Below are 72,089 nucleotides of genomic sequence, written 5' to 3'. Positions count from 1 at the left end.
ATGCAAATGATCTTGTGAGCTATAAATAGTAACTTCGCGGCATGCTATTATCAACTTTCCTTTGCACAGAAAGACGTGTCACGGCGTTTTACTATACAGCATGACGACACCAACCGTGCCATAAATTACATACACGATCGTTTGCGAGGGTTGGCGTCTTGGCTCTATAGCGCACGCATGCATACAAGAGGAGGTGATACCGAAAAATTGCAAAATTGTGTCTACACATGTACGTGGTACCAAGTATGGATTAGAGATCTAATGTATACTTAGTGGTACTTAATGCTTGGCCCCTTTTCGAAGCTACATGTAGAAAGAAACACATTGCCATCGTACATGTATACAGCACGTGCACATTTTATTGTTCAGAATGTGATACATTGCAAAAAAACGACCATATGGACGCAGCAAGGGTCAATAAGATCACCAATTATTCTGCTCAGATCCTCATCAAAAAATGAATACATAAAAATTATGCAAACTGGAATACTGGAATACATTGGGAAAAAAATCCGGCCATATGGACGCAGCAAAGGTTAATAAGATCACGAATTGGTCTGCTCTGATCCCCATCAAAAAATGAGTACATAAGAATTATGCAAACTGGAATACTTGAAGCTTTAATGTGGTCTTGGCAGACGTCAAGATAATCTGACACGTACAGGTGATCAGACTGAGTGAAGAAGTAGAACACACATCAGTTCACAACAATTTATTACACAATCTAGATTCTAAAAAAATATCTCGAAATTAATTAATCAATCAAACTTTTACAAATTTAATTGAATTTGTAACGGAGAGATGTTGGGCATATACACATGTACAGTGTCGGCAATGACAACATGTCATTGTCGAATATTTTACTTATAATGACATTATAAGTAAAATATTGTGTGACATCATCAAGTATCGTTATTTCACGGAAAAGAATGTGCTTTAACAAGGCTGGTGATGGCTTTAATATACATGATTATGGCAAGCCAAAGCGGAATTTATTCAAGACTTTAGAATAACCATTCAAGAAGTTAAATATAAGTTCAAGAAGGAAATATATGTTCAAGACTAAAATATGTTCAACCTTGAATCAAATGTTTTCAACCTTAAATAAAATATGTTCAACCTTGAATAAAATATGTTCAACCTTGAATAAAATATGTCCAACCTTGAACAAAATATATTCAACCTTGAACAAAATATATTCAAGACTCACGTGACCATATTCAAGACTCACGTGACCATATTCAAGACGCACGTGACCACAAAATTGATGACGTAGAGCGTAGAATCTGTGGTACTTCTGATGCGTTCTGTTTCACGACATGATTGATTGCCTGTATAGCCTAAACACTCAAACATGTCAAAAGACAACGAGAATCCGATACAGTGGTGTCGACCTTAAGAATGAAAGGTGAGAGGCATTGCGCATTTTGAACCTATAATTTGCCTGATATGTCTGTGAAACATGTATCGACTCTGACATTCACTCGGCATCCATGTCATGATGTGTAGGATTACAGTACATGTCAGGTGTAGGCGGCTAGGTACGTGTACAACCATGTGTCAAAACCTCGTGCGAACAATTCGAGCTCCGAAACGCAACACAAGTACCATGAGTTCGGGAAAGTCTGGACGCGGGTTCGGGAAAGTCCGTAAAGCATCAAAACATGAGCAACTACGTCATCAATTTTGTGGTCACGTGCGTCTTGAATATGGTCACGTGAGTCTTGAATATATTTTGTTCAAGGTTGAATATATTTTGTTCAAGGTTGGACATATTTTATTCAAGGTTGAACATATTTTATTCAAGGTTGAACATATTTTAGTCTTGAACATGTATTTCCTTCTTGAACTTATATTTAACTTCTTGAATGGTAATTCTAAAGTCTTGAATAAATTCCGCTTTGGCTTGCCATACATGATATATATGCAAATAGCTGTGCATTTTGATTCTGAGTTGGTGTAGCATGCATAAAAAGAGTGATTTTTTGGAATTAAATGAAAAATACACCAACTACCTAGTCTGCAGCCATGAGTTGTTGCAAGTTTTGTTGTGATGGTGGCTTTGGGCTTTGAAATCGCCTGAAGAAATGTCTCAGGTTGTTCCTACAGATCTTTATGTCTTTGCAGATTGTTGCCAAGTCCAGTAGCGCGATGCACACAAAGAATAGTATCATGAACAGCATGGACGAAACGCCTATTGATTCCGCACTGGGAGACTCCTTAGCTGGCGGTAGGTATTTCCTACCCTTTGTTGGGAGTTTCGCTTCATTTTCTGTAAGAGTATGACATGGGTGTGAGGATATTTATTTTTACTTGATTAACAATGTCATGATGACAATGTAAAGTTGAATGTCTAACATGTCTAATGTGAAAATGAAAGAAGTCGGTTAAACATGTATATATAATGTATGTATATGATGTGCCCCCTAATAAACAGCATCCTGAACTTCGTGGTATAAGACTCTCTTCAAAACATAGCCGGTGTATCTTGATAAGATGCAGATCCTTGGTAGCATGATGTGTAAACAGTTTGTGTGAAACCATCCCATGCTGAAGAAATATAAATACATGTTCAGTGTATTATGTCATTGGAGTACGGACAATTCCTGACAAGTGTAAGTTTGGTGTGTAGAGTCCATGCTGAATGTGTACGAAACACGACATCGTGGAATAGCAGTATGACTTTTGGAACTGCTTTATATTGCCTTAATTGCGGGTTAAGAAAAAAACACACAATTAGTTAGTCATGAATCAGTGTGTGTTATGCAGTTAGGCTGCCCCATACCAGCTGAAATTGTAAAAAAGGCTAAGGATAAAAATATGTGTGGGAAAAATAAAATGAAGGCTTCGTTGCCACGAATATCTGTCGGTTGTGTTCATGTGACTGAGAATGTTTTCCGCTTGCTGTCTTCATAACTGAGAATGTTGTTGGCATGCGCATGTACTGTAGGTGGTGCTCAAAACAAAAGACTCTGCTAAGTGTATTTACTGTCACGTATGCACACAAACTATTCTTACTAGAATATTGGCCGAATTCATTTCGCCTACTTGTAAAGAAGTAGCTAGCAATCTGCCCTTACTTAGTTATGTATGCCAGGTTCGCCTATAATATGACAGTGAACGAACTTGTCATTCTGTTCTTGGGAAAATTGTTTAACGCTACACCACTACACACATCAAGGCAAGGTGGTGTCCATTCTGATCGGAACTACCAGAAGTACTCCGTCCGTGCCCCTCGATCATACGTAACGGAGTCTGGGTCGGCGGGGTGGATCCACAACTTTTGTGTCAAGATGGCTGGTGTGAAGCTTTGTGTGGTATGAACCTGGCGTAATTAGATAGGACAATATAGAGATCCAGACGTTGACACGAGAACAAAATCACGAGAAGAAAATTTATTGTTGACGTCATCAAAGTTGATTGTTTGCTATCATTGTTTAATGGCCGGGTCTATTTGGCAAGCGGCTCGCCGAACAGGCATCTTTTTTGTCCTGTTTGGAGAGCCGCTTGCCAAACAGCACTAAAAAGCCACACTGTTCGGCCAGCCGGGCTTGCCGAACAGGTAAAAAATCTACCCTGTTTGGCGAGCTGGAGACTTTACTTTAATATTAATGAGTTCGGCTCTCCATTCAGGACAAGAAAAAGTCGCTGTTTGGCAAGCCGGGCTTGCCAAATAGTCACTTCCTTGTTTAATTGGCATTGCAGGTATTAAAGACACACTGTTTCATTGCATTATGAAAACAGGTAGGAATACTCGTGAAAATAACTCATCTTCTATCACCTCTCACAAAATATGATAAATTTGGCCTCGCGCTAATAAACGGAGCATCGTTTTCAATCGACTGCATAACATGACGTTAAATAGTAGAGACTGAGGTAATCTGCAGAAAGTCGCTCAAGGAATCGTTGCATTTTTGCAATGCAGCCACCTTAGATAATTAGTCAATAGGGTGGCACCTGGCAGTAGGGTGGATGTACAAACCCAAATGACTTTATCCCGTTTTTTTAACCCCATTTTGGCAAAACCTTCTTTTTCTTAATCTTATTTTCAGAAGTAGGCCTAGGGGACATTAAAAAACTCAGCAAAACGGTTGGGGTGGGATATTGACCGACGAAATCACCCAGATGCATGTCCAACGAATTCTATACATTGCATATGACACATGTTTTATCGTTATGCGAATAAATCGCAGGAATGTTTAACATTATTTTACTCTCGAACCAGTTCACAAAATGTATCTTTATATACTCTCAAACTGAAAGGGAGAATGCGCAAGTTCCTGCCCAAAAATGCGCATTGGAACAATTCCCCCCGTGTTTTTTTAACGAACTTTCAGAGTATTGATATCAAAGCAAGGATTATCAAGTGTTTATCACTGGTCCTTCAAGTCCTTGGGAATGGGCTGCAGGTCCGCACGTTTCGACGTCTTATTAGAGTTGACCCGCTTCATAAAGTGTCTACAGTTATACTTCAGCATTCGTATGTCCTTCCAGATAGTGGTAAGGTCTAGCAAAAAGATTAATATGAGGAAAATGATCACGAAAATCAGAGCGGAGTATCCAATGCTCTCTGCAGCAGTGGCCTCTTTGGGCTCAGGAACGTATTTCTTGCCCTTGGTCTCCAGCTTGGATGGTTTCTCTGGAAAATGAGGAATATTTCATCATATCATACCTTATCATAGTACGTGGGCCAATCACGTCGCGTCATTCACCGCCACGTGCCATGCGATAATGTTTGCTATTCTATGGCATTATTCTACTGATGACATCATCGCGTCATTGTCTATGTGGCTGGCCGTCCAGGTGCCGTCTGGACTTAAATTATAATGCGCCGTACTTATTAAAACTGGTATGAGGCATGAATAAATAAATATTGCACGTCAACCCATAGAATAGTCAAAATTATTTGTTCGGTAAAAACATTATTTCACGAGGCTTTATCTGATACTGTATTAGGGCTGTCGCTTATTCAATTTGCCTGTTTGAAGCCTCACTTTGACAGTTTCGTGACTTTCTCTGATATCATAACTTTTTTGTTTGCAATGATTACATGCGTGCCATTATTGCTTATACATGTACCACAGAAACAATGGAATAAGCGTCCCCGGCGGGAAATACTTGAAATATTATTTTGTTCATTACCATGATAAGTAGGGCCATTGATGCGTGCCATGCTCTAACCATGTCTTAATCAAATCTAAGTCTTTTCCCGACCCTTCAGCATTCCAATGATTATAGTACAATATTTCAACTAAGACTGAAAATTAAACAGACAGTATACAGTCTTGAAAGAAGGAAATTGTTCAGAACTGATCAAGTCCCAAATTAGTAATCTTTAATTCCCCCACCCGCAAATCAGCAGCATCGCCACAATTATTCTAAGGCAACCAATCGACAAATTGAATAGACTAGTTCATATGACGTACACACTACAACTTACGACGACACGCCACCTAGGTGAAAATCACAAATCAAACGCATACCTGTGGAACGTATGGTAACAAGTGAACGTACATAAATAAAAACAAATTGAAACACGAAAAACTGTATCTGCAAATAAAAAACACAAATAATTAATACATAAACTATAGTGTCAATCTCGGAAATGAAACCACTATCAATAAATGAAACTAATTAATACACAGTACAAGTAATTGCTTATAAATGTAACCCTGGACAACATGATGCAAAATTATTCGAAAAACACTAACGTAATAGATGACAAAATATGGGGCTATTGAGGGATTCGAAAAGAAAAGAAAGGGGGTCATCTTAAAATCGGGATACAAACATATATGACTACACAAATGAACATGACAACAACATTACAAAAATCGAAAAAACCAATTAGTTGACACAATTAGATTACTGGTATGACATGTTATTTCAATTAGCATTTCTTAATATCTTGCTTTAGATACTACATGTATACTCGTTATCAGCGAATATAACGTCAATCAACATTTAAATGAATAGTGTTAAGAGTGTTAAGTTACGATATGCCCCACTAGTCCACACATATTGGTGACTTTAATCAGCAGTCAGCAACTGAACAAAAGTCACAATAAACACCTCAGCAGTCAGAACGTTTCGCCAGAACGGACGTGAAACACTCAACCGGGATGTAACTTCCCGGACGGGATCCCACCATGAATAGCACACGAAAATTGAGGTTGTTTTTGTTGCTATATCCCGTATGGCATTTCACTGCCCACCGATCGAGCAGACATGTTTTTTTTCTATACTGGGCGTTACATCCTCGTCATTTGCAGTACGCCTATGGTATGCTTAAGCCCGCAGCACACTAGCCGCCAACTTTGGCGACAAGAAGCGTTCAGGTGACGCCTCTCGACGTCGAAGTTGGCGGCCAGTGGATCCCGGTCAGAGCACACCTGCCCAGAATCGGCGTCCAGTAGCGTCTTTTCCGCCACTTTAGGCTGCCGACGCCAATTCAGGTGGCAATCCGTAGCACACCTGGCTTCTTCTTGCGTTCAAACGCGGCGACACGCGTCAAAAATCAAACATGTTAGATATTTGGCGTTTAGTTGCGGCAAGTGGCGGCAAGTCGCGTTCGCCGACGCCGTTCGTAGCAGACTAGGGATTTTTCAGGCGTTCAGGACTCTTGCGGCAAAAAAACGCTTGTGAACGCCGAAGTTGCGGCTAGTGTGCTACGGGCTTTAGTGTCAATGGCCCAGACTGCTTTTGATCACTATAGGCCTGTAATAAAACCAGCCAGTGACACGGCTTTTAAATGGGACACCCATCATGCCATACTGATTTAATATGCAGATTCTTCACGTACACATGGTATTGACAATTCTCCTGAATATTCCCTCCTCCCATAAAAATGGTAACAATTCTTACTTGTGCATACAGGAACCTTTGGCTTCCACTGAGCCTCCTCACTGCACTTGATTAGTTGTATAGGCTCTCCGTCTGGAAACTCGTAATCCTTGGAAACACAGCTGTACGTCACTATAGTGGCGTAGGCAGTGTCGTTACTGTCCCGCTTAGTGAAGGCAGGGGACGACAGGGGAGGACACGACAGCCCTATAATTGGAATACATACATGCAATTTACATAAAAGAAGACATTAAGGAGGAGAATACAACCTTAACACTGAATGTTATTTTAAAGAGATGTTCTCTTGATTTAAACCATTGCGATCATCCCACAGAGAGAGACTTCGATACAAAACTGTCCTTTAGCCCTGCTAGAAAAGAAGCCGTATGGGATGAATCTGCGGCTAGCTCGACCAAAGGAAATCTATTTAGTATCCAATCGATGCACAAATACACAAAATCATATTACGCTCGAATGAAACTGTTTCTGTTTAATGCCACGTTGGCGAGTGCTTACGGGGGTTATCCAAAGCACGTTTTTTTGCCCGAGCCCCGTGTGCTTGCAAAACAGTTGTTTATTTTAGGTCATCAGACAATGAGGCGTTGAGAACCCGATTCTACTATAAGTGACATTCTAGTTCGGTTCTGGGTTCAAAACTTCTAATTTTTCATGGTCGTTGGTATTCATTGCTTGCTTACTTTCGCAGTCATCCAGCTTGCTAACGTTCCATCTCCCAATGAGATTGTTGACGTAGTTCTCACGGCATCCAACCCACTGTCTGACGGAGCCATCGGGGAACATGAAACCCTGGTTACACTGCCACACCACTGTATCCTTGAAGTGGTTCAGCTTCGCGTTGGCACTGGCATTGAAGACAATTGGAAATTCACCACATTCTACGGCTAGATTCAGGGAAAAAGGTTGAGTTATTACTTATATTTATAATGACAAATAATGTCAACTGTCGAATATCACACATCGAAATATTGCTGTTATTCAGATAGTATAACGTGCTTGAATGCGGATACGGTCATATACATCGTTAAAAAAGGCCGGCCTACATCCATGGCAGCGGCCATTTGCAAAGTTGAAATGATTATAGTGTTACAGCATAAAGGAAAACACAGTTCGCACTTTTCTGTGGTATCTAACTTTGCTCTAAGCACTTTTTGTGATCACGATTATCCCGATTATCCCGATAAATTACTGGAGGAAGCTAGTGGCCGCCTCTACTGCGAAGTCGAGTGATAATGATGATAACGGTCACGTAAACATATTGCCAATGAGAACAACATCATAACTTACTGTCGCACTCCTTGGGGACGTCTATCCATTGCTTGTCGGGGCCGCACCAAGCTGTCATGACAGTGGTGTTGTACTCCTCGTAAAAGTATCCATTGTCGCATTTGTAGCCGATGTAGGAGGGGTAAACGCGGTTGGTTGAATTCAAGGTGGTGTGTGGGCGTTTTGGGGGCTCAACACAGCTGATTGCTGCAACGAGATAAAAAATGGCTTTGTAAATGTTTACTCTATCTGTGTACAACTTTGGTGGGTGGCCCGTTGAGTGGATCTTTTTCACGATAAGTATCATTCTGCTAAGTCTTTGACCTTTTAGATTGAAAAATATCCCTTGCAAAATTATTACCCTTCGGCCAGCCGTTGCGACAGCGTGTTGTATTGTTATCATCCGCACTGGTGCGTATACTACGACACGCGCAGCGGAAATCAGCATTTCAAAAACGGACGCGACGGCAGTCTGTCAACGCCCGGACAGTCCCAGTCGACAGTGCCATAATGACAATGAAGTACCAGTACCCAATAGTTCACTTACGTTCGCAGGGAGCGATGCTGCCGCCAGTGGCCCATTTACCGGGGAATTCGCACAGGTATTCCATAGTCGGATTCGTTTTGATCGTTGGCTCCACTAGGCTGCTGTCATTGGGCGAGGCTGAAAAGAAAGCATGACGATTCTGAAGTTGCATATGGATAAAACAAGTAAACAAAACAACGATATCCTTGTTTCAAGTACAGGTGATGAGATTAGATGCAAAAGCACCAGAACGCCATTCCGAAATAATGAGAAAATAATACACATGTAGTTTCAATATGGTACCCCTACTCATTTCGGACTTATTTTTTTGTAAAAAGCCAGATTATATAGTGGAAAATACAATGTTGTTGGTTATTCGCAGCAAGCAAAGGGTCAAGTCAAAACCGAACGCGTTTTTGTTGTGTCCTTTATGCTGCACTTGGCATCGATCACCTCTCTAAAACGACGTTGTACGAGAGCCATCGGAAGCGCCGAGAAATATAAACGTGAAACGTGATGCCATATGTGAGCCGCCATGAGATTGACGTCGTGAGAGTAGATAGAAGGGCCTTGAAAATCATTCAAAACAAAATATTAAAGGAAATAATGCAGTTGATATCTTCCGAGTTATGTATGTGCTCAAGCAATTCACAGGAGAGAAGAAACACTCAGGTCCTTCATACACAATGCGGCCGACCAGATATTATAAATGGACCTGTCGCGGCCTTACTTGCCAGACAGGTGCAAATGAGTATTACTTGGAGGTTAACAAGCGACGACCAATTTGATCGGAAGACCCCCTGAAAAATGGCTTCGGACTCCGTCCCGGAACAGTGTGCCTCGGACCAGAGAAATGATAACATGTTCAAATCATAGCTTTTTACCCTCTTCCCCTTTGACTATTTACTTAAGAATGCTTCGGAACTAATACTCTAGTTTCTCACTTCGAACGTCCAGCTAGATCTTTACATAGCGCACATTTCTAGGCCCGTAATGGGATAATTTTCAGGCCTCCTATTCAAGCTTGTCATTGACGTTGCTGATCAATCAAGCATAGGCCTAACGAAACTCTCTCCCGCCGTGGGCTCACCAAAATGTACACACACACTGGCTTACCACAGTGGACGTTAGGCGTGCGAAGCTAGAGTATATTATTTGAATGGAATAACTTAATAATGAAATGTTATATTTATATTCTCAACATTTAAAAATCATTCACACAATTTGCCTATCGTATCGTGCACTCAAGTGCGAGTAGGTCTCATAACGCACTTCAATAAGGCCCGTTATTTTCATCGCGTGCACGACTCGAAGACCTGACACGTCAGAAACCAATAGTGAGAATGTCCGAAAAGGTGGTGTACACTCTGAGATGGTGAGCTCTTAAAAAGTTTGGAGAAGTCAACTAAGGTTTCTGTGACCTTCAAAGAGATAGACAATCTCGAATGCTAAAAAAATACTTGGTAAATAAGGTATAGAACAGATGTGGCACATACGGGAAAGCCCCTTTTATTGTCTGGCAACAGGTAGATTGAACAAAGAGAGGTACAAAAGTCAAATAAAGGTAAACACTCAGACACATGCCATCAACAAACGAACTGAGAATTGAAGACGTCGTCTTGCTAAAACAACCTGAGTCAAAGTTTAAGTTGCAGGTTTGAATTTATAGTATGACTAAACTGTAGTAAGTCATAATATAAATCCAAACCAGCAACTTCTTCTCCTGAATTGTTTCACTTTTCAGGGTGGTTCATTAATGGTTAACGCGTAAATTCGGAACAGAACGTACACTTAGCTGTGTACAAAACTACAGCTAAGTGTACGTTCTGTTCCGACTTTAGCTGTGTACAAAACTACAGCTAAGTGTACGTTCTGTTCCGACTTTAGCTGTGTACAAAACTACAGCTAAGTGTACGTTCTGTTCCGACTTTAGCTGTGTACAAAACTACAGCTAAGTGTACGTTCTATTCCGACTTTACGCGTTAACCATAAACGATCCACCCTGAAACAATTCAGGAGAACTAAGTTGAAACAAGAGGCCCAAGGGCCTGGCGCTCAGCTGAAATGGATAAGTGAAGGCAAGGGCCAAGTGTGTGTCGGTACCGTTATTATGAGGCAACGTGAAGCTATAACGTCTAGCACGCAGAGGTGCTGATGCGAAAGACCTTCTTGCTATATCAGTGCATGCTGAAGTACTGAGTTGACGTCACCCTGGTATTATGACGTAAAGTCATTTCTATTGCCGTTGCAGTAGTGGGGTGTGTGATGACGTCAAGGAGTTGTGTGGTGACGTCAAAGAGTGGAGTCCTTGTCTTCATGCAGCGTAGGTGGAACTAATAACATGCACATGGACACAAGGTACATAATTATTACAGTGTATTTTGTGAGGTGGGGCCTGGTGCTTTACAATGGTCAAATGAACCGACTGTTGTCTGGACATTGATGAAGTGGATGCAGCCAAATGTTTGGGACGGTCTTTTTTGTATGTGAAGAAAAGAAGATAAAGAGTTGGTTAACAAAATGAACTTTATTGGTGCGGCAGATATTTGATGCCTTTCGGCAGATATTTGAAGCGCCTTGCGGCAGATATTTGTTGCCTTGCGGCAGATATTTGATAACGCTCTCCGGGAATGGAAAGCAGTAAAACGAGTAAGCACACCTTACTCTGAATGTGGGAACAGCAAGTGCTTTCCTGGACTTGAAATGTGCCAACGACTCCTCTTGCAATAACCAACAACAGTTGATCTGTAAAAAAAGAGAAGAGAAATTAACACTGACTGAATAAAAAAGGGTGACAAAGACGGGGAAATGTACACCACCGGATACAGTCTGTGCTTGATCAGGCATCGGTCAGATGATATCCTGAACAAGGCATCTATGGAAGCAAATCCAGAAAGAGACTTAACCTTCGAAGGGCACACTTATTACTCAGTGAAAAGTCAGTCCTGTGGGCTGTTTTCCAATTCAAAATAAAAGTGTAACCTCTTTAAATTAGTCTCACAGACTGAACCATAACACTCAACAGCCAACCGTGCCCACATGATGTGAGCCGAGAGCTGGGCTTAAAGATGAGCGAGTGGTGTACTACATTTTGAAAATTGTCTATCGTCTACGACATGTGACAGAACAGGATCTAGTGGACTTAATGATGAGGTACTATCAAATAAGGTGTCCATCAAATGAATCATGAGGGCCTGTTGAGTTATACTCTAAGCCTGTCCTATAGGGCTAGGCTATGGATTTTGTCTTTTTTACAGCTACAGTACAGCCATGCACAGCGCAGTGTACAGACAGTACAGGATTGCAAACCAAAAACATGAGCATTGCTGCGTAACGAAACTGCAGTGGGATTCATACTACGATGTCATAATGTGACTTTCAAAATAATTGTAAACAAACGTAAATGGCGAAATTTGTTGCAAAATTGCCATCCACAACAACTCAGGGACCGTAGCCAAAATGGCCGACGGCGAATTCTCCGGTCGCTAGCGCAGTCCATAAACAAGCATCAATTTTACCAACTTTGGGCGCAAGCTTGGTCATCAAAATTACAGAACTGTTAGAAATACATCCAAACAACATATATATACAGTTAAAAGTGCATAAAAATCCCGTTTCAACCTCCGGGCGCTACCTTTTTTTCTCCGCCAGACGCCGGCCCTACCGGTCGTTATTTAGTGCGACCGCCACCAGAGTGTTTATCACGATCTTTCGCCGTTTTAATTGCGCGTTTTAGGCAGATTAATCAATTATTACATGCATGCATTATATATCACCGAAATGATAATTGCGTAGGCTATTTGAAACTAAGTTCAGATATTATTTTTGATCTTTGAATTGAATTAAGGCGAGTGATTTTTGACACCCGGTCGACATATCAGGACTTGCAAAATTCACGCGAGATCGCTTGCTTCATCGGCACGTTTGAAAACCGAATTTCACAAATTCTACAAATATTTATCACATACCATATGTATCACCACAAAGGTAACTCTCTAGACTATTTGAAACCAAGTTCAGATACTTATTTTCACAAAAATTCGAAGCTATGCAAGCGATTTTTCAGTGGTAGAGATCGACGGAAACAAATTTCTCGCTCTAAAATGACATGAGACGAGCACCAACTTTCGCTAATTTGTGCACAAAATTTCCGCAATATTATAAAAAACTATCGATAAATCTGAATTATATAGACTCTTTTCAGTACCTAAACAAATTTCAGGTACATGGTCATGTTGATTAAAAGAGTATCAACCGATTGAACATGAGAAAGTTCACTCATCTTCATTGAAGCAGCGACTACCGCCATTTTTAAATGGTGGCATCTCTTCTATCGATCGGCCAATCAGCGGCACTGCTTGCAAAAAGTTGAGCCACCGCCAAATTTGAAATCGCCAAAATTCAGTCAATGTGCCTGCAGCGCCAACTGGCGGTGAAAACTATATCAATTCCATTAAAAGTAAAAAATGAAAAAATATTAAAAAATATTCAGCCACATTTGAAAACAATATTTGCTCTGTGGACCGAGGTAAAAAGGGAAAGAAATCTAAACGCGAAATGACCTCATTCTCTTAATACAGGTCGGATCGCGCTGATTTTTCGTGTTTTGAGTTCACCTTGGGCAACTCCTAATTTAGCACCGTCAACGAAGTGGCTAGGCCTTCCCAATCAGAAATGTCCAATTTTGTCCACAGATGGGTCCCTAGATGGATGGATGGATGGATGGATGGATGGATTGCAGGACGGACACCATTTGAACAGCTATTCTACTAGCTCCGCTGACTTTGTCAGCTGAGCTAATAATCAATCTGCGCTGCAACCTGAGCAATCAAGACCCGATTAACATGGTATGACGTGATTTTTGCCAACATAGCTAAACGTATGTTTTTGGCGCCAATACGTTTGTTCTTTTACAAGTTCAAAAACGGACGATTTAAATGACCGTTGTATTTCACGTGACAATATTCCTGCACAGAAATCTTTGATTTGTCTCGCCATGAGTGATCCAGTCAAACAGTATTTCGAACAATTTTAGATACTAAACTGACTCTTTAACAAAGACTTCGGTTGTTTTACAAGAGTACCCTTCCACACATGAACTCAGATGATATACAATGTAGCACTTGCAAGAAGTTTCATTACTCTTTTCCCGCCGCTATAACGCCACATGCATTGCACTAAATGTTGATCTTAAAAACTTAAAGGAATGTAGGGAACACTTTAAGGTAAACACCAAAGAAGCACTCCTATTGGTGAAATCATGTTACTTTGGAGACGTTTCTATAGGTTATGTAAGGCGGTCTTATAGAGCTGGGAATAGAGTATTTGCTTTTATACAATATGAAGAGACAGCCATATCTCAGGCAGACGATAGTTTCCTACTCAGTGGTGTCGCTGGTGCTGTAGTTGTTGTTGTCGTCGTATTTCCTGTATTGTTCTGTTTTGCTGTTTGCATTTAAATGATAACTAAGGTGTATGTCCATGAAAAAAAATAACCGGGCGGGGGGACAAGATACAAAAAACGAACTCCGGCCGACACTTTTATTCTAAACTTCGATGAATGATGAAGATAACAAACCAATGCACTTAATTGACATGTACATGTCTGGTATCGCTAATTGGGTGAAATGGCTTATGGTATAGTTCATACTTGTTGATCAATGTTTTAACCCAATGGTACCCAACACCAATGGAACAACTCCCAAATATAAATCGATTGGATGTTAATAATGATGTACACTCTTCTTTCATCGATCTAAGACCAGATGATTGATTTCTTCGAAAACGAAACAAAGGCAATATACCGGACGTCATGACCAGCAACTTGGTGTCGCCAAGTGATGTCTATTCTAACTGAAGATACTGTATAGCACTGGCATGATCATGTGCTCAATCCTGCTTGAGTCGAATACTACATTATCATTCAAACCCGGTATTAGATCGTTGAAACTAGAGTCGCAAGTTCACATTCAATATAAATGAGAAAAAAAGGTATTCTACATTTCTTCCAAATAATAGCATGATTAATTAAGCTTGGTATTAGCAAAATGGTGATATTTTTATTGTAAAATGCCCTGGAACAGCTTCAACAGTAGAACGATGGGAATTAAGGCCTAGGCGCGGGCAGGCTTTGTTTAAAAGACAAAATACAGTATATTTGGCTTGGCCATATTAACTGCGAAGGGGAAAACACGCTATTTAACATACCTGCAATCTTGGCCTGCCAGTCTCTGTACCTGGCGGCGTAGTCAGGGAGCTCGTAGCCAGGAGCGCAGGAGTATTTGACTGTCAGTTCGATGTATGGGAAGGGCGGCTTGGGTACTGTGTGCTCCGCCTTTGGCAGATCGGGACATCGCTTTGCTGGAAGAATAAACAAAGTAATGATTAGCGCGTGTTTGAATATTAAGCAGCCGTCAATATTCGTCGCCAGTACTTACGGTAGATCAACGCCGCATTTTTTACCGACTATCTCCCCTCTTAAATCTTGAGTTGAGAGCTGAGTGCCAATTAGGACATTTCTAGCTCTATAAACGATTTTGGGCGATTGCAATGAAAGGAGGAGGAAACCGGAGAGCCGAGAGGAAACCTACGCTGTCGAAGAGAGTCGTCCTCTTTAATACTTGAGTGTATCAAGATCGACAAGGAACCGAACCCGGTGTAAAAGAAATGCAAGTCCCCCGGAATCTAAGTCCTGTCCTTTTGTTAAAGTGAATAGAGTCGCCGAGTTCCTTTGTTGAAGATTATGTAGCTAACCCTTACCCACCCATTAACCACATTCGTTGACAATACACAGCTATTGTATGGGGTCCTGCATTCCTAGGACGTCCATTCCTTTTACACCGGGACCTGAGAGAGATCACAGGGGCTGATTTCTCCACTTCGCCACTCCGACAGCCTTATATCCTGGCGACCAGTTGAGAAATTCATGAGATGACAGGTCACCGAACAGGGGGATTCTCCATTACTTTCGCCGTGCCCCCCTGATATGCGTTATAAGGCATATATAGAAGAGGTAATTTCACGAACGATGTTGCCCTTTGAATTCAACATTGTACACAACTCCACTTTTACACTATGTTGAATTTATACGATAAAACGAAGGCCGTCCTAATTAGACACATGCGCAGTCCTGGAACTAGATTTATAAATGACGTCGCTCCATCTCAATCTTGTGTTTAATTGGCGGGCTAGATGCAGTGGGGGAATGACAAACAGCTTTGAACACACGTGGAACGAAACGGACTTGGCACTTCAAAAATAGCAATATCACAAATCTCCCGATAACAACCTATCGGGTACGAATATATTGCTATCAAAAGTGGCATCAACATCAGTGTTCTTAAATGAATGACGGATTCAAAACTCACCTGTCTTTTGGCAAATATAATAATTTTTCGCATTGCAGTCAGCAGAGTTCCACTTAGCAAATATAGCGTACGCTATATTATTAGCAGGAACGTAATTTTTCGTCATGACCAGGCACGTTTCTTTAGGGCGCTCATCGGGTTGCTTATTTCCTAGAAAGTTGTAGTATGTCACTGTGTCCTTGGTCTCTCCCCATGTGTAGTTTTGACCCACTGAAACAAATGAACAGAATCGCTCGCTTTGTGTTTCTTGATGCCACTTTGATGTTTCCTTTAAAATAACATCGACTTCATCAAGAAGTTACATTGTCACGTTGCCTTGGTCACAACTCAACATTCATATGTAGACCAAGGAATTTTCAAAGCAGCAAATAGACGACGCCCATGAGGCCTACATTTCGAGCATCACTTCAATCATTCTTCAATTCACGCTGACTGCTAGTGGAATTTGTGTGAAATTGACCAGCAAAATAAGGCAGAGTGAGTTGTTGCTTTGAGCGACGTCTGGCGAGGCAATGCAAACTGAAATACTTATATTATCTCGTCACATACACAATGTGACAAACTTACCCACTCTCGTCCCATACACCCAATGATCGACCCAATCATTCTTCAGAACAACGTCAAGAAAAAGCTGTTCTTCCTCGTGTTTGATCTCCGCAAGGCTGCCCATTATCGTCTTACAAGCCGCTTTCGCATCTTCGAAATTTTTCTCTTCGTGGAAGAGTCTGTAGCAGTTTCCACTTCTGTTGCTGTAGGCCCATTCAGCATTCTTGGCCTGATCGTCGTCACAGATCAACTCGGTGCGTTTAAAAGGAGCTTTAAAGAAACGGACGACGAAAAATATCAAGTTGGTTTAATATTTTTAGCACATGTGGTCAATGCGGGCGGGGCAAAAACTTCAAAGACATCAAATCAAATTTGGGACTGAGTGTGTTATTAGACATTTTGGTTCGCTAGTTTGGGAGGAACTGTGAGCTGAAGCTGGTATAACATGACTGTATATAAAAAAAAGAAGAAAGAAGAAACGAAAGAAAAAGAATTGTCTTGACTAGCAATCATAATATCTTTGGTCTTAGTATCAGCCAGGCAACTGGATGTTTCTATACTTCTTTAAAACATGTTATGGTGAATCATGATCTTAATCCAATATATTTACTACTCCGGCATCTTTGAGTCAGAGTTACGAGGCCGATATAGGGACTATCACTGGTAAAATAATATGTCATGATGAAATCAATGTCCAGTGTACTATTAGTAATATTCTTTGTATTCTTCACGAGGGACCGTCTCTATCAAAAGTTCTTCATCCCAATGTTGGTATGACGAAACGCGAAAAAACACCTCAATTCTCGATCAGTCTAGTCACCAATTATACAAATATCATTCAACATGATAATTTTTCGCACCTTTTAAATTTGGAACATGATTTTGATAAACATGTTTGAAAATGTAAAACGATCAAATTCTCGCATCATCTTCTTGCAGAGCAGTAAAGATGTGCTCCAAATACCAATGTCTCCTTTAAATTGCCAACTCCTTAAAGCAACACTTGATTGAGACGATGCGGGGCATACATACTGGGTAGACGCGTTTTAGCTTGTTGAAGGGCGCGTGGGGAAAAGGCATATGTTACACGCCCTTAAACCGGCCAAATAGCGTCTACACAATCCAGTATGTTTCCCTTAAATTGGCTGCCGTGACGCCCCAGCGCGCTGAGGATGATTGGCCAACGTCGTATCTCTGCCACAATTGAAACATAAATGAATAATGAAATCTAAATGGAATGCATCATCAACGCAACGAGACTGCCTCATTGGCATGGCAACTGGTAAACAATGCTACGGTTAATTACTGGACCGTAGCCATTTGTTTCATACTGCGCTACTTCCGACCAATCTGTCATAAGGAATACGCAATTACTTTTATTTTGATTACGAATTAAAAAAAATGCTGCATCAATATTATAATTTCATGGCAAATCAATAAAATATCTAGACATGATGCATGAGTCTTCACGCATTCGGCAGTTCAGATTTCGTATTTTCAGCGTTTGTTCTGCATTTGGGGGTGACGGATTTTCTCCAGGGACTATTTCTCCTGATCCATGTTTATGCGTGCCACTACGGTTATGCGCCAATTTGGTTTAAGGAATTGACAACTCACTGGAAGGGTGGAGCTAAAATGTAGACCAAAACCGAGGCGTAGCGGGTGAGACAATCAATACCGACAGTGAGGTATCAATTTCTATTCTAAACCATTTCAAATTAAATGTCGAATAATGTGGTTTTTAATGCTTTTGAAATGCTTCCACATTTTGCGCCAACCCAAGCGGTTAAAGTTGCCAAACCATAACCGCTGAATTCAAAACGAGGCTTCATTGGCGCATAGTGCCATTACACCATCATGTGCGGTTCATTATAAACCCAGTTATTTTAGAATTATTGGCCTACTGAATCCGACTTCGGTGAGAGGTTACGTTACACACTTGTTGGGGTCTTTATCATGCCCTGGCATAGACAAAAGATACAAGGAACCTAGGTTTTAAGTCCCATTCGAAGGACTGTGAAGAGCCAGGAAGTTTATTTCCTTGAAAGCTACGCCGGTTGTTCAGATATTAAATCTACATACAACATTAAAATGACCCTGATTCAAGAGAGGTTTTTGATTATGCAAACGAGTTTTTATATATAGTTTTTCTAATTTCTGTTGTTCGAATGAGCCATCTGAGTATTCGTAGTTATAATGGTATCGATTCGCTTCACGCGTCGCCTTGGAAACAAAGTCTTGGACGCACGATGTCCGAAAATGGATATCCGTGATGACCAATGCAACTGGATTTTGTTCATAGATTATTGCAGTTGCATGATGTTTAGCTATAGTTTTCCACCAATCGCTTGTTATTAAGTAGTTGGAAGTTGGAAATATCTTCAACGAGGAAAAACAGATAAACAACGCATAGTTCGCGTCCGCTTCGAAGATACACAATCATGCATCGCCTCTTATCATACTTATAGAAGCACTACGAACATTGCACAGGAAGCCCGACGCTGTTCCTTATATTGCACTACTTATATGCTCATGAGCCAGTAGCGTTTGGGCCAGGATCCAGTTCAAAAACATTTATGGACTGGTAATCAAAAGCACGCGTTCTGATAACACGATGTTGACTAGTCATTTAATGAACATTGCTGTACATGAAATGAGCTCTCCATGAAAACAGGAGAATATCTTTAATACCCCTTCGGAAAACACGGTAACACAGCAGACGAGCGTCTTACTGATCAGAAGCTCGTGAGTTCGAGGCTTTGACAGTTATTACTGAGAACTGTCAACTGGCCTGATGAAGTGGCAAATTGCGCTCCTTGCTTTCTATAGGGGGGATATAAAGCACTTTGAGACAGTACAATTGTACAGTACATGATATCTTACATTTCCTTTCCTTTATGTCGTTAAAATTAGCAAAGGTAGCCCCCAGTGTGTTTCCTTTGCTACGAATGCAATGCAAATGCCCATGAATGAATTGCTGATACAAAATAACAGATGGAAAAACAACACGTCAATCACATGGACTAATAACTTTAAAACAAACTTACCAGTGAAGTATTTGGACTCTGTAAAGCAGAAAATAGAAACGACGAATAGGTTTTAATTTTTTTAAACTCTGTCCAGTCTGATATTTTTGGAAAAGATAGATGGTGGTGATAATGATGGTCCACGCAAGTTCCACTGTTAGCACACCAAGACAATTAAGGCCTGATTTCAGCTGCGGGAAAATAACACCAGGCCCCAGCGGTCATTTGAAATGTAGAAAATACCCCCTGGTGCATTTGGCTTCGTTATAGCATATTCTTCCGCCTCCCATCAACTGCACCGAGCTGGCGGTTATTGGAATTACTAAATAACCGCTGGGGTAGGGCGTAATTTTCCACCGGCGATGACCACAGCGGGAAACGGAATGAGGTATTATTTACGTCAGAAATAAGCCATTAGTAATATAAAAAGGATTGATAGTCTCACGATTTTGAACGAACACGAATTCATATATCAATGTTTTTGATGCCTAGATTTACCAAAGGGTTGCATTAATTGGTCTAACTCGATCCCAACATTGTTAGGATCAAACGCAAGGTTTAAACTCAATCGTTGTAAAACACATTGATGTTATTTGAACGACAATTCCGTGTAAAAGTTGTGAATATCAGCCACGTTTAGTTACTAGTAAAGAAGATTCATATAATATTCATATATGAATGATTTAACTGTACAACTGAATTTGAGTTGGAGAAAATAGTTCATGATATCGTACCCACCTGTTATGACCACCACAACAAGGACAGCTACAACTACGAGTATCCACTTCATTATCACAACCGTAAGTACTATCACAGAAATGCCAAGAGCCCAAAAAAATAGGAAAACAGACCAAAACAACCTAAATGAATTCAGCCATTCAGATATATCCCATGACATACAACTCTGAACCTGTCCCTGGTATCCCTCTCGAGACTGCGCACGCACTGTGAATGTATTGATATGCGCAGCAGCGAATATTTTGTTCTTACCGACTGTGCAAACATGGCGGCCGGAATCCCTTGGAGACGGACGTGCTACCAGGATGAGTCGAAAAACAACTTATGCAATTTAATTTGAACAAGAGATTAATTGTGTGCATGTCAGGTGATGCATTACATGCTAGTAGGGGTTTATCGATATTTTAACGAGCAGGCAGTAGCGGCCCGGGTTGCATGTTAAGAAGGGCAGCGGGAACTTTTTTTCTTTTATCGTGAGGCTGCTGCAGGTTCGATTCACTACACGATACTTTCGGGTCAAAATTATAGCTTTCTATGTTTCATCTACCAGATTTATTCAAATAGGGCACGTAATTCAACCAAATAGCAAAATGCTAAATGGTAAATGATAACTGCAAAATGGGTAGCGCGACCGGGTTGAACGTGCTGTCAAGTGCTAGATTCAGCCGAATAGAATTTTAACAGCTTGTTAAACTTGAGGCGCGATAGAATGGAATTAAACCTCTCTATCAGGTTTTGGCCAACCATCATTTGATTTAAGTACAGGCCTGTCCCCCCAGTGCATTCGCAGTGGTAATACCGTAACGCATTCGCGCCGATGCAACTGGATGACGTCATTATCCATACACAAATGTTCAATGTCTCGCTAAATTTAATGGCTTTGCGTTGACACACTCGGCCACCATAATCACTGACAGCAACAATGTGTCAACAAACTATAACAAAACAGCGTCCATCATGCTGCCATGGTAATCATGATCCGCTCCGTTTGCGTCCATGGTAACAATTATCGTTTACCATGTTCAACAGGTCGACGTCATCAAATATGCAGTGCTTTTGATGTTTTCTAATTTTCCTGCGTTTAGTAAAGGAGAGAAAAAAATCACATGGTTTCGCGAAGTGTAAATTATTGTTTAGGGTGGCCGAGTTTTATATTTCTTTGCATTTAATTTCGAACTATAAGGGCAATTCCTTTTGTAAGTTTTCCCCCAAATGTGTGGCTCAGGTACGCAGGTAGATCAGAGCTTTTACACATTAAAATTGGCTACATAACAGTATGGGCCAACATACACATGATTAGCAAGATGGATCTCGTGTACTGTTTCCGTACGGCTGATCTTTATTCCGGCATTTTTCTTCATGGCCTCCGAAATTATCTCAATGCTATTCTTTAAAGATGAGAATACATTTTACGCACAATGTTACTAAGCTTTGTGCCGAGAACGCGTCGAGAGACAAAATAATACCAATTCTCAGGGTCCTGTCGAATTTTCAAAAGTGTGTATTGTTACCTGTCGGCAGGTTATGAATAATTTCAATAACAGTCACGGAAATATTTCTAGTCTTTATTCACGCACCACGAGGGAATTTTCGCAGTCCCACCTGAGACGACAGACAACTTAAACCTAGCAACATGTTCGACGGTGATCGACCAGGATGTCGATGCTTGTTTTTCTTAGATTTTATATATTTACATAGGGGTTGGAGGTGATCAACACCTGCCTTTTTCAAATCCCTTGCGAAACAATCATCCGCTGCTCGATCGCTTGTTATCTTAACAATGAGGAAGCCAATGATGATATAGCAAATCCAACTGCTTTTAAAAATCGCGATAAAGCATTATAATGTTTGGCTTTCTTACATCATCCGAAACAATTGCAGATATTAGTATCTGCCTTATCCAACTAGCGCGACCTTAAAGTGTCTTCATAAATCAATACTCTGCTAACAGCTTTGCCGATGCTACTGCAGTCGTTCAAACATGCCACCAGTCATGCTATCGCCATTTACGCCATCTTTCATCAACAGGCTGAACCATGCGTCGCCAATGACTCGAATCGACCGACCGGACCAGGGATCGAGAACACGATGATTGGCAATGATTAATTTTTCACAAAGCAGTTTTTTGAACTTCTTCACCAAATGCTCTCAAAAAATGTGTTTCCTTTTATTTTTCAACATGGAAACTGAAGCTAACATTCCTGCGCTTGTCGCACTATAGCACTCTTAGATTACAACTGTTCGACTTACTACAAATCGTTTGTCATACAACTGCATCTCCCTAGTTGGTACCTTCATGAAAAATATCGCCAGATAAAAAAACAACTGTTGTCAAGATTAAACAGTTAAAAGCAAGAAGTGTATCATTTTTATAGATACGTACCACACTCCGTAGAAGGACTGTTTCACAGTTTTAAGCTTTAGAAGTGTATCATTTTTACCACTCCGTATAGATGGAGATGATAACAGTCTAAAGCTTAAGTTGATCACTTCTTATAGATACGTTCTCCATGACATAGATGGACAGTTTAACAGTTAAAGCTGAAGAAAGTGTATCACTTTTAAAGATACGTACGCTCCGTAGAGACTTGAACGGTTAACAAAATGACTGGCTTTACGTACTTGGTGCTTCCGTTGTCGCTGGCATCGCCGTTGTCGGTTCTTTAGTTGTAGTAGTAGTCGATTTGGTTGTTGTTGCTGTTGTTGTCGGTGCCTCGGATGAAACGAGGTCAACTTTGTCATCTGTAAACAGAGAAGTGTTGATATAAAGTTGGGTTATGCGTGTACCATTGAGGCTATAGGTCCGCCAGTCACCTGACCAATGTGACTGATATTTGGACTGACCAGAGGCGCTTTGAGCGCCTTTGCTCCTTTTTCAATTTGAATACAGTCATGCGCATCTCCCTTCACACGCGTACTGATACTCAAAATAGCTTGATTCTATACATCGATCGTGCTCAAAAGCTTTTCTGATACAAGTTTTTATATAAAGCCAACTGATGTATCAGAGCTCAAAAATATCATTTGAGCTCAAATTTGGTTAATTGGTTTCTTGACGGTATTTCTAACAGGTTATGCGGGGGTTTTATGGATGTAATGTCTTATAACAATGATGCATTTCAGATATTGATTTGGTCGCTCGGTATTTGTCAAGTAGATGGCATAACGGTATGGACGTACATGCTGAAGTAATCCACGTTTCAACAAACAACATACTGGAAAACATACTGTGGAGATGCTATTAAGCCGGTTGAAGAGTGCCTGTTGAAAAAGCCTAAATTACGTGTAATAGGCCTACCGGACAAAAACCGGCTAAATAGAGTCGACACGGTGCTTCTGACAGGTACCACTGTTATATTATGATAAATGTATTGATTTCAATCATCTTAATATAAGACATATTTGAGTTTCTTGTAGCGCTTCATTATTCTTTGTTGATGCCAGTATTTTGCCGTCGTGGCACTTCCTCATTCTCATATACCATTTTGTCAGCTTGAACTTTCCTTTCGCGAAATAGGTGATTTATAGACAAATTATATCATTAACATATCCTGATAATAGCCAGTAGCAGCAGTTGCCTGGAGGCATGGGGGGGGGGGGGGGGTAGAATCATCACGCAAATGACGGCGCAAAGGCAATACATTGGCGGGCTAATGGGCAACACGTTGTCGATAACGCAAGATGCGAGGGGAAAGTAAAGGTATAGCTACCACAATCTATCATACTCTAGACAATTCGGTCGGAATTTCTTAACAATACAAACTATGAACTCCGGGAATCTATCATGGGTTATATACATGAACCCCGGCCAAATAGCAGAGTATTACAAGGCTATTTGGAGATCTTGATTGTCTTGTTGAAAACACAATGATGCTTATGAGACTCGGGGAATCAGTTAATGGTCAGATGATGTCTGATATCAGAGTAATTTCATATACCGTAGGCGTGTGTTATTTTTGACTGTATGTAGACATGGGTTTCTTCCTGCATATCGTTTTCACATGACGGTTGGTCTGTGTCCACATGCATATATTTACCAAATATACCCCATTGTCGAGGACAAGATGGATTTTTATGGCGGGAATAATAGTATGTGATGTCACGTCCCGAGGGACAGAAAATCTATGGAACCACACAGAGCTATTAATACACTTTATTAACTGATAACCGCGATTATCCTGCAGATGAATTCGCGTTTTGCAAAATGAAATGTTCAGTGCGCTCTTCCAACACGACCGCAAATTGTGCCGTTTTGGTGTTTCAGACTTGATCTCATCACAAGGCAATTTCAGTTTTTATATGAACTGGTCCCAACGATGAACTAGATTTGCCGACTTTCTTCAGCTGAAGTAGGACTCACTACGCTGACATGGGTTCCAGGAAAGTTTTTGATGTAATTCTCCTATCATGCCTATAGCAACATCCGTGTCTATGAATGAGCGGACTGCGGTTGCTCCAAACGTTGCGAATGTGTGCTTGTTCGATGTCTGAAGTGCATAATAAGCAGAATCCGGTCACCAAAGTGTGTACTCAACGGCAAACCGGGTTTCTTGCCTGAGGGAAGGCGGAGAGGAGAATGTACGACGGATCAATGGGTTTATCAGAGGAAGCATGGCTCATTAGACTAGAGAGATTAAGTCAAATGACAACGACAGTGAGCTTCTTGAATTCAGATTTTGACAATGTGTCTTCGGATACATGTACTACCTGCAAATTGACTTGTTTTTCTTACTATACCGGTAGTCATGTATTGTTTAGTCCATGAAGCTGGTTTATGAAATCCCCCACGCTTTTTAATAGAGGAGTGGTTGCTTTTATTTGGCTATGGGCTATCAAATTACATAAGTAACTCAAATCATTTCTTCCCATCCTTTCTCGATCATGCGCTACAAAATCCATCCTGCTCAAGGTACACATTGAGAATTGAAAATGTAATGCTGCATTAATGCTATTATTTTCTACCTTGGCATTAGTTTGTCTTCTTTGCATAACAATTTTGATACTAAGTATCAGTCTGTTTAATTTCATGCTTGAGTTATATGGACGCACAATGAATTTCAAACACAAAATGGCTTTCTTTTGTCTGCGCCATGGAGCCAACTGAGAACAAAAGCTCCCAATGCTTTCAGACGCACTACAAATAATCTTTCGGAAGTCATGGGGTGTCATTGAAGGGAGCAGCAAGTTCTAACCATTTTGTCGCTGCATATTCAAATAAGCAGTTGGTACTTTGCGTCTGCAGTGGCCGCAGTTACAGCGGAGGGGTATTCATTTACTCGTGACATGAAATAGCCCTGTAGCACTTGTAGTGCTCAAGAAAATACTTCAAACACATTCGTATATCCAATCGCATTGAAGTGTGCTCAGCGCGCTGTCGTTCTCTTGTCAGATCAGACATAATGGCATAATCATAATGGGCATCCGGGAAAGCTTGCAGCACTTTTTGTTTGCAGTACGATCCGATGGAAATGCATGTCCAATCTAATTAAGAATTTTTTGTGAGTTCAATATAATATGAAAAGTAGTTTTTAGATTTTTCGTTGTGGGACATTAACATATTCGGCGGAGGACATTTTTTTCTTATTCATTTATGAAAACGAAACAATATAACCCCGTGTGCATATGTATAGCCATTACATTTTATGATAAACACACGGGCGATATGATACTCCTCGTGGCGTGACATCGTCTCATCATTACACATTTTCCGGGTCGTATAGATCGCAATTTCGAAACATAATACACTCGAGATAATTCCTCTCTTCTATTCCGACGTGAATAATTATGTCTTTTTATACATGTCTTGTTGTGTTACATGTATACGAATACATGTCATTGCCTTTCAAACAGTTCCTGGTTGAATGGCTTAGGTAAATATCATTGCTAGCATGGATAGCTATAGCTGGGTTATAACGTTTCGCGACTTTTGCCAGTGATAGTGTGGTGTCATTAGTTGGCCCGCTCGTGCAGTGCAACAACTTGTAATAGTGTGGACAAAAGGCAATAATTGGACTGGTATAGTACAAAGCTAAAAATGTCGGTTTGCCTATTGAAAAATGCCTGATTACATTTACCTGAGGAAACGACGACACAAAAGAAATTTACAAAAGATTAGTTCATTTTGAGGGGCGTAAGGTCGGCATTTACTATTTTTATCCTATTGTACCCCTCCAACACTGTAATGCAGGGAGAGCCTTGTTTCTATTGTATTGCAAAGGTAAACCAATACCTTTGTACCCACCGTGAAGTAGTTGTGTGTGTGTTTTCCTTTCACGAGATCGGAGGCCTCGAGTAGTCATTGTTGGGCTAGCGGTCAGCTTATTCCGTGACTAGGGAAACACTGAACTATGGGAAACACTGAATATCATGGTACACCAGTGTGCAAGGGATAGTAGTCCTGGGCTGATAGTCCGTGTAACAATAGCCCGCATTGCTAAATGTTTTGGTTAGGGTTAGCGGTACAATAGATCATGCTGCTTATTTGGTCAAATACAATGCTACCGGACTATGACTCCAGGGGGACTATATCCGCTGTCACACCGGATCAAAAACTGAATCAGTACTAACATAGCGTATCAGATATGTATATGTACCTTGTGTAAAAGCCAATTGTATATCAAAAGCTGCTTAAATATTAAAACTAAATGACGGCGACGTGAATCTCTCAGTCGTTATTCATAGTTTATAATTTTAGCTATGTATATCAAAATTTATGATACAATCCTACTTTTCTCAAGGCTATATTAACTAATAGTACATTACCAATATGGTTAGGATATGGAAGACGATACTGGCTGTGTATTTACTTACCTCGGATACATGAAGCAGCTTTTAAACAAGTGAACTGTACACGCATACGTGTGTGAACAAAAAAACCTTTCGACGATATTGGTCCTCAAACTTCTCACTTCAAGGTCACAGCTGTGCAATCTCTCTGACACAAAAACTGACATGGTCATGAAGTGTTGCAGATTTTTCTGGGTATATATGAGGATATTAACACTATGAAGATCGTTCAACGTCTCTCAAGATTGATATTGATATTCCCTACTCTCCGCACAATTAATTATCATGCCCTGATATTGAAAATATGTATTGCTCTGATAGTGAATACAGTCTGTGGCAGGACATTTGAAATGTGTATACACGTACTGAGAGATGGACTGGCACTTTATAGTTCTTACTCTGAATAGACATTGCTTGCATGCCGTCATTGTGAAGAAAAGGTCCATCTAAACCCACTGAATAATATGTTCACATGGTACCAGATTGCAGTGTCCCGGGAGGAAATTCATTACAGCCTTCCGAAATTGCGGCATCTAAAATAATTTATAGCAATGGAAACCTACAATATATGCACTACGCTGTATGCACGGGTCGTATACATAAGAGAATGATAGAGCCATTTTGAGCATGATAGTGTTAGCTTGAGCAGGTCAAGTTGCCCCGGATAGGAGAATGTACCTCTTGATTTATCTCTTAGAAGATAGGAAAAATAAGGGGGAGGGGAGGGAGGGGGGGGGGGTTCTGATGTGATGCATGATTGTATCTATTGTGCATTTCATCATTGTGACATTAATCAAGATTTTTTTGATGTGATAAGACGTGGGAGTTGTCTACATGTAAGTGCAAAGACAATTTCCTATTCTCTTATTTACCCTCTTAGAAATATAGATGTTTTGGGGATTTTTAAAGGTTTTTTTGGCCAACACAAATATGAACCTTTCAGGGGTTTTTCGGTAAGATAAATCAATAAACATTAGGCTAATGCTTTTTGAGATTCTAAAAAACCTCTAAGGGGTGCATATTTGTGTTGGTTAAAGAAACACACAACGTTTGTTTTTCAGAGGTTCAAAAACTTCTGATTCTAAAAGTGTAACTGTCTATATATGCATTGAGAAGACAAGGTTAAGACGTTTGATCAAAGGAAGTTTTAAAAAATACTGGGTGAGGAAATAATGGCTAAGAAAATAACGGCTGGGGGGTTGCATATTTTTTTCGAGACAGGGTATTAAAGCAAATACCCAAAGTTTCACCAGAGTTGTTTTATGCGCTGTAAGTGCACATTATCAAATATATCTGCAGAACTCCTCGTCTACCAAGGGACAATGTCATTATCATAGAGGCCGGCGCCTCGCGGTGTTATCTCGAGACATTCATCCTCAGGCTGCACATTTCAAATACCAGATTTCAGATTGGCAAAGATGACAAAGCGAGCACTTTCTGGCAGAATGGTAATCATCAGCCAGCAGAGTTGTCTTTATTAGATCTATAGTAGACCAAAATGAATTATTCGCTCCCTGGGATTTGCACGAAGATATTAGATAAATAAATAACAAAGTTATTGCCACCCAAATGATGCCGTCGGTTTCGCATCGTGCATTGCATATTCAACATGTTTAATCGAAGATGTTTACCGGATGGTGGATGATAAAAGAGGCCACATGTACTGAAAAGTAATTTTACTTTGGTAATTTAGGAGCACCATATTTCTGACGCCCCATGTCGCTCTCCATCCAGGATGAAAATAAATCCGGGGCATTTTCAACGATGGTTCGCAGCTGGTGTGACTGGTTCGAAGTTACTTCAGGACGTGTAGAAAATAAAATACGTTGTTATAGAGCTTGTCTGAAATTGAAGGGTCTTTCAGGGTCCGTTACATCGTTACATGTATATGCAAAACAATTCAACAGTTTCCAACTGCTCACCTTCTCTTTGGCAGAGTTTCATCGCCGTACCAACGTCGTGCTTATGCAGCGCCTCGTCAAAGAGCAGCAGGCAGTCCAGAGTCCCCGTGAAGTAGTTATGGCCAAAAAAGGCTGCTCCGATGAGCATGTCGCCCCAGGCGTATATGGGCAGCTTGAAGCCCGTCCTCTTCGGGAGATCAATCCAGGACCCGCCACTTGTTCGCAGCTTCATATTCACAACTTCGTTCTTTCCCATATAGCTGAGGAACATGACCTGCCATTCACCCGGAGCAACTGGCATAGTCCCGTTAAAGGTCCTGTTTACGCCATCTCTACCTAGAACAGTTGAAATGCGCTTGTTCCAAAAGCGGTAAAATAGATATTATGAGGGAGACGAATCTTTGTGCTGAAATACACCACTTTAAAAAAATATCAATAATGTATGCATTATATTCCTGATCATTTTAATGTAAATTAAGTAATTGCCTCATTAAGATACACCACGTGGTGGTAAAATACGTTTATATGTGATTAGAGAGTCGGCCTCATGATCAAGAGGTCGCGGGTTCGACTCCCCGTCACGGTTTGGTTCCCCTTTAGGTCAAGTGCAAGTGAGCGCCTTCTGGTTACTCCTTGAAAACCCTGATTGATTTCCGTGGAGACCGGGTTAATAATATGGTATCCCAAAAGCGCTTTGAGCAGGGAAACCTGGAGAAGCGCTATATCAGAACTCAAGGTTATCATTATCATTATGTTTCAGCATAGTGGGATCATTCTTTTTACCTTCTCCCGTGAACGCCAGGTTGCCGTTTCGGTCAATTTGAAGAATACATCCGACTTTGCCCGAAGATGACCTCCATGTCCATATTGGCACTGGATACGGATGCTCAGGCTTTATCAACAATAGAATGGTGAAGTCTTCCATGTCTCTCAAAGTACTCGAGCCATGCCATATGTGGAGAGCTGAATGGCTAGTTTCCGCAAACTCGTAGGCCGTATCAGGCTTTCCTTTTTGGCCCGATGTAAGGTTTAGTCCGTGTCCCGTGGCGTTGAGCTTGTACAGTCCGACGTCATCTAGCTCACGTAGTTTGTTGAGAGGCCAGAAACCAATAGGACCTGGTGGCAGCTCTGAAAAGGGAATTTCAGTTTTTTAAAATCGAATCAAATCTGGTTGTATCCCTAAAAAGGAAGTGAAGCTAAACATCAGCTCTGGTCATATCTCTGAAAGGGAAAATCAATAAAATGTTACAACATGTTGGTCATAAGCGAGTCGACTTCTACCACTAATATAATGGAGGCAAAGGTGTAATACATGTAGTTTGTAATGTTACTCCTCCGTCAGTTTAAATCGGATGACAACAAAACTTCTCCTGGGAGTCGAGATTGATACCGAATATGTCTTGGCGGGCTTTGATTATGGAACATGAACAACAGGATAAAGGTATATATTTTTGGAGAGATTGAGAACCTATTCTTAGTACAGCAGGTATCCGAGCGGGCCTGGTGGGGTGAACGCGTTCTGGTTGAGGAGATATACCGAGGGATCCGACCGGGGCATTGTTTATGGGTGTTGTGTTGGCCAAAGCTAGCCCATGATTATGAAGGCATTCTCAAATGAAGGTGACCATGGTCCGGTCTGTCTATGTCCTCAACCACAACTTTATATATCGTGGTTTGGCATCTTCCGATGCGTGATTTGCAATACAGTAATCACCATGTAAACGATACTTGATTATGAAATTACACTAAACAATCATTTTCATTTCATAAATCAGCAGTGGGAAGGATATGAATGTGCAATACGTCAAAACGACAGTGATACGTGACACGGGCGTAAATTTCGAACTTGCCAAAAGTCGCTAAACTGCGAAGAGATTCATTTCAAATATTCTAATAGACGACAAAATCACTTAACGATCGATCCACAATATATGAAATGAGTGTGCTATCCATAACTAATTTGTTATATCTATTGAAGAGGAAATCCGCATAACTTCCTGGACTATAACGAAGTTTGATAGAGTCAATTCGATGGCCCTCGCCTCGGGTGTCTTGGCCCAAAAATATGCTCTGACTCATAATTGTTTGAATGTCCTTCCATTGATGATCTGATAAATGTGCAAGCTAGCCTTGTGTTACACGCGCCACAATATGTTATTCTCCAGTGATTTCGCATATAAATCACACACAAAAAGTGTGGCTTTATTCTTAAAGGCTGTCAGTTAGTGATATTTGTGCTACCCATATATGCACAGCCTATAGTTCCCATTTTCATTTACGAAAAAGACGACGCTACATGATGACATCAGGTTGATGTAGAAAGGGTTTTGAAGGAGTAATGTTATCAATACTAGTTTTCGCCCTCGCGGTATCGTGCTTGCCTAGCGTTTGTAAGTACTATTTTAATTGGTTGCATTATTGTTTAGGATTAAAAAGTATACAGGGAATGTTTGTTTTTTCTTCTTCTCCTATTCATGGTCTTGATATGATATATATGAGGAGGAGGGGAAGACCGGTTGTTATAAGTGCTAAAGCTAAACTAGGCCAAATTATTAGGCACACGTCAGGTATATTAAAGTTTATCCCGGGTGCGGTTACTCAATATTTATTAACTTGATAACGGTCCTGGACATGGTGCAGTAAACCAACAAGAGAGCGCTGCCCTCTTTGGGTTTGGGGCAATTAGTAATATTCGAGCACAGGCCGTGATTTTCGGCTACGTAACGTCTTTTTCAGTCCAGAGGTAAGTTACTAGGTACTCACAAATTTCAAGGATTTGCGTGCATAACAACTGCGAGTAATCATTTCTATTGGACATGAATGGTGTAAGCCTTTAATTAAACCATACTGATCCAATGCAATTTTGAAATCCTGACGATAGCCTCTGACCTATTCTCGTATTGTTTTTCTCAATTCAGTTTCCACGGAGGCGCTCGTGGTGCAACTCAGCCGGATATCGATAAACAATGATGAAATCAAGGGTTTGCTTGACATCCGGTACCGTGGCAAGTGGGGGAATATATGCTATTGGAGTTATACCTTCAGCAGCGAAGCAGAAGTGGCATGTCGACAGTTAGGATATCTGTAAGTCAACTTTCGGTTATATTGTCTGTTACAATCGCTGAGTATCCGATATTATTCAAGATAAAATAAGAATACTGCTCGAGTGTGTGATGCGATGATTTTAGTGCCGTAAAATGAGGTCAAATTGGCCTAATTTCCTCCACCATCTTATTTTGGGCTGGATTATACAATAATTTAAGCTGACTGAGTTATCTTTTAACATATTTTTGGAACACTTATTCACTTGAAATGAATTATTTGCCATGTCTGGTTCAAAGCTGGCACATCGGGATCTAGTTTTTGGCAAATATACCCTCACTTAGGGTCAATGTCACCACCGCGTCTTACTCTCTGCCAAATTAGTGTTGCATTTCAAAATTGTCATCTTAAATTGCTATCCTACTATACAACTTGATGCATCATCATAAGTTTATAATTCCTTTCAGGGGAGTGGGCTATACAAAGTATACCGTAGGTTGGCAAAGGAAAGGAATTGTTAACAGAATATCCTGTTCTGGGGCAGAATCGAGGCTTGATGAGTGCAATATAGTTGGATTTCCACCGTACAATTGTAGCGTTCGCCATGATTACATGGTGGTGAAATGCAGGAAGAACCCAGGTGCGTGCCCAGACAGACAAGAGATAATTGAGGGCAGTTGGCAAGCCGTTTGTCCAATAATTACAAAAACTGAGTTTTTTAGTATAAAAACCTGGTTTTCTTCTTTTAAAACGTATTGAAAAAAACTCGTTTTTTGCAGATGAAGCTAGTTTTTATAGAGAAGCATGTTGATTATATATAATCTAGTTATTGAAACAGATTTTTTTAAGGAAGTAAATCGAGTTTTGATACTAAAAACAAAGGTTTTACTAAATATTGGACAAATGGCTTGCCATACAGTACACGCTTTTATCAAGGGAGCTCATTAGTATTAAAATTGCCTGATAGAATTGGCAATGAGAGCAGAAAAAAATGTATGGTTTGTTCCTTCTATTGGGCACATTGCTTTATATTAGCCAAAGGGGGAACCTCCAGAAACGGGACAATCAAAATCAATACACCAGTTTGTCGCCTGATTAAACTTGAATCTACCTGTATTTCAGCATTAAATGGCTTTTTGAATGCAACACTTCTCGGAAGGAACGCTCACATGGGAATACTGGAGGTCGCTTCAAAAAATGGTAAAAAGGCAGCAGTGTGCTTCGACTTGCCAGCGAATAATACGGTGACTTCCAAAACCGTTTGCGCGCAAATGGGATACAGGTAGGCCCCTCTTGAAGTGGCTCGGACTGTTGGTTGGCTCTTAAATTATGATACCACAAGGTGACAGATATGCTAAATGTACAACCACTCATGTAAAAACTGACGTGTAATATAAAATCTTTACGTCTTAACGCGTAATGTAAAAAATTTTGGGCTTAATGTAAAAAATTGACACTTAAGGGTTCGGGTCCATTGTATGAAATTCTACACAACTAAAATGATATATTCATCTTCTTTGGACAACGTGAAACTGTGGATAGTATAGATAGAATGCGAATGTATAGATTTGCCTCTCCATACAGGGAGCATAGCTTGAAGAGTGTTAAAAGGGAGGGGTGAAAAAAGCAATGCGCGTCGGATATTCAGAGCAAACCTCTAAATGGCTATAATTATGAGTAAGCACTTTTTGTGATTCATTTCAAACATCACTAACAATTCCTTTTTCAGCGACATGCAAACTACACTTGCCACAAATCAAGCTTCATATACAGGCCGCAACTTCGTATCGGTTGACTGCCGCGGTACCCAGCCAACCTTAGCCGCATGTTCCATGACTTCCACGAGGAGCTGCCCATCAGCTACACTTTTGGGAGTCGAATGCAAGCTTGATATGGGTATGGATGTAAACGATCTACATACTAGGCTAAGGTGCTTGCTTGTCGAAAGTGATGAAACTTTCAAGACAGGATATATAATTAATGAGAAAAAGCGGGAATTTTTCAGCTTGTCAAGAATAAAATTGTTTTTTTGCAGTAGCAAGCAGTATAGAAAAGTGTAAAGTGATCTTAAGATGTTAGAGTTTCTTTTTCTATTTCATGATAGTTTTTTACATTAGATCAGAATGTCCTTAACAAAGTACAATAATGGTAGGACGTGTTTACTGAAGTTGGGAGGGGGAGGGGCATTCTCGCCTTCCCCAACAGACGCGTTTGCGGAAATGCCTCATAGAGGTGCATTAAATTACAGCACATAAAGCTAGGTGGTAAGTTGGATGGTGCCGTCATAAGCTTTTAACCTGGGTAAAGAAAATCCAAAACAAATTATCTTTAGCTACACAGCAGATGTTTGATATCCGTCTCTCGCCCGCGGACAGCTACCCAAAAGATGAGGGGACAGTGGAGGTGTACCGGTATGGTCGTTGGGGAGTCATCTGTGACACTGGATGGGACATGAACGCTGCTCAAGTCGTATGCCGGCAGCTTGGATTCAGGTAAGTCATCCTTGCGTTATAATCAATAGTGATGGGTCACATGCACACTCTAAGATTCATTATTTTGTATTTCGATGACATTGGCAGAGAAGGCGAGGAAGGTATCTTACTCTTCCTTCGGTCAACAATTGCACTGAGGAGTCGTTCCGACCACAAAGTGTAAGACCTTTTGTTGTCCAGATATTCAACAGAGTCGTCCCCATCTCTGATGGAATGAAAAACTGTACCATCATGGCAACTAGGACGCTCCTAAAAGCATATTTTTTATCAAGCATTATATCTTCATGCGTCTATGATAATTTTTGAAGAGCTTTTTTTCTGTGAATTTAGGGTGAAATACAATCGTAATTGATTGATTGATTGAGATTGATTGAGATTGATTGACTATCATAAGTACGTCCCTCGGATTTCGATGGGGTCGAGGGTGTCGTGTTCCAAAAACTCATGATCAAGGGTGATTAGCGGTCAATTGTAAAATAAATTTCAGCTAAAGTGCATTTCGCGGAAATTTTCACCCCCCCCACGCCCCTACCTGAGGATGCATGGATTATGCATTGCCACGATTGATAGTAGGTGATTATGTACGGCGTGTGTCCAAAAAGTAAAACAATAAGCAATGAAATTAGATATTTCAACTAACCTGTGTTTTTGACAAGTGCGTACAGATACATGTACATGCATTTACAATTTATTCCCATCACAGACAAGCAATCAATGCTACAAAGAATGCCGTGTTCGGTCAAGGAACTGGACTAGTGTTCTGGAGTAATGTCCAATGTAACGGAGAAGAGCCTAGCCTTGCAGAGTGCAAGCATGATGTGGCCTATGAGAAGGGAGTATGCCACTCAGTTAATGCTTCAGGAGTGGTGTGCAGCAACGAGAGCCGTAAGTTTGACTTTTTGCTGGCAAAGGTGTTGCAGGCTTCTATCATAATCATATGCCACATACTTGTAAGCTTTTTATAGGCTTTTTCAAAAGGGAATGTCCGTACCCTATTTGTCCACTGTGCAAAACAACTGGTCCAATTTCTTTAAAGTCGGTAAGTCTAGGATCCCCAAGAGGCTTTTCACATTTCCTTGATTTTTGCGTATTCCTATACATAGACGTAGTGCATTCATTTTGACAATTTCCGCTCTGTACCGCTTATTCATTGTGAAATTCGACAACATCCAGGTTTTTTTCTGACTATCTCTTCAAATTTGCAAACGATACAGAACGTACAATGTAAAAATAAATGCATTACGTCAAAGCTTCGCTGAAAAAAACACCAACTTAGAAAAAAGTAGGGGCCCATGTCCAGATGTCCCAAACTTGTCAAAGGGCTCCAGCGCAGATTGTTTGTCTGTTTTGTACTTGATTTGCATGTCTCTAGCCTGAAATTGTGTTTGGTCCCAAAATCAGATTACGAAAAACCAAACTTTGAAAAAATCGGCTCAGTAGTTATTGTACAGGTTCCCAAAATGACGTATTTTTCTGAAGTAACCACCTATCCCAACATGACAACCAGTGGACTGTGAGATTTAATTGAAATTTCATCAGAGTGAATTCGATGCGGCCGTCCTTTGAAAAGTCAAGCTAGTTATAGTTATCCATGACTTTCTTTGTATTTTTCAGTACCGACCATCAATATTTGCTCCAATAGTCTTCACGCTCTAACACCTGGCGTACAATTCATCCGTTCACCAACTTACCCGGAAAGTTTCAAGTATTACACAAATGGTATTACGTGTTATGTCAACCTCACCTCGCCCTCCAATTTCACCGTCTACATCCACAACAAGATGTTTCAGAACAACCATGTTGAATACCTGTCTTTCATAACAAGTGACGTCACGGACATATTCTACGGCGAAGATAGTGCACAGAAGTCAGTAACGTACAACACAGACCGAATGACCGTCGTGTTCCAAGCAAGTATCTGGACAGGAAAACTGAAACTGAACATTGGGGTGACAGGTTGGTGTTGGCCTTCTCGCACAGTTTTCCAATGAAACAAAAAAAAAATTGAAACAGAGCTCTTTGGTAAAACTTGCCGGTAGATTTTGCGTAAATATATCAAGTTAGAGGTGTTTTAGAACACACATAGATACCACGCTATATCGGTATTGGTTCACAAAACACCGATCGAGTGTAGCTCTCATTTAATTAGTCCCCCTAACCTCGGCTGCCGCCGCCTCGGTTTTGGCCTAACATTTTAGCACCACCATCGCGGTGTTTGGTGAGAGAATCAATGCCAATTCACATATTTTTCTTCTCCAGTTCCCGTGCCAGGCTCAACTGCAGCTCCTACAACACTTCGGCCGACAACTGCAGCTCCTACAACACTTCGGCCGACAACTGCAGCTCCTACAACACTTCGGCCGACAACTGCAGTGACACCACCCCTGATCAAGGCTCCTCATGGTGATGACGAAGCACCAGGTGAGTTTCAGGCGGGCGCAATATTTCAGTTTTACCGTTTCTGACGAATTCCCACATTGTGTAGGCGGGGAACGCTAGAAAACAGATTGATAAGGCTCTTTCTGTGTCCTCTATTGAAAAGTATTGGCTTCTCGTGCTGACTGTCTCATAAAACTTAATGAATATCATATGATAAAGCCAGAAACGTAACACCAGTGTGAAATCTAGCCACCTTCTCAATTAAGGAATTAATACAGAGCTGGAGTTCCTTGGTTGTTTGATCAAGACCGCTCGGGTTGACCGAAAGTGCAGACCAAAGATCCGAGGTAGAGCCGATTTGGATTTTGCTAAAGCTTTCGATTCCGTTCCCCATTGCCTCTTATTACATAAGATTCGTTCCTTTGGAATCTGTGGACGTCTTCTGAGTTGGTTAACGTCGTATCTTACAAATAGGAAGCAGAGAGTTGTGATTAATGGCTCGGAGTCATCACTTTTAGATGTACTGTCTGGTGTGCCGCAAGGGTCAATTTTAGGCCCTCTTTTATTCTTATTGTACGTAAATGATATTGCTGAGGTCGTTAGTGACGGTACTGCCATGGATCTTTTTGCTGATGATTCCAAAATGTGTAGGGAGATAGAGTCTGTAACCGACTGTCTGCTACTTCAGACCGACCTTGATAAATTGTACGCTTGGAGTAAACGGTGGGGCATGACATTTAGCCCAAGCAAATGCATGGTCATGAGTGTTACTAGGAAGTTAAATCCGACACACTTCTTTTACAATATCAATGGTTTTGCATTGTGTCGGGTTGATAAATTCAAGGATCTTGGTATTGTCTTTTCTTCGGACCTGTCATGGTCATCTCATGTCAATGGTATTGCAAGCAGTGCAAGTAGAATGTGGGGTATGATCAGGCGTGTATGCGGGCGTACTGCAGACGTTAATTTGAATATCATGTTGTATAAATCACTTGTGCGTAGTCGCCTTGAATATGGTACGGTGGTATTCGACACACATGTGCGACGTGATCTTGAAACTTTAGAGCGTGTCCAGCGGAGGGTGACTCGTCACATTTTAAGCCCTGATATGCCATATGTGGAGCGTCTGCGAGCGTTGTCTCTGCTGCCCCTGTCGTACCGTCGGGAAATCAAGGATCTAGTTTTTATGCACGATTCTTATTATAATGTCCTGGATTTTAATGCACGTTTTTATATAACCCCGGCTGTAAGGGGCGACGGATTACGACTGGCGCAGCCGAGATTCCACTCGGAGACGTTCGGTGCCTCATACTGGGTGAGGACACCGAAGCTGTGGAACAGCCTCCCGGTCCAATTACATAATTTGAAAAAAATGCATTTTAAATCGTCCCTTAATGTTTATTATTTTGACAGGTTGGATCGTTTGGATGTCGACGACATGTGCACTTTCGTCACTTTCTGCCGTTGTGCAAACTGTCGGCCCACTTAGTGCGCATGTCGCCGGCACCCCGACGACACAACCCATATTATCTGGTGCCATATAATAGGTCTCGACCTACATGGTTACCAGTGTAATGCATGTACGTTTTATTTTGTTCATAATCCAATGTCTTGTCATGTTATATCAAATATTGTACATGTATTTTACACGAATAAATAAATAAAATCAAGGCTCCTCATGGTGATGACGAAGCACCAGGTGAGTTTCAGGCGGGCGCAATATTTCAGTTTTACCGTTTCTGACGAATTCCCACATTGTGTAGGCGGGGAACGCTAGAAAACAGATTGATAAGGCTCTTTCTGTGTCCTCTATTGAAAAGTATTGGCTTCTCGTGCTGACTGTCTCATAAAACTTAATGAATATCATATGATAAAGCCAGAAACGTAACACCAGTGTGAAATCTAGCCACCTTCTCAATTAAGGAATTAATACAGAGCTGGAGTTCCTTGGTTGTTTGATCAAGACCGCTCGGGTTGACCGAAAGTGCAGACCAAAGATCCGAGGTAGAGCCGAGGGTTTTGGACGTAATTTGAGGCTATACCGCGACATCAGTCTGTATCAAACACGTCAAAGCACTTGACGCGAGTTTCTGAATGGAACACTATTTCGGGCCCTCTTGTCAACATGTTTATCAGGCGGAATCCAGCTACATATTGACTTCCGCCAGACTTTTTAACAGGAAATGATCATGAGACGGTACATTTTCACCTACCGAGAAACGTCAAAAGTAGGCTAAAACGTTGGTCGTGCGAAATCCCTTTTAACTGAAGTCTACTTTTTCGATACACCAGGTATGAGAAGCGGTGTCGTTGTTGGTTTGATAGTGTTGGTAATCATCATCGCCATTGCTGTTATCATTGGAATAAGCCTGTGGTAAGCCTGATTATGTTCATAGATTTTTAGAAGCTGCATTTCTATCATAATAGTTCGAGAGCAAACCCCGAAACGTCAACGCAAACGCCCATCCTATTGTTCGACATTATATAGTTATCAGGGTGTTGAACGATGGGATAGGCGTTCATGTAAGCGTTTCGGGGAATTCGCAAAAACTCCCTGTTACTTCGCTGAGCCTTGAATCAATTCAGACATCTTGTTGTGTCTGAAACGATGGAAGTTGCACTCAGCTACTAGAGTAAGCAGCAGTTTAATAGAGGAAGTAGTCGTCATAATCAAGCAGCGTCTAATTTCATATGTTGGGCATGCCAGATAAAGCTCTTAATACAGTGGGATCTCCCTTAGCGGACTTCTCTCTACTATGGTCACCCTCTCTATTGACGATACTAGTATGGGTCCCAGATTGGTTATTTACATTCAATTTAACCTCTCTGATCAGGACACCTCTCTATTAAGGACAGCACTTGTCAGTCCCAAAATGTCCTTAAAAGAGAGATTCTACTGTACTTTCATTGATGTCGGTGCTCTTACGGATGTTTGGGGTGATAGGCCCGCTGAACACTACCTTTAAGGAACTAGGAACTGCTGGAATTACCAGATTATCCAAAGATAACGATTTGTATGAACTCGCATTTCGCATGACTCGTATTAACTCGTAACTCGCAACTTTCAATCTCTTAACTCGCATTTTGCGTCTTGCATATCGTTTCGAGTGAGTGCTTTCGCAGAATGGTTCTGCTGGTCTTTAGTACAAGTAGTTAGGATACAGATAGGGATGTAGGAATTCATTATCACTACTCTTATTTTACAGGAAAAAGGGATTCATTCACTTTGGTAGGATGAAAGAGGATTCCAACAGAGACTTCGATGCTGCTGCAATACAGGGTGTGACAACAATTGAATCCTGCGAAAGAATCGACAACAATTCCTGCATTGAATCAAACACTGTGAATCGACCAATTCACATCTACGAGAACAGCACATTCCTTAGGGATAGTCTAGACCATATGGGCGATGTAACAACGGAGAGCTCAGAAGATCACCGTCCTGCGGAGTCCGATTACGAAGATGCGCGCGATCTCAATTCTTTAAGGCGATACGACACGGAAGACTATCCGGCTAGTAGGCCTACTGAGGTAGTGCTGGGGGATTATGGTCCAACCAGCGACAACGCGGGAGAATCTCCGTACGCGCACCTCGACCAAGTTAACAGGTCCGAGTACCTAGATTTCCGTCAACTTAGTGCCGAGCAAGTGAGGCCAATTTAAGCGTGAGATATGATCGACTGTCCATATTGCACCGCACTGCAACGTGCTTCAAGATACCAGTCAGACTGCGATAAGCGCTCCGGATCCACCGGCATTAAAATACCGTTTGAAAAACGGAAAAAACAATAGTACACGCCTTTCTCGGGCATTAAAGGCATCAATGCACATTATATGTGTGTACAAGTAGGCTTATAATTGCACTTTTTTCGCTCAAGTTAGAATGACATGAATAAAAACCGAAAAAGCACGGTCCAGTAGAACACACTGACATTTTTAGACCAGGGCGAATCACCTTCTCCAAAGCACCAACTGAACACCGAATCCCTTAGCAAGGTAATAAAACGTCAGTAACATTTTATTTTGCCTTCAGCTCACACACTCAGGTGTTTTAATCATTCAACTTTAAATTGAAAACAAACAAATTTGGGATTGGTGTCCCCAAAAATACAAGTCCACATGGTGAGTATGCTGGGAATAAAATAACGGTCTACACATGGCGAGTAATAGTTGAAAAATCCTGGTCCGAAGAGGGTTATACAGTATTTTTTTTATTCATTGTATACATTTTCATGACTTTTATCTAAAATCTTTACAAAGTTCTTGTCAGAATCTATAAAAATATTCAACCAGAAACTCACAATAATCGCGAGTGTATATTGTTGACATTGTCATGTATCCATGTTATTAAATGAGATCTCCAGTAGTCAAAAGTGGTTACATTTGTCGATATTTTGACAAAACGCATGCAAATCAAGTATTGTGCAACAACGGCTAAAAGTTCAGAACCATTTGTTCTGAATGATGGATTGATGCCTGCAGATTCCATATTGTTCTTCGATGACATCCAACATGCAATTAGATGTCTCGAGTGTCCTTCAGTAACATCGCGGAGCAATTTGATTTCGACTGCAGTCGAAATGCAGCTAAACATCGCTGATGAACAGACTGGTATACAATTGAATAAACAAGCCACTTTCATGGATTTAAACCTCTCTAATAGGGAGTGACACCCTTTGGACTGACAAATGCTGTCCTTAACTGAGAGGTGTCCTGATTACAGATGTCGAATTCAATGTTAATGACCAAGTTGGGACCAAATGCAGTGTCCTTAGTATAGAGGTGTCCGCTTAGGGAGGTTCCATTGTATCTCAAATCTCATGAAGCGCGGCACTTTTTTATTTCAATAATTTACCGACTGTGAGATTTCATAATAACTGTGTGGCAATATTCACTCGGCTACGATGTGCATGCACGCGAAACGGAGTCAGAGTGGCCGTAACAAGACGGGTTGCTTTTATTGACGCAGTTCTTGTAATATCACACTTAACGAAAGCAAGAAGCCACACACTTGAATATATCACATCGATGAAATTCGGGAGATGAACCGCTAATGTCTGCGTTAATTTAAAAAGTGCATAGAGTTCATGTCGCAGCTCTTGTTAGGGTTTAGACCACTGAGATAAAAAAATTAAACTTAATTAAAAATTTTGCCTGCGCAATTATTGTCCTTGTTTTGAAGTCCCATTAGGCCGAGGTTACATAGACTTCATTCGTTCATTTACCACGAGTCACTTTCCAGGTTTTTCTTTCATTCCTCGGTGAATGCACGCCACAAGGCCGTGCTTTTTACAGGGGAACGAAAGCAAAAGGGGAAAATGAGTCCTGGGAAATGAACGAATGAGGTCTATGTAACTTCGGCCTTACGTGTCTTGTACTGACAGCGGATAGTTGTCGGTTTAGGCCTGTCCAGCACCCTGAAGGCTCGTGTCATTTCACAGTGGTCGGTATAATCAAGATTTTTTTCTGATTATAAAACATGTAAAACGACCAAGTACGAAAGTATGTCGTGGCATAAAATCCTCCGGTAAAATAACTTACGCGAAACGCGTGAATCATAGTTGTTTTATCAATCGGCCGGGGGGATTTTTTTTAAAGTCAATGCTGAACATGAGACCTTCGTAGGCCTACTTTGCCGTCTGTAGCTCCTCGTAAGGGTTGCCAAACCTGACTAAAATATAGGTTATTTGTGTTGTAGGGGGAAACTAGAGTACCCGATGAAACCTGCTGACCTGCGGAACCCAGGTTAATGTTATTTTCAATCCACGATTTCGCGGGGAAAGAAATTGTAAACAAAAGCATGTGTGCGGTTCAAATGTAAACAAAAATGTATTTTTGGTACTTTGGTTGCTGGACTTGGGTTTTCCCGCAGTAAGGAGCTGGGGTCAAATTGATGGTCTATTGTTTATGGGTGCTGTTTTAGTCAGAGCTAGCCTTTGATTATGAAGGAATTTTCAAATGAAGGTGACCATGGTCTGTTTATGTGCTCACCACAGCTTTTAATACTTGATGTTTCTGAAGAGGCACGCTGAACCTGACATGGCCTTATCAAGGAGCTGCTCACGATGCTGAACTTCTAGCTTGCCTGTCGACTAAGTGCTTTGCCCGAGACATTTGGAAGCCGACATGTGAAGGCCTATCTGAGTTATCGTTCTTCACCGTATAAAAAGGGGCATATTGCTGACTAAGGAACGAGGCATATTGACATTGCCTCATCATCTCTATCGGACCAATTGATACACTTTTTATGCACGCACACATCACGCCACAGCTAGGTCCGAGTTTGTGGACAAATGGTTTGTTTAATTTGTCTCTTCAATATTGCTCCTTTGATATTGCATTCGATTTTCATTGCAATTCAATCTATTCAAGATATAGCCCATTTGAACCTGCCTGCGCCACGGTTATAATGCTATAATGCTAGTAATGTTATATTGGCGACGGTTGTTATCAAGAGATCGTAAGATAGATTTTGCTAAATGATCATTAGCCAAGCCGTTCTGCTCTTCTGTTTCATGCAATGGAGTATTATAAACGTCTGAGCATTTACGACCAGAGCTGATTGATAACATGGTGGATGATAACATGGTAATTACTGTTTTAGGTTGGGAGAGTAATAAACTCTTGTCCCAGAGGGGTCATTTGTCTGCAAAATATAGCGCGTTTGTTTTTTAATTCTATGCAATCGTTTTGTTAAAAAATTATCGCCTCCAGTTAATTTCAATGAGACAGCAGATAACTGCATATCAACTATACTTTGTCTATACGTGATGCGGAAATTATTCAACTTTATGATTGGAAATTTTCCCATTTAGAACCTTGACAGTGTGCAAAACGTGGTAATTGCTTTACGAATTCCCGAAATAGGGCAAGTTCGATAAATCTGATCAAAAATTTAGTTAGAGAATCGTTGACTCGTTCATCACATGAAACGTGTAGGCCTGTATCGATAAGTACATTCCATCGTTCTTGATTTGTCAAAAAACACCCTTAAAAGGACATTTTCAATCAGTGAATGAAAATTGTACGTAGAGCAATAATGATATAAGCAATTTCTTCGAAACGGCATGAAAACTGTACGTGGAGCAATAATGATACAAGCAATATCTTCGAAAAGGAGAGCGTTGCGATAATAAAAAATAGCTTTGGGTAGCTCATAATTTTGTTCTTATAATGACGTCGAAAGTTTGCATAAAACTATGAATTTGATTAATGATGCGTCATTGTATGTATACGTAGTAAGATGGCTTTATGTCAAAACTACAACTACCGTGCTGAAATTTACACGATATATTGATATAATTAGCAGATTCAAAATGTGCGCAGATTTAATAAACTTTCTGCGAGTCCATCTCTTAGATATACATAATGTTAAAAGACTGTCGGTTTTTTTTTCTCAATGACCCGATATAGTGTCGGTTAATAGAGGGAAACAATAGTGTCGTTTGAAAAAGTCAATTGTGCATCGTTCGCAAGAACGGATAAAAGCATGATTTGGATGAAATTGATTCATTGTCTTATAAGCCTTATATAAAGTTGAATCAAATTGATTCCTACCTTGGAAAGTTGCCTTAAATCCAAAACACGACAAAACGAAATACACGAAATATAAGTTGACATCCATGGTCTAAAGTTCTCACTTGAATTTTAAACCAAAGGAGAGAAATAGTCTTTTATATCCGTTCAATCCCGTGAATATGTACAAGGTCGCATCTCGATAGGCTGCAGGCGGCGGGGTTCATGTTACTGCTTGTACAGCTCCAGCGCGATGTTCGGCAGAAGCTGAGAGACCGCGGGCCAAAAATCACTTGCGCCGAATTCTGATACGCGTATGCAATCACATATTTCAGACAATGAGATTGCATATTAGCAGGCTTACCATTTTGGGGTCAGGCTTCGACTCAAAACACGAATTTACAATAAAAGTTGTTATTACAAAAACTTTGATGAACCGTATAACTAAAATGCAAACAAAGTTTACGCACGCATACAGACGACACTTGTTTAAGGTATTGCATTGCACCAAATAGCTTGTGCAAAAGCCTAAATCTAAAGGATGGCAGACGGGCAGGGGGTTTTAGGCCTCAACCACAGTTCCATCAGAATGGGATAAAAATACATGCCAAAATCAGGTCACATTAGCAGAAAAAGCATCACAAGTATATGATTGTATTTAGAAATTGACACATTCCAAGAATACATGCAGGTCACAGTTACAAAGTTAGTTTTGTTCGGGTTTTTTCACTGATCATCAATGGTGATTGTATTATACGTTTCCAAGGAAAGAATGCCCGGGGAACAAAGGAAACGTGCACTTTGATATCGTAGCCATTGACGGTCATAGTCTGTAACACCATATATAATACTTTGTACTCAATAAGAATACGATAGGGCGGGACACTTTTTCATTGGGACATTTTCTACTTCTTCAATGGTCACCTGTGATAAATCATCTTGACTTCTGCAATAACCACATCAAAGCATGTACATGATTCTTATGTGCTCAATTTTTTATGGGGATCTGAGCAGATCAATCGAGATCTTGTTAACCCTTGATGTGTCCATATGGCCGGTTTTTTACAATGTACGTGTATCAAATTCTGAACAACAACATGTGCACGTGCTGTATATGATGGCAATTTGTTTCTTTCTGCATGTAGCTCCGAAAAGAGGCCATGCATTCAGTAACACGTTATTGTGTGTACACATTTTGCGATTTTTCCGTATTACCTCCTCGTGCGCTATAAAGCCAAGACGCCAACCCTCGCAAACGATCGTGTATGTAATTTATGGCACGGTTGGTGTCGTCATGCTGTATAGTAAAACACCGTGACACTTCTTTCTGTGCAAATGAAAGTTGATAATATCGAAATCAATAAACTGTAAAATTAAGCCTTTTAACCTGATATTGTTCATGTATTTAGTGACATGTTACGGCGAATAAAAAAGTTCAAATCATAGTTTTAATCGTCCACCTTCATCACACGGAATTCCACTTTAAACGTGTTGTATGAAAAATGCTTTTGTTTTTGATATATTGCAAGAACAATACAGTCATGTTTACAGTCACACACTCCCAAGGTATGACGCACAGCATTATGTTGCTCGGTGGCAGGTGCACTGGCCTTAGGCCTTTGCGCACCGTTTCCAACCCAACGGCGCTAGACGGCGGCTTCTGAATACATTTTCTATTTTTGGCCACACTGCTTCATACTTAAACGACCTCCGACCTCTTTTACCTTGACCCGCTCTGCAGAGGTGTGGCACAGCCTGTATTCCACTTTAAACGTGTTTGTATGAAAAATGCTCTTGTTTCAATATATTGCAAGAACAATACAATCGTGTTTACAGTCACACACTCCAATGGTATGACACACAACACTATGAAGTTGGTGGCAGGTGCACTGGCCTTAGGCCATTGTCTACTGTTTCCAACCCAACGGTGCTAGACGGCAGCCTCTCAGAATTCATTTTCAGTGTTTGCCAAGCTGCTCCATACTTCAACGACAGAATCATTACAGTATATTCAGAATTCTTGCAACTTAGCACGACGAACGGGCTGTCCAAGTGGGTTGTTGTCCATATTCCATTGATACCGTGAGTGCCTCAGGTGGAAGCGATCGGATCCCGCCATAAAATTCGAATTGAAAATGAGACATTCTCACTCAACGGAAGCTCCCTGCGCCTTGTTTTCAAATGGATGCTTTTAGAAGTAGTAAGACTCTCATCAGCACTGCATTCGTCCTGGCAATTTTCACCGATGCCTCGATGATATATCTCAAGATTTCTCTGACGCCAGCCGTTGTTCGGGAATTACTATTCGACCGATGTAACTGTTCCGGGTACAGTGCCTATTCAGGCCTAAGAGAGGCAAACAATACACGGGTCCACCAGCACATTGATGGGAATTTAACATCTGATAAAACCCTAAACGGATTTTGTCGAAAAGGGAATTCATCCGCTTGTTTGGCTGATGATGCAGTAGTTATCGAGACAACATCCAGTGTAGGGGCTGTTATAGGGGTGTCTGGTCTGGCTGAATTTATGGCAAGTCCGCTCGTAGCCTACTTGTGCGCATCTTACGGACATCGTTCGATTTTCTTAGTCGGGGCTATTCTTGAGCTAATCAGTAGTACAGGATTTCTCTTTGCTCCGAATGTTATTGTTCTAGCAATTGCAAGTGCTTTCCAAGGATTTTCCTGTGTTATCATCTTCGTGAGCGGTTTGGTCATGGTAACGGACGTGTTTGGCCCTAAGGAATGTGGCAAGGTTATATCAAAATCATACGGCCTTACAACTCCAATAGCAGGCATTATTGCGTTCATACTTGGTAGCATAGGATATCAATATTTCGGTCTTGCCTTACCCATGGGGTCGATCGCCGCGCTAGCTTTGGTTGACTGTATCGTTCGACTTTTTATCAAACCAAATGGCCACCTAGAGAATACGGAAAAAACACCACAGAAGGAATTGATAGTTGGGAAAGTAAAATCCTACGGTGGCCAAAATGCGTCGGATTCCTCTGTTTTGCCAGTTCAAAATGGGAATGTCCTAGACGATTCTTTAAGTATGCCAATCAAAACTGCGGATCTAAAACGTAGGAAACAAGCCAGTTACAAAGACTTGCTATCCGACGTTTTCGTTATCGAGTTACTGGTAGCTATCTTTCTCGTCAGTCTCTGTTGCAGTTTGATCATTTCAACCGCTCCGAATCGCTCCATTAACGTGCTCGAGGCGGAGCAATGGCAAGTTGGGGTCATCCTCGGAATAGCCCCGTGCGCCCAACTCTTGGTGGCCGTTATGACCGTGAGAATTCTATCAAAGGAAAACCTCTGGATATTCATTCTTGGAACACTTCTATGGATTACATTTTCATTAATAACCTATCCTCTAACAACAAGTGTCTGGTGGACCGTAGTCCCCGAGATATCTTTCCGTGGTGTGGCACTATCGTTGGCTCAGGTCTACTTTGGGAACTTGTACCACTTGCTTCTACAGAACCGCCACGAAGACGCCGCTGCGAAGGTGTTCGCACTCGTGAAAGCTGCCAATGTACTAGGGGACGGTGTCGGCCCATTCGTGGGCTATCTGTTACAGTACACGTCGTTCACGGTGCTATATTACGTAGTGGCCGTGGTCATCTCACCAACTTATTTGGTTGCACTCCACGTTAGGTTGGTTTCAAGGAAACAGCAGGAGAATGGCGACAAATGAGAGCGTGCATTCACGGCCCTTGGCATGGACAGGTATCCAACCCTAGTCGTAAGAAGGCATAATGCTGATATGTTATACGAGTCAATGGATGCACGCTTCGTGTGTTCCTCAAAATTCCATAATTGGCGGTAACAATTGGAAAAATTATCACGAGTACGACCTCAACAGTTGTTACTGCCTCAAGTTATGAAATTAATCCTTCTGGCAGATTTTTAAACGTTTTCAACTGAAAAAATTATTTGGACTTTATGCGATATTTCAGTGTTAAATGGAGTCTGTAGGCAGCAATGAGGTAGGCAAGATAGTTATATGCAAAGTCACCAATAGGGTCCTCTCCTTCCTCTCCTGTCTCACAGTTCGTCAAAACCATTCACGCTTGTACCAGGAATATCCTTAGTGCTGTCTCAAACATGACAAACATTAGGAAAAGCAGAGATGAGGGCCAAGTTTAACCGTGATGACGTTCGAGTGAAAAGCTTTGGACAGCCGCAGTGCCTCGTTTCGAAGCTCTTTGCCGGTAAAATGGATTTAATTACCATCAAGTACACGATGTGTGATTTCTATGACCGGTGTAGAAGTTTAAAATGTCCTATGACATGCAGGATAGAATGTCTTGAAAACTAATGATGCTATATTTGTCTTTACCTCTTAGCTATTGACGTTGATGGTTTATAAACGTATACCATATATCCGTCAGAATACAATACGTCAGACACTTTTTTCCAGCGGGTATTTTCTACTTCTACAGCGGTCTTAGTGTCATGCGAATTTCGTGGTACGCTCTTTTGAGCATGATCATGGAGGGCAAAGAGATGGACTGTTGAAATAGTCTTATGCATGTTATAATGGGTAAAATTTGTAATTTGTTTTTACATACGTATTTTCATATTACACTAAAGTCGCCGCCAAAGATTCTGCATTTGATATTTCATAACTGCTGCCAAACAGAGATATAAAACTGGGTAATTAGTTGGTACAAAAATCACGATGGGGCAGCCCGGACGGTGTCCGCACATGTGTCCTATACTGTGTAGACGCTAACTAGCCGGTACAAAAGGCCTAATTATGTGTAGTACATGTAGGCCTATGTAGAATCAGAGCCTTTCAAATCATTTGAAAGACTCTGGTAGAATAGAAGCACCATAATCGGCTAATAGCGTGGACACCGCATATGTGCCATTTCCTTACCATGCAAAAATTAACCTCTGTACTCTCAGCTTTAAAGTCGCACCAAGCAAATACTTAACGACGAAGTTTGACGAAGGGTCAGAGACACTTTATTACAAAACAAACCGAAGAGACATATGTGGCGATTGTTGCTGGTGCGTACATGTGTGACAAAGAGTTCATTCTTGGTGTGAACTATACACGTTCTCTTCCGGTCAAGTTTTCATTCTATGCATTTCATAAGTGTATAAATGAGAATTCTACAAAAACCAAAAAGCACATGGCAAGATGACACTTTTTGAAAATTTGCAGCCAAAATCACGGTCAAAACACGTTTTTGATGACTTTTTTCATAAAGTGTATAAATGAGAATTTTACAAAAACCAAAAAGCCCATGGCAAGATGACACTTTCTGAAAATCTGCGGCCAAAATCACGGTCAAAACACGTTTTTGGTGACTTTTTAGGTCGGGGGCATTTGTCCCCTGCCTCTCCCAAACAAAGAACAGACTCCCATCCTAGAAATTAGCATTTACTACGTTTTGAAAAAGTTCTAATTGCTTTAGGATTTTAAGTTCTAGCCAAAATGGTGGTACCTATATGGTCAACCCTTAAAGAGGTTAGTATTAGACAATAACCGGCCCAAGAAAGGTACGCTTCCCAATAAAGGGACAATCAACCAGGGTCCTAGAGGCAAATTGACGTGCTTCCTTCTGATTTAGCGATAGGCAAGGATGAGCAAGCCTGCATCGGCAAGCCTTGACGTGGTATCCATGCTGCCACTTTGGAAAATCTGCCTAAACAAGGGAGAAAACACCGAAGTAGGTCAACATAAACCAAATCCATTAGATAAATGTAATAACCTTGAAATAGGATAATAAAATGTGTCAAATCATCACGATTTTAAATCTTGATAACCGAGCATATAATAAAAGCGAGGCCCTTTCATGAGTTGCGTTGCCAGAGTATAGCCGCGCTTATTCACATTAGTGTTCGATACTAGTTCAATGTACTACTAACAATGGCTGAAGCTATTGACGATACAGGTTCTTTTATAGCGTTTTGGTATTGGTGACTTGAAATTTGCTACGGGTCTTTAGTTGCATACTATAGTACGATAGAAACATTGCACAGCGTTCGATTCCTGCACGTGTATAACTGGAAGTAGATGTCTTCATTTTATAATCACCCCTTATCAGCCTGTCATCGATCTGTGGGATCATCAATTAAAGGTAGACCATTAGCACCACATAAGGCTAGAACTCGAAATCCAAGAGCAATTAGAAAGCTTCCAAAACAAAGTGAGTGCCAGTATAGAAGGTGGGAGTATCTGTTCTTTGTATGCCAGAAAACAGCCTTCACGGGGCATTCCTTCCATTTGAGGAACTTCTCACTCTTTGAAGATTTCAAGTTCAAGCGGTACCAATATTTGGTTAACACTTTATTTATACCACCAATTTTTTAGAAATGAGTGCATTTGCAGTTGGTCGCTTCGATTGGTTTTTGCCACATTTAATTTTGGCTAGACAATAGATAATGTTATGCACATAAAAAGTGCATTAATCAAAATGAATTGACTAATTGGTATAAGACATGAGATTTGTTTTCCTTCCTCTTTCCACGAGTTGTAAGCTTTTTATATGTCCTTTATGACGGTTTCTCTTACTTTTTCCTGATGTCTCGGTATTTCTCCCATAATGTCCGACTTTTTTCCGACCTTGTTCAAAAGGTTGGATTTCCAGAAAACCAGTGAAAAATAATAGGGCTTCCCAACATAGGCCATTAAAGATCAAATTCTTCAGTTGAATTGGGTTAATGAGATGTGATGCAAACACCCAGAGTGGCCCTAGGACCTTGATATATGGCCTTTAATACTAATTAGCTCCTTTCCTTGGACCCGTTGCATGTCACGCATGGTTGCATCTGGGTTGTCCCACTCCATGTTCAAGCAGGGGAAACTTTAACAAAAATGGGTCCGACATGATAAAGCATAAAAAACAAGGGCTTTATATGCATAATACAGACTAATACCTACATGTATGGTGAATACCATTGGTAAAACAGCTGTTTTTATATTAAACTTCTTGAATTGTACACCATAATCAAATCTATTTGCAAAATATGAATCCAAAAGTATGTTGCATGAGTTGAACCAGTGCTACAGACAAAGTACATGTACATTTAACAAATCCTTACATCGCAATTCAGAAAGTACAGTCGTCTGAGTGTTTAGATAGAGGAGGACTCACATAATGCATTGGCGGCCAAATTTAATGGTTATGCATTAATTGTTTGGCTCTTTAAGTTCGAATTTAATCCTTCAGATTTCCTGACATACACCTGTTTCCCCATCATGTCAATGGTAAAAAATAGTCGGATGTCTTACCAGTGAGCGCACCCAACCTCGGGTGTTTTGATGAATGTAAGTACCACGAATACAAGTTGAAAAATGTCTATCCCGGTACACATTAGAAGTTTTGAAGTGTTTTGATTAAAGTGTCGAACCCCTGACCAGCTAGAGGGTGCAGGGATTACATTGAACGCACCATTCCCACTCCTATTATATCCATCTCAGGTGTCCACGTTGAGCCTGGCCTGTTCGTATGAAATATGGTTTTCGCGTCGTTTCTGCTAAGTAGTCATATATAGATGTCCTGTCTTGAAGAAGCGTTTTCTCTTGGTTTCCTTCCAGGTAATTCTGGGCCCTCCAATCTGGGGAATATTGAGAGGCAGCAGCCACGGACGTTGATTACACTACCGGTTTAAATACGTGTTGTATTTTTGTGACATAACATTAGTTACTACAAACTGCAAAATAGTCACCCCTCTTTATTTCTGCGAATACGAAATTTGACATTTTCAATTTGCCCAATTACAAAATTTCATTCTGTTTTTCAATTCCAAAAAAAATTCTAATTTTTTTCTGGTGAATTTTGGTTATTCGCCAAATCTACTAATATAGTTATAAAACAAAACGCCCGAATCAATTTTGGCGGCTTTACAGTATGTAAAGAGAGAAGCTTTAGTGGTGGTTTTGATTGCTCACAGAGAACAATATTTACCTTAGGGGATAAGGATATTAAAGCTTCAACTTGGTTTCTACAGCGTGCAGCCTCGCTAAAAGTGTGTAGCAATAGTGATGTATTCGACAGCAGAAGGAGAAGAGTGCTGGGGGACGGTGCTCTCGTCGTTGATATCAAGAAACGAGGGGTTATCGCGACCTCCCGTGATGTGATGTTCGCATCCCGTTTCCAAGTACAGTTCGCTCTTGGCATTTGTCACATCAAAGTTATGCTTGCTATTGGCATTAGACGAATCAGAGTCATGTTTGCTGTTGGAATTAGACGCATCAAAATCATGTTTGCTTATCGCAATAGACGCATCAGTGTCTTGTTCGTTGTTGGCGCTTGACGCATCAATGTCTTTTTTGCTGTTGGTGTTTTGAGCATCACATTTTTGTCTGCTTTTGGACTTAAACACATCAAGGTCTTCTTTACCGATGACATCACCACTGCGAGTAGCTCGAGCCTGTTTTGCTACAAAACATTTTCCCCTACTAATATTCGAAATACAAGGTTGTATGATCAGAATATTGCTAACGAAGTAAAACGCTCCGGCAATGTATAATGAATTGGCGTAGTCTCCGGTCATATCGTACACAAATCCGGCAAGGGCAGATCCGGCTAAACCACCAATTCCAAAAGAGCCATAAGTTATACCAAAGGCAAGAGTCACATCTGCGATACCTACCATATCCTTATAAACTAACTGCAGGAGATAGTCATACGGATTGAGAGTAAAGCCGGCCACAAAACACACAACCAATACGTAGCTGTACGCCGATGATACAAAAGGTATGAGTATCATTGAAGCCCCACAAACTGTCGTTTCAACAATTATCACAAAAAGGGCGTCAATCTTAGGAAACCTGTAAAGTATAAATCCAGTAACGAGGGCCCCCACAAGACTTCCGGCATTCAAGACGGTGAGGGCGTACGTCCCTTCGTGGACGCTGACACCGCCGACAGCGATAACTGCAGATTTCAAATGGGCAAATATAGTAAAGAGCGCAGCGCTGAAAATAATTATGTCGATGTTTATCAAAATGAATGACACATTTGTAAATAGATGTTTAAAGGATCTTTTTAGGGTTTTGTTCTTATTTTTACCTATCGCAGTATGTGGGGGTTCGGAATCAGGCTGGTCCCCGACTTGTACGTCATCTGCTTTACCACATGATGAACTACGAGGATTGTACTTGCTAATAATTTCGGCATGCGATCCTTTTGCTGCCTCTAAACTCTTGCAATCAGGTGAAAGGATCACCCTTTCTGTATTATCATGATAACCTTGGGGTGGTGTTTCAGGAACAGTCATGTTGATGACCCCGCCAGACATGTTCGTGTTGTCTGAACAAACTACACCAGAGGCAGCATTCCCATGCGCCTTGATGAGTGCGTCTGGCCTGTGCTCCTCAGCCTCCTGCAATGGTCTGACCACCGCGCCACAAACACAAATATTCAACATTGCAGCACTCATTACGATAGCGGTGCCTCGCCAACTATAAGCCTCCGTTAGGTATTCGAGGATAATTGGTAGTACCATTCCACCAATGCCGACTCCCGTTGATGCTAAACCAATGACAAGACTTGGTCTCTCCTTAAAGTAATCTAACGTGACAGTCAGCATCGGGATGTAGGCCAGGGCAAACCCGAAACCTATAAGAGAAAAAAGAGCATACCGAAATGATATTCATATACATGCTTCCCGAAATTGGTGGCTTGCATTGGAAGTAACTTTTTCCCCCTTGTCCGTCATTAAAGGCATTCAAGTGTGTTGGTCAACCATGACTATCTCCTTTGTCCCTCCACCATAAGGCCGAGTTTCCCCTTATGACATCACTATTTCGGACACTCAGCGCCCCATTTTTGGAAAGGTGTATTGGGAACGGCTTGACAGGGATCTATGACCGAGTTGCATGCAAGATGTCAAGACGAACAAGGGATTCTTTTTCTGAACTTTGATGCATTTTAGGTTGGATATCTCCTGCTCTAAAACCGAAACAATCAATGAATGATATTGATTGGACGATATATAAAACGATGGTTTTTTTATCGCATTTGTTTGACGGGGTTTATAATGGGTAAAGAAAAGCGGGGCTCCTACAATCTCAAAAGGCGTATTAGGCGGCACGCGTTGCAATATTTGCGCGTCCGGTATGTGGTTGTCGGCAAATGTAACGTTGCACGATGTGCTGACACCATTTTGCGGGGTCCGAGGATCGGAATATACCCATTTCAAGAACCCCAGCGGTTTATTTTTTATTTCTCCTCCGTTAATGCAGGTCCAAGGGATATACCCTGTAACTGGGGCAATACAGTCAGTTGGCCGCGCCCCCATTACCGCGTAATTCTCTCTGCGCTATGACGTCACTGCATATCATTACGAGCTCATTATCGCGTACATTTAGGCGTGAAATATATGAAGTCGGAAATCGATCCTAAACTTGCCAAAATTTTTCTGAATGACATGTAAACGGAACATATTATTCTGGATGAAACATTAATTAGTAGTTTCATTAAGAAAAAAGTGTAAAAAGTCCTGAGGTTTGCTGTTTACGTGACTTTGAACAGCGGTCGTCGCCCGAAAATTCGCAATTTTTTCACGTAATTTTGTTGAATAAATGCACCTAACTCATCAAAAACATCGCGCGTGCTCAGAAGTAATGACTGATATTTATTGTTATATGTATCTTTGACTGAATAACACGATAGTAAAAATGATTATTTCTGTCGCACGGCTGGAAAATACGTTTAAGTTGCCTCTGATTTTTGTCAGAAAATGTTGCAGCCGGATTTAGGTTCCGACCACACCCGAAGTTGAGCCGAAGAGGCCCGAACACTAGGATCGCCACCATCGCTACAAAACGTGTTCTAGAATACTGTGAAAACTTGTCCAATAGCCCATCCTGCCGTCCCATCCCTCCTTTCATGAGACCACCATTGCCCAAATTTAATGACAAAATGATGCAAAGAAGAAACTTAACATTAAAGATAACTAATCCTCTCTTCTGCATCTTGAAACTCTTTAACAGTGAAACGCTAACATTGAAACAAGAACACCAATAACAAACAGACAGTCAATTGTTGAAGGGTGTAAAACACAATGCCAAATTCAAATTCTTGCAAGTGGTGCTGTTGAACTTTTCAAGTGGAAGGAATCAAACTTATTTTCATTCGTGACGTTATTTGCTAATGATTGTTTACACCATTCAACAGCTTGACATGTTCATCAAACCCGATTGACTGGAGAAGTGAAAGTATTAGCTGAAAGATAAAGCAGATTTTTCCTAATGACAACAGCATGGATGTACAATTACAACAGTCAAATTGATGACAAACTTCAAGTTAAACCAATCACAATCTTGCAGGAAGATGTCCTGTAATAGGTTAAGTTTACACCTTTAACACTGGCATTGGTCATGCTGCTCAAATTACATACTTTATCAGCTTTTTGGTATTATCTTTTACTGATACAGCAACTCTAAAAATGAGATGATGGCAAGTTCTGTGTGCGATGTCTGGCACAAAATAACTCTTGTGGGGGTACTGATGAGGCTATTCCCGGCTTTATAAGCATCATTGATGGCTTGGAAGCCCGTTCAGACCCAGGCCAGGGTCAGGGAAAATAAACTATCCATCCAAAGGTCGTCCAAAATTACCAGACAATGCCTATTATTGAGCCATGTCACCTAGTAGGCCCTGGTGTTTTGGACCGTGAAGATCCACATTGTAATGTGTATATGATTTCTTTTCCTGAACTATGGCAGCCTTTTACAGGCAAATCTGGCAAAAAAGTGCCTAAACATAGGCAACTAAAATTACCAAACAAACAAAAGATATATCATTATGAGAAAGTTTATTTTCACAGAGGATATACAGAGAAATTTCTGAAGAATCAGCCGGATTGCCCAACAGTAGTAGTAGACATCTCAGTCACCTGGATCTTTTCGGAAGTAAAGCATCATGGCTCATGCTTTACTGTTTGAGCACATCCACACAAATCGATAGTATTCCTGGTCAATATCAATGACGATATGGTGGAACACATGACATACCTCCAGTCTCATAACATAACATAACACTCACTCAGTCACTGTCGCTCTGACATTTCTGACGACTATTCTACCAGTAGCTTTATCAAAAGGCTCAAATCATCTGGTCATTTGGCCACAAGTTGTAGAAATTATAGTCAGACTAAGCATATTCATCAACAGAACTCAAACAGGCTACCATCATGCCATTCTCACTTTTAACCACAATTTTTTTGAGACACGCTGTGCATTAAAATATTTTTACAATATCACGTCGTGCACGCTTGCCGCGAAAAACGGCTTGATTAACATCACGTGATCCAAAACGTCATAAATATTAATGAGATTTCTTCGAAAAATCACCAAATTAAGTGCTAAAAAAAAATATTTAGGAAACCGGGTGCTCAAATGTTTTAAAAGATATGAATTCATTTAGGATTGGTCAACCACTTCGCAAAAAATCAATTCACCAAATATCGCCGCAAAGCTGGAAAATATCTTTGAGTGAGGTATGTTCAGCGAAGATTGCGAAAATATCATCTTTCGAAAAATTGATCAAACTCGGTTGATTTTGCTTGGAATTTGATGAAATAAACACCAATTTTTTCTTTCAATAACTAACAATTTCGCCATCTTTGATCAATCGCTCTCCCCAAACAGTCGTGCATGCTACAGAGGTTTTAGTCTCTGCCACAAATATGGCGCGAGTTAGTATCAAATGTTTACCGATAGGTGACAGTAGCAGCGCAACGCAGAGAGAAACGCTCTTTTGGCGCTGCGAACGGGGGCGCGGCCAACTGACTGAATATTTGCTCCAACTCGGACACACGGTGACCTGGAATCTTCAGAATTTGTTATTACATAATAAAATAATCTCTAATATAGAGTGTAGAAACTACAAAACGTCTTTACATTCTAATGTATTTTCCATTAGATGAATGATTGCGCTAAAATTCCCGAACTGTTACATAGATTCGGAGTGAATAACGTATGTTCATATCCAACGGCTGGAGACGAACCCGATCGTTATGAATATGAGGTACATTGTCCATGTTACACAATGGGCCCAGTCTGAAATCTAGCACGCGCGACCTGTTATAGGCTACCGTATACACATTGTTTCCTGAACAAGTTGTTGGCCTCATTAACTTCAAAGGAATTTCACACGACAAGTAAAGCGCTTTATCATACTAGTGCCCTATATAAATGCGCTGATCCATCAAAAATGCGATGACATACTTTGAAAGTTGTCACGAAAAGTACGTGCAAACCTCTCCAAAATCATGGAAAGTGTCCTCAGGAATGTTTTTGCTTTAAAATGAAGTCTCCGCACGAGCTAGGATGCAATCTGCGATATGTGGATAATCGTAACCGGATTGCACTAAGCGCAATCCAGAAAAAGCCCCTTTTCATTTGTTCTTCACGTCATATATTCATTACTGTCTTTTGTCACGTCATATGGTGACTCGTATCAGACACTCTCCCAGTATTATTATTGTAGCCTACTTTTTACATATTCTCGGGCGATAAGTTGAAGGATTGAATTTCGATTGTTTAAATAGCTGAACACAACGCTTGCCAAAGAAATTCGCGTGCGTAATCTTGGTCACACTACATCGACATCAAACGGCCTGTTGCAGAGTTACCTACCGGTCATGAATCCATACGTCACAAACAGCACGTAGATATCAGGGACAAACGCGGTTGAGAAAAAACCTACGGAAGATATGACACCACCGGAGATGACAACAGGCCTCGTCCCAAAGCGTGTGGCCAAAGTATTGGCTATCGGACCTGTCAAAAAAAAGTAAAACGTTTCGAACTTACAATGAAAGCAACATCTTAAAACATTCTAAATTGATCAGAGACAAGACCACTTATGAATATTCATAGGTTGTAGGGTCGAGGCCTATCAATTAGACGAGTGCATGTTTTTAACTCTCAAGTACATATTTGGAGAGGTATTGAAAAAATATTTGCTGTGGCAAGTCTACAGATATAAAGAAATTATTTGATGAAAAAATTAATTTGGAATTTTGCTAATTGGGTAATAGGGGGCGTGTTTTGAGTTTTTTTGCCAGTTGGCTGAAAAGAGTGGAAATATCAAAGTCTGTCTAATTTGTCGATTATCAAAAAATTTCCGTGGTCAACCACCAGTTTATTTTTCACCATTTACTTGCCCGACTGTCCGGAATAACATAATCTAAATTTCAGATTCACAACCGCACGCAGTATTTGATGCGTCGCGGTCAAACATTGACAATTTAACTGCTAAAAGGCTTAAAAAATCAATTGTGGTCTTGCCTCATGAAGTCATACCTGTTAGGTATTGACATTATCAATACCGGACTAGTGCATAAAGTGACATGAGTGAAGCTTTCCTACTTTTTCATGGTAAAAAATGAAATGGCCTGGTCCATTGTGCTCATCCCCCTCGCAGGCAGGCTGTTACATGATAAATATTAACCAATGATCAAGCCCTTAGGTAAGGAGATATAGCAACCCCATAGCAATAGCTCCAGTAGTTACGAAACGTGTCATCACTGGCCAATTGATGTCGCTGATAACTGGACAGGTCCTAACATGAGTACAATAACGATTGATATAAATATCAGGGTCTGAGCTGTTCAAACCAAGTTTTGTCGCCAATTAAATGCTGGTGCTATAAATAAGAACTTGAAGATATCTCATTCAGTTAAGGCCATTAGACTTAGCGCCAAGTTAAGCATAAGTATGTAGTGACAAGTTTACATAAGTACGTAGAGACAATTCTTGTTTTGAATAATAGAGCCTGGTTGTGCAAAACAGATTGCGTCAACTTAACATAGCGTTATCTCCTTCGATCAGTTAAGCCCTGAGACTTAACGACAAGTTAAGATAACGCCAGCGTTAGTGACAAACGTGTTTTGAACAACCGGGCCCTGGTATGGTGTCAATCAGAACTGAACACTTGCTGCTAGTAAAGCCATGCTTACTTATGATTGGCTGCACGAAATGACGTCATCATTGGAAATATTTTGGGTAAAGTCTGTTTTTATCCACAAACTTTGCTAAGGTGACCAGCTGGTGGTCACTGTCTTCAAAATACAATGCTAATTTTATCATTCATTTATAATTATGATACACGATGAAAAGTTTGTTTGAAAAACGCTCCACAACGCTAGTGGTGAGGCAAACCGCTCCATGAAAACCGCTCCAGGTTTCTAGATACACGCTCCATATACTCAAGTGCTTTCCTTTCTTTTTTTAAAATAATTTTTTTGTCAAATGTTTTGAACATTGTTTATTTAGTCGATATCCATTTTTTGGGGCCATTTGATTTAATTCAAACCTTCTTAGGAGAAAAAAACTGATTCATTCAAAATTTTAATTTACCCACATGTATTTAGAAATTGTTTTAAAGTTCCCTAAAAGATAGAACAGGAGATGAACAAATACAATGAAGGATCAATACTCAGTATATAATTGTCGCGCTTACCAGCAAGGCAGCTCATTGCCCCTATCATAGTCCCAACGGATGAGGTGACCGAGCTTGCATCGTGAAAATATTCCAGCCACTCGTCATAGAAGATCCCCATTGAACGCACCGTTCCGACTATCAGGAATAAAGAGACAAAATTTGCCAAGACTATGATCCAGCCCCAGTACTTTGGCTGGTCCAGTTTCCTTACACAATTGCCACACATTGTTGATAAAAGATGTCTTCATTCGGCTGGTTGTCGCTGTTCGTGACATATGTAGGTCTTTTCTGTCTAACTGCCTGCCATTTCCACATATCACTGGCGTCAATATCAAGGTCTATGTGACACGGTCGCGACATTGACAAAAGATCATACATAGTTGAAAAGACATTTTAAAATGCATGATGAATACAGATCTGCTGACGGTTGGTTGATCCAATATGAGTATTTAGAAATCACGTTAGAAAACGTCCATCTTTGTTGGTATTGATTTCAAAAGTTGTTTCATTGCGAAAAACCCAGCGGCCAAAGTGGAAAACACCACAGCCCGCCCGCCATCCATACATTTCAAACGCCCTCGTGATGACAGATAGAGCAAACGTGTATGGCAAGCGGAGTGTCCAGTAATTAAAAAAACCTAGTTTTATTTAAAAAAACCTGTTTTTTTACCTAATAAACTAAGTTTATTTGGAAAAAATATAGGTTTTTTTAAAACAACCTTGTTTATTAAGTAATAAACCGAGTTTCTTTAATAAAACCAAGTTTTTTTACTTTCTTTCCTAATAAAGTAGGTTTTTTAACAGAAACTAACATTTTATGCTAAAAAACCTGGTTTATTACCTAAATGAAATGGCCAGGGCCATTGTGCTCACCTCATGTGGAGGAAAGATGGATAAAGAGCATGGTCTTGTGTCATGTAGTGTTAGGTTTGATGTAGGTCCAAGCAATTACAATTTCCCCAAAATGGCTAATTTACAGTACATTCGACCTCTGTGACCTTGAAAAGTAGGTCAAATCAAAGAAGACCCGGGTGACACATTGAATGGTTGTTAGAATTAGATGAACCTATGATATAAAATTGGTGCCAATCGGGCAAGTCATTACTAGGAATAATGGCATTTTGAAGAATTTAGGATTTGGCCCCCTCCCTGGAGGCCAAACGGCAAATCAGATCGCACCAAACTTCGGTACCTGAGATCACCTGACCAAGGGGTACATGTGTACTTAATTTGTGATCAATAGTCATTGCTGTTAAGAAACATGCCATAGTTACGGCCTGACGGCGAATTTACGCCATTTGACCTCTGTGACCTTGACAAGAAGGTCAAATTAAAAATCTGTGTGACATATACTGTATGGTGGTTAGATGTACCCATGATATCAAATTGGTGGCAATCGGGCAAGAAGTTAAGGAATAATCACATTTTTAAGGTTTTTGGATTTTGCCCCCTGGTGGTCAAGTGGTGAATCATATTGGACCAAACTTTGGTCCCTGAGATCACCTGACTAAGGGGTAAATGTGTACCAAATTTGGTATCAATAGTCATTGCAGTTTAGAAACGTGCCATCGTTACATCCTAACGGCTAATTTACACCATTTGACCTCTGTGACCTTGAAAAGGAGGTCAAATCAAAAACCCGGAGGATATATGATGCACCTTTGCTAGAAGTACCTACCATATTTTTTTCAAAATTTCCCGACTACTATTAAGGAAGATATTGCATATTTTCACTTTTAACGTTTGGCCCCCTGGTGGCCAAACCATGAAACGAATCGGACCGAAACTTGGTCTCCCAAGTGTCATCACATAAGGGTACATGTGTACCAAGTTTCAACTCAATAGCTCTAACAGTTACGAAACGTGCCCTGCTAACGGACGACGGACGACGACGACGACGACGACGACGACGACGACGACGACGACGACGACGACGACGACGACGACGACGACGACGACGACGACGACGACGACGACGACGACGACGGACGACGGACGCCACGGTATGGGATAAGCTCACCTCTGCTAAGAGGTGAGCTAAAAACTTGTTTTTTTTACCACATAATCGTATAAGATATAAGTTTATGTACAGAAATGTCCATTTATTCAATAAAACAAGGTTTATTACCAAAACAACCTAGTTTATTTAAAAAAACTAAGTTTATTACTAATAAACCTAGTTTTTTTAAATAAACCTGGTTTATTAGAAAACTTACATGTTTAAACCGCGATCCTACCTACATTGAGTTATCTGTGATGAGGTTAGGGTCTCACCAACTAGTTTACAGAGTGCAGTGCAGTGCAACATTAGTACCACGTGGTGCCGAGGTTGCCCATCCTCGTCCCGATAACATCGCGGATTTGTGTACATGGGGCGAGGTAGAAAATACAAGTTTCTCGATAGAAAGTAGGTTTTTGCACGCCGTTTGTCCAATTATTCAAAACAACCTACATTTTTACAATAAAACCAGGTTTTATTGCAACAAGAGGCCCAAGGGCCTGGCGCTCAGCTGGATGACCTAATAACATAGGACTGAGGGTGAAAATGACATGCAAAGCTGCCTATGCCAGCCTCTACAAAATTGGGAGGATAAGGAAATACCTAGATCGTCACTCAGTAGTAAGGCTTGTGCACGCATTGGTTGTCTCCCGACTAGACACTAACAATGCCATACTCTATGGTCTACCAGATAAGACCCTGGCTCCTTTGCAACGTGTGCTAAATTCCGCTGCTAGGCTTGTTTGTCGTCGCAGGAAATTTGACAGCATCACCCCACTGCTCCGCGAGCTCCATTGGCTTCCTGTCAAGGCAAGAGTCGTTTACAAAATTCTGACTCTTTTACACAAGACAGTAGTGAGCAGTGGGGGTCCGATGTACCTGTCAGATTTGCTGGTGGCGACAAGCGGCTGTACGAGGTCCACCACGTTCAAGGCGCTTAAAATCAAAAGAAGTAAGTCCAGGTATGGTGACCGCAGCTTCTCATGCTGTGGCCCATACCTGTGGAACAAACTTCCTGTTTCCGTCAGGGCTCTACCAGAAACATCATTTAAGAGGCAACTCAAAACCACCTTGTTTGAGGACTATTTAGGGGGGGTGGCGCCTTGAGCGTGGTGGACCACGGAAAGGCGCCCAATATAAGTTTTTCAATTCATTCATTCTGAGGGTGTAAAGTAGTAAATATCGGCTTTATACTACTGTTTGAAGGTCAAGAGAACACGTTATACCACTAAAATTTCCAATGCAGAGCTGCCAGCTGGATGAAATATGATTGAACTAATCAGCCATGGTATGTAAATATTACAGGAGGCAACGGAATATATCCCTAGTTCAGTATGTTGTATCGGTAGCTTTACAGAAAAGAAGTGTCAGAGAGGATGAGACTTCTCCATGGACAACTGTGGTATGTCCAGGCTGGGTTGTACAGCACAAGGATACAAAATGCTGTCTGTAATTGAGAGGTATCCTGATTTAACAGAGGTCAAAATAAATAGAAATGACCAGTTTGGGACTAACACCACTGTCTTTTTTTAATAAGGTAAGGTTACAGGAGTCAACAAAATTAATTTTATTGAGAGAAATTGACCTGTCCTGCAGGTGGTTGGCATTTACAATACAAAGGGTCATGACATTGTGCTCTACTGCGTATCCCTAGTGAGTCGATCTATCCTTGGCGCAGACAGGTTCAAATTGGCTACATCTTGAATAGATTGAATTGCGATGAAAATCTAATGCAATAAAGGAGCAATATCGAAGAGACAAATTAATCAAACCAATTGTCCACAGACTCAGACCCTGAAATGGCGTGATGTATGCGTGCATATAAAAGTATATCAATTGGTCCGATAGAGATGATGAGGCAATGTCAATATGCCTTGTTCCTTAGTCAGCAATATGCCCCTTTTTATGTGGAGAAGAAGGAGAACCCAGATAGGCCTTCACATGTCGGCTTCCAAATGGCTCGAACCAACTGTACTATCACTACTATAAATTTAAAATGCGTGCTCCTCCTACATGTAGCAATGTCTCGGTCAAAAAGGCACTTAGTCGACAGGCAAGCTAGAAGTTCAGCACCGTGAGGAGCTCCTTGGTAAGGCCATGTCAGGTTCCGCACGCCTCTTCATATCCATCAAGTATTGAAAATGAAAGCTGTGGTGAGCACATAAAAAGACCATGGTCACCTTAATTTGAAAATCCCTTCATTTCATAATCAAGGGCTACCTCTGACTAAAACAGCACCCATAAACAATTGACCACCAATTTGACCCCAGCTCCTAACTGCGGGAAAACGCAAGTCCAGCAACCAAAAGTACCAAAAATACATTTTTGTTTACATTTGAACTGCACACATGCAAGGCACACATGCGTTTGTTTACAATTTCATTTCCCGCGAAATCTCGAAAATCAGGTGACCTGCAATCGTGGATTGAAAATAACATTAACCTGGGTTCAGCAGGTCAGCAGGTATACCGGCTGTTCCAATCATCCCCCTACAGCCAGCTGTTCAAAAGGTAATGTTATTCACCCCACAGGGAGTGCAGGTAATTGATTAAGCCCCTGCATAACTTAACACTATAACCGCAATGGCTTGGCTTCTGTGGTAAGGAGAATTGACAGTTTTTTTACGGGAGTAACATTATTGTGTTGCTTAAAACGTCTACTTTTTACTCATGTAAGAATCGTAGTACTAATAATAACTTCAACTTATTTTACCGGTTATGATAACACAACACGCATCTTTATGATCATGATCTTTCTCAAACTAACTGAATGACCTAATCGCCTTGGACGCACAACCACATATCAATCCGCCCCGACGATCAACAACAAAGTTTTCGTGCTTTTAGCTGTCAACATCAATGGCTATAATATACTCCTGCAGAATAGTAGAATTAATAGAACTAATTTCCGAAGTTTCCAATAGTTTGAACACAAATCAGAACATCACCCATCAGCTGGACTCAGATCTGCATAAATTACGATAAATAATGAGGTCGTCGCTTCAATTTCGCAAAGAAAGTTGACTCCATTCGAAGGTTGTTTTGACCAAATTCCGTTGAACTCATCGTTATGAGGGCATTTGAACACATTCTCGTTGATCTTTTCTATAAACGTGTGAAGTTTCGTACCAAAATACATTTCCGTAAAGGCTTAAATAAGAAAATTTGTCACTTACAAATCATCGCTCCGGTAGAAATAAAAAGGTCGCCGCCATTTTCTTGATGATAGTTCTCCAGGTAATCTCGGCGGGAAATTTAAAGCGGGGTCATCCGGGGTCAAACAACAGTTTTGCTCACTACCGCCAACTGGTGACATAAATCGACACTAATCTATTTTATGTCAAAACTTCTGTATCATGAAGACCTTTTCAACTTTATTTCAAGCTTTTATCTGCTGGAATAGAGCGTCCAAAAATTGTTTTTTCACTTACGCATTTTGCCCCCTGGGGAGCTGAATTTGAGTCGAATCGCCCAAATTTTTTTCCGTAAGCAACATTTTCTGCGGTGTTTATAAGCAAGACTAGATTTGAAGTGCCTCGGTTGTATGATTACAAAATGCCCAACTTTGTCTACAGATGGCTGGATGGATGGAAGGAAGGATGGATGGAAGGACGGACACCAATTGAATAGCTATTTGACTAGCTCCGCTGACTTTGTCAGCTGAGCTAAAAAACTAAGTTGTTTTGTATAAAACCAAGTTTTTTACGTAAAAAGGTAGGTTTATTAGCCATTTGTCCAGTTATTGTTAATAAACCAAGATTCTTTGCTATAAAACTAAGTTTATTACCACTGGATGAAAAACTTATATTTTAGGGAATAAAACCAAGTTTATTTGTTAAACTTGACATTTGTTGATAGAAACAAGGTTTATTAGGTAAAAAACTTGGTTTTGTTAAAGAAACTCGGTTTATTAGCTAATAAAGAAGGTTGTTTTAAAAAAACCTATATTTTTTCCAAATAAACTTAGTTTATTAGGTAAAAAACCAGGTTTTTTGAATAAAACTAGGTTTTTTTAATTACTGGACACTCCGCTTGCCATAAACGTGTTGACATGTTATGTGCAAATATTTCGCCACGTTCGCGTAATGGACGGCACAATTTTTCCTTTCGCAGCCGAGTCTTTGATCGGTTGGAATAATGTTGCTTTTTGTGCAGAAATTCAGCAATATAAACCGATCGAGGTTTTCAATATCACGAACTGATATATAGCGGCCTACATATAGGTGTTCACTAAAGTTGTAATGAAATATGAGGAATGCAGTTTATAAACAAGATTGGGATTGAAATTGTTGCTTCATTGCAAAATTTAGCAAGCATTACCTCCGACATCACTGGAAATGAGCGACATTGCTTCCCATTGGCTGAATACAGTAAGGAGAATATGGAGCCGATTGGTAATGGAAAATCCATTACAGCATTACAAAAATAGTATCAAATTGCGTCCACAACCACTTTTTTTTAAAGATCCAGATCGTATGGAGCCTTAAATTGCATAGCCAATATTTGATACAACTTATTTTGTTGAAATTATTTGTGAGTTTTGTGCACTTTTAACAGTTTGGCAAGACCACCGAGCTGCATACAACCAAGGAATTTACTGTGTATAGTGGGCTGACCTAAGGTCGAAAATCACCTCTCTTCTCGAAATCAGAGCAAAGTCATTAGCATCCCCAGATCAATTTTCAAAGTTGAAATACTCCAGGATTTATGTATCAAATTAGCTACTACGAACGATATAAGACCTTTGTGCACTTTTTCTATATAAAAGAGACAAAATTACTCACTCAGAATGACGTTATTCCCACTGGGAACGAGTTTTTGATACTAAAAATCCATGAAAATCCGAAGTTTTTTTGCCTTTCTTCATTTACATGTAGTTTGCTTGCCGCCACCATTTTCTAGCTAAATCATGTGACAAAAGCTTAAAACCTTGACCCCATTTACCTTAGAAGTGTTCAGAACCTGTACATTCAACACTAGAAACCTCGACTCCAGGTCAACAGCGTTGTTAGTACAGGCCGCCGCTAGATGGCGAGATCGCTTGGTGGGGCCGTCTCCACAGTGGTGAACTGCTCACAGAAAAGGACAATTTTATGCTATAAAGACAAAGCCGGAATCAATGCAAATACCACCCTAGCAAATGGAATTAAATGGGCAACACTTCCAGATACATACACGTTCACTCGGTTCTGCAATAGCGTGGTTTCAGTGTTGGAGGAGCGTGTAACGTTGCCGCGATGATACCGCCCCCGAAACAAAAGCGCGGGCATGACGTCAACGCATAGCACTGCCATCTATTAGGAACTGAGGAAACTATTTCACAATGTCGCTCATTTCCACTGATGATCAGAATTTATGCTGTCATCCCTGTACGTCATGCCTGTATATCGCAAAAACAGAAATATTTCGAGTACCTCACTGTTTTATCTTACCTACAGATCGACAATCCCGTTACAATTCTTACTGTACAAATCACAATTGATATTCTTCCTGCTTCGCGTCAGTGACGTGCAACGTACCCGCGAGTTGCGCTGGGTAGCGCGTCAGTGACGCGCCAATGACGCGATTTACGAGATGTTAATTGTGATTTGGACTGTTCGATCTTACATTTAACTGATAACTTTATGACGTTTTTTTTACATTGTTCATACATGATATACATTACTTTACAAGAATTTGGTCAAAATCTAGATTCAGATCAGAATCTTACAGGAAAACTTACCACGTGTAGATGTACACGTAAGTATTATACTTTATGTACAAGAAACTGAATAATAATCTAACAAAAAGTCTTATGATAATCTGATCGGGGCTTTTGACATAGGAATGCTTGTTATGTCACAAGTCTTCATAAAAAAATGGGCGGCTTTTTACAGCCATATGTTTGTTCTTCTACTGGTTCATCAGTAAACTTTTTTTCTGAACGTGTTTGATGCCTTTAGCGGGGTAATCAAGCACCATCAGCGTGACGTCGGAAAAATCGATATCTACACCAAGTCGTCACAGGGTAGATCCATGGCTCCAGGAAGCTACCCAAACTCCCAACCCGTGTCCACCAGCAGGTACCGTACCACTGTCACATCGCACCGATCTGTTCCACTAGTAAAACGTCGTCCATCATGTCAATGGCCAATAAATCGCAATGATTGCTGAGACCTTTGCTCATGCGTTAGCCTTATAACTTGCAGGTATGTCAAACGCTTTCAGAAAAGTGGTTCACCAATGAAAGGGGCAAAGAAAAATTTCATTGAGGGAATTCTTCAAAATTGTACCATTGAATTATACTGGATTCACTTACCAATAAGATACCAAGCCCGACAATACCCGATTTCTACTGCCGCCTCGATGGGTAGAGCCTAAACAACCTGACATAATAGTAGGCCTTTCGCAGCCATAAAAGGGTTGGGATATCTTGTCTTCGTTTCTACCAATTGGTCTTTAATTGTAATATGAAAAGTTCTGCTATAGAGTCATGACTATTCATGACGATTACGTTGTTAACCCTTAGATATCCCACCCCTTTTATGGCTACGAAATGCCTACTATTGTGTTCGGCTGTTTTATTGATTGAAGAATGATGCCAACATATGTATACATCGCAGGCGAATTTAAAAACTATATCGTTCGCGCTTATTCAGTTATAGGCCCCTCAATAGAAATGGCGACGCTGTACAGGACATAAAGACTATTGCTTTGTTAGATGCATTTGGAAGTAGAATTAGACATCCGATTCCTGCAAATGAGTTTAAGCAATTCAGAAAAAAACGAAGATAGACCAATTATCCGAGGACGAACTCCATGAGCCACTTTTATCATAACAACTTAGAACATCCAGACACCCTAAACTGCATACACGTTCACCATGGGTGTATTCGACTCCCCGTTCTCGAACCAAGAACGGTGTTCTCAAAGGAGTCGAACACGCGATAACACGTTTGGGAACCGTTCCTGTTCCAAAATCCCAAACACCACGTCTGCTGGTGCAGCGGGAACGGACCAAGAACAAAGATGGCGGACAAGTACAGTTCGTCTGCTTTTTACGTTATTTTGTGTGCAATTTTAACAAGGAAACAATATCTTGAACAGCTTTAACCCGCTCTACAACTTAAAAATGTAAATATGCCCTTGTACTTATTATATTTTTAACATAGTCGACGGGACGTGAGACGGAAAAATGGATTTTATCGCGCCTTGTTTGTTGACGAAAATAACTTGCCGGCCGGGTTTTCCCGTGTTTTCGGTGGGGTAGCTATGACTTACAGCACTAACCCGTTCGAGACTCGGGAAAAGGTCGCCTCTTCCGGAACGCTGGAGAAACGGGGAGTCGAATACACCCCATGACTGTCCATAGTGTCATTTTATGTTCTCGTACCCATCCATGTTCTAATAGTATTTATTACTAGCAGAATGACTTTGTAACTTTATACAAATTATTCTACGGACGAAACATCCTTAGACCAGTTATCTGAGGACGAACTCCATGTGTTGGGGAATGTTGTCTACTGTTACGACACTGAACCTTCCACCATGACCCATGTAACTAGGTTCTTAGAGTTGTTTATTACCAATTGTCCAATCAGGGTTTGGGCCCTTCGTTTATATAAAATAAACGGGTATACTCGGGGCACTTACCACGCACCCATTCGCACTTCGTCGTCAATTCTTTGTCCGTGGACCCTGTCAAGTTCGAGTTATGCCCGATATCAGTCCGATCGGCGGGGTGTCCAGAACACAATGAGCTACTTTTAACATATATACAATTTTATCAAGAAAACTCCGGTTAGTTAAACGCCTTTGCCGACGGAAGACGGTATCAACTGCTTCTTGATATTCCATTCTTCACGGAGCGTTAACACCAAATGTCGTCGGTCAGAGACTCTCCAACTACGTGTAAGTCCTAATTTGAAACATTCGTCAGAAATATTTGTTGTGTAAGTGCATTATTGTTAAAGCGAACTTCGCACGAGCTATACAATGCTCTTGGATGATAGTGCAGTTAAGATACATGTACGATTATTGAACGCCGTATCGGCCACACAACAATCCTACCTCATGATACTATAGCAAGAAAGATCGGAAGTGACTGAGATTAACAGACACCCATCGTTAGCGGCAAGTAAAGTGGAACCTCCTTAGCGGTCAGCCCTCTATTAAGGACACTAGTTCGGGTCCCGAATTGGTTGTTTCCAACCAATGTGACCTCTGTATTCAGGACACCTCTCTCTAGTTGTCAGTGCCGAGGGTGTCCTTAATAGAGAGGTTCTATTGTACGTGTGTCATGACCATATTGTGAATCCGGATCCCTTCACGGAAAAAAAATCAGCAGGTGGATCATTAAAAGCCGTCATTCTTCCGTGCGAATAGACAATTTGAAAATAATTGCTTAAGAGTTTTGTTCAGCTTTTGAGATAAATAAATAAACAAATACAAATAGTATAAAATCGTCCTTTCTTTGCTTGACTTTGGCAATACGGCCTTTAATTGTATTTCTCGTTGACTATACTATCAATGACTTAGGCACTTGCAAAGCAGCACTGTGCATACGCATCCTTCCCTATTATCAGTAGTGTATGCCCGGTCATACACTGCTGCTATTATGCAAAGAGATCAACATTCATTTTTTTAAATACATGTAGGTAATAAATTCATTTTGAACCATTTTAAGGTAAATTGTATTGCTGTAAAATTGCCGAACTCGCGATCGGGTATAAAGTTAGAATCTTGAGGCTATTTCACGTTTTCGTATCACTCATTTTCACACAATGACTTCGGCAAAACTCTAAAAGGAGATATTTGGGAAAAGATTCCAACTTCAGCTAAAAGTGAGTTTCAGGGAAATTTCTTAGCAGGGACGCGTTTCTTCTTTGGGCCTGGTTTTCGTAACGTTAGTCCCGTGATTTTAAGCTTTGGTGGATATACAGGGGGGATACAGTATTTATAAAGTACTTTGGAATACTTCAATTTTGACATGAGGCTTCCACCATACTACCAGATTGCCCACATTGCTGCTGAAAACATAAAACTTGTTGATCAGTGATTTCAGGAGAAATCCGCCACTACCAGTCTCTTCACTGTAGGTAGGGGAATAATTTCTAATCTTTCGTAGATTTCCTCGAAAGTTGAGACATTTCAGTAATAGATCAATGTTTAGTTGTGTAAGTGTGAAAAGGTGACGACCTGTTCGAAATTTGCGCAGATCTAATTTGTAAAATCCATCGTGGAGCTGCAATTTCATGGGCTGAAGCGACCCTCTGCTGAAATACCAGACGGCAGGTTTTGGGCACGGTATGAAGATATAGAAACTTCCGTCAACTTCGCACCCAAATATATTCAAGGAATCAGACCCCAGGGCATGTTCGTTCTGATATTTCCTAGCGTACAGTTCCCTGATTAGTTTTTTTATCAGTAAAAATCCTTCTTCATGCACGCTGTATAATTTGATAGTTAGTCGCAATTTAGGTTCTATCCAGCGCTCAACCAATTGGTCCTTGCAAGCGAATACGCGATAACAATCTGGGTTTCGGTCATTACCTTTTACCTGCTTTAATCCGTTGATATGTCTTATATTGTTTCCAAATTCGTCAAATACCGATATAATTGTTTTGCCTTGTTGTGCGATTTCATTAGTCCCGTGTTTTTTGAAAGGCTTGACTGCGTACACACAAACAATGTTTCTGCCAATTTCGCCCGCAATGTATAAGTATCGCCGATATGTGGACTTGTGGAAATATGAGGGTCTGAAATTGTCCATACCTAAGTGTTTAAATGAAACCTTAAAATCTTTAACAATCCATTTATCACCTTTGAACTTGTATACAAAGAACTGTTTATCCGACGAGCAATCTGCGTTGTATACTACAATGGCGTCCAACGCCCTGTGATAGTATGTCGATGTGACAGCATGCGGCTTTTTCACATTGATGGTGTCCGTGCTGTGTAATAGCTTAAAGCCTTCCTGTCGAAACAAAAAGAACCAAAGTTGTAATACAATAAAAATGGAGAGCAAAAATGCCCATTTCAACATACCGTATATTTACCATCAAATATATCAAAAGTGTACTTTTCTGGTGCGTTGCATGTAGAGTATTGAGGCTACAAACATACATTTTAGTAAAATACTAAAGCTTATATCCTGAAAAATGAATCGCATTCCGTAAAAAGGTTTGGTTAACCTTTGAGCACCAAAAAAAAATTAGGAGAGAGAATGCAAATTTGCCCTATCATCTGA

General features: G+C 40.7%; 3 protein-coding genes across 3 annotated transcripts; 1 reads left to right on the top strand and 2 right to left on the bottom strand.

Annotated features, from left to right (window-relative positions):
- Nucleotides 1–2,178: 2,178 nt before the first annotated feature.
- LOC135494521 (E-selectin-like) lies at nt 2,179–20,526 on the bottom strand. Its single transcript, XM_064782570.1, has 10 exons — nt 20,331–20,526; nt 19,614–19,631; nt 16,588–16,836; nt 16,021–16,230; nt 14,861–15,013; nt 8,675–8,791; nt 8,149–8,334; nt 7,542–7,745; nt 6,865–7,050; nt 2,179–4,639 (listed from the first exon to the last, which is right to left on the bottom strand). Exons 1-10 carry the CDS (start codon nt 20,488–20,490, stop codon nt 4,374–4,376), a joined length of 1,749 nt encoding a protein of 582 aa, XP_064638640.1. The 5' UTR covers nt 20,491–20,526; the 3' UTR covers nt 2,179–4,373.
- A 10,764-nt stretch (nt 20,527–31,290) lies between these two features.
- Nucleotides 31,291–42,110, top strand: LOC135494997 (deleted in malignant brain tumors 1 protein-like). The gene is made up of 11 exons (XM_064783380.1): nt 31,291–31,407; nt 31,936–32,101; nt 32,527–32,699; nt 33,182–33,341; nt 33,789–33,955; nt 34,392–34,551; nt 35,255–35,436; nt 36,166–36,507; nt 36,811–36,972; nt 39,223–39,304; nt 40,137–42,110. Exons 1-11 carry the CDS (start codon nt 31,356–31,358, stop codon nt 40,591–40,593), a joined length of 2,103 nt encoding a protein of 700 aa, XP_064639450.1. The 5' UTR covers nt 31,291–31,355; the 3' UTR covers nt 40,594–42,110.
- Nucleotides 42,111–49,442: 7,332 nt separating this feature from the next.
- On the bottom strand, nt 49,443–60,170 carry LOC135494773 (monocarboxylate transporter 13-like). Its single transcript, XM_064783037.1, has 3 exons — nt 59,882–60,170; nt 58,054–58,197; nt 49,443–54,028 (listed from the first exon to the last, which is right to left on the bottom strand). The coding sequence occupies exons 1-3, from the start codon at nt 60,087–60,089 to the stop codon at nt 52,428–52,430; spliced, it is 1,953 nt and encodes a 650-aa protein (XP_064639107.1). The 5' UTR covers nt 60,090–60,170; the 3' UTR covers nt 49,443–52,427.
- Nucleotides 60,171–72,089: the final 11,919 nt, after the last annotated feature.

The sequence above is a fragment of the Lineus longissimus genome, chromosome 10 (assembly GCF_910592395.1).
Source record: "Lineus longissimus chromosome 10, tnLinLong1.2, whole genome shotgun sequence".
In the NCBI taxonomy this organism is placed as follows: Eukaryota; Metazoa; Nemertea; class Pilidiophora; order Heteronemertea; family Lineidae; genus Lineus; species Lineus longissimus.
Note: the sequence above shows the minus strand (reverse complement) of the source record. Positions and strands in the feature narration are given on the sequence as shown.

Bases quoted from the DNA above. Each gene is read 5' to 3' on its own strand.
- LOC135494521 (XM_064782570.1), bottom strand. From the start codon at position 20,490: ATGTCATGGGATATATCTGAATGGCTGAATTCATTTAGGTTGTTTTGG. The intron at 16,231-16,587 runs GTAAGTTTGTCA...CATTTGTTTCAG, and splicing joins GGTGTATGGGACGAGAGTGG to TGGGTCAAAACTACACATGG. The intron at 8,335-8,674 runs GTAAGTGAACTA...ATCTCGTTGCAG, and splicing joins CAGCATCGCTCCCTGCGAAC to CAATCAGCTGTGTTGAGCCC.
- LOC135494997 (XM_064783380.1), top strand. From the start codon at position 31,356: ATGTTATCAATACTAGTTTTCGCCCTCGCGGTATCGTGCTTGCCTAGC. The intron at 33,342-33,788 runs GTAGGCCCCTCT...TTCCTTTTTCAG, and splicing joins TGCGCGCAAATGGGATACAG to CGACATGCAAACTACACTTG. The intron at 33,956-34,391 runs GTATGGATGTAA...AATTATCTTTAG, and splicing joins CGAATGCAAGCTTGATATGG to CTACACAGCAGATGTTTGAT.
- LOC135494773 (XM_064783037.1), bottom strand. From the start codon at position 60,089: ATGTGTGGCAATTGTGTAAGGAAACTGGACCAGCCAAAGTACTGGGGC. The intron at 58,198-59,881 runs GTAAGCGCGACA...TTTTTTTGACAG, and splicing joins GGCAATGAGCTGCCTTGCTG to GTCCGATAGCCAATACTTTG. The intron at 54,029-58,053 runs GTAGGTAACTCT...TTTCTCTTATAG, and splicing joins GACGTATGGATTCATGACCG to GTTTCGGGTTTGCCCTGGCC.